The sequence below is a fragment of the Strigops habroptila genome, chromosome Z, assembly GCF_004027225.2.
Source record: "Strigops habroptila isolate Jane chromosome Z, bStrHab1.2.pri, whole genome shotgun sequence".
NCBI classification, from domain to species: Eukaryota; Metazoa; Chordata; class Aves; order Psittaciformes; family Psittacidae; genus Strigops; species Strigops habroptila.
This window is the reverse complement of record NC_044302.2, coordinates 78,496,140-78,568,228: the sequence shown is the minus strand read 5'-3', so window position 1 is coordinate 78,568,228 and position 72,089 is coordinate 78,496,140. Positions and strand designations below refer to the sequence as shown.

The following is a 72,089-nucleotide window of genomic DNA, read 5'->3' as shown; positions in this document are numbered from 1 at the left end:
TGGAGCATACAATCAGACAGAAGTGTCAGTGAATGAAAACTCTGTGCTTATTATACCTGTGGATTTTTTTTTTTTTTTTTTTTTTTTGCCATTGTTAAGGAGAGAGAAATAAAGTGACGGGTATGGGCTTGCTAGAAATATATTAGCATTGGCTATTAGATGTTTTTTTGTTGTTTTGAAAATGTAACACTGTCCCACTGCAAACATCTGCTGGCTGCATATCTCCCTGAAGGGCTATGTCTCTTATAGCAGTTCAGATTCCTTAAAAAGTGCTGGAAGAACCACTGGAGAAAATGCAGCTCACTCTTACACAAAAGGTAGTGGCCTATGACCTTAGTGTTGAAGGGATGTGCTCACAGAGGGACTGTGTAAAGGTCAGAAGTAAGCTCTCTGCTGAGCCGCAGCAGCTGGTTTAGTCACTAGGACAGGCTCTTTCTGCAACCAGACTCTTTTCCATAAAGTGACCACAGCAGAAAAAACCCCAAGATTACTCAAAGGAGTCAGTAAGAAAAAAAGGTGGTTTACTTGCAAGTTGCAAGAAGTGTAGGAAAGTTGGAAAAATGCCATAGTTGGCTGTCTTACTAAGAGTGGGTAACAGTGTTGTGTGAGTGGGTGCTTGAGGGTTGCTAAAGGCACCTCTGGCAGAAGAACTACCCTCCAACACGCAGGCAAAGAGCTGTGACCCACACCCTGACAGCAGCCAGGGAAAGGTCCTGTATGCCTGTACCACCCATGGCAAGCAGAGCTGATATTGTCCTAAACCTGCTTCCCTGCAATGGTAGAAATTGTAACTGAGAATAAGGAGGCTTCAAGTGGGAGGAGAGAAGCTGAGACTTAGCTTGGGAGAAAAATATGGAGCCAAGAGAGGAAGAAAAAGCAATACAAGTTCAGTTTATCAGTTTGTTCACTTGTTTTGTCATCTGTTCTCCATTCTAGACCTATTTACTACAAAGGCTGTATTAGACTGCTCTACACATAGGCTCCACTCTTAATTGACTTACTGATGCCCAAAGAAACAGCTAGAACATCATTGGTGTATGTATGGATTGTTTAAATAGGCTTATGTTTAAAGACTGAACTAGGGTTGGGACTTATGAAAAGAAGAACAGGAGGGAAAGGATTCAGTCTCAGTGGTGGTGTAGTACCTCAGAGAAGGAGATAGTCAGAAGTCAGTTCTCGTAACTGAGAAGGTGCAGTCATGTCTTCCTAAAAATATGGTCACAAAGTAGGAAGCTAAAAGGTTTAAACCCCTCCTCCCCAAACCAATAGGTGGATAAAGGGGGAAAAAAATCCAGGGAAAGCTGGCTCAAACAGAGATCCTGTAAGGAGAAGTCATGTGAGGGTTTCCCAGGAGTGGCTTTTGGGTAAGTCCCAGGCTGGGGATACAGCCAAGCTAGACCACTGCTGACAAAGACCTGCAATGTTATATCTTTCCAGGATAAGGCATAAAATGGGCAGATGGCCGTGGCTTGCTTCCTTGTGGTCTGGCCTGGATCCATGAAAGGTTAGTCTAGTAAAAACAGCTGCAGGGAAAGTTGGCTTCTGGGTCCCTTGGGGCAAAAATATTCACTGAGGCCTATGAAGGGAGAGCAGAGCCTGATTAATGGATGAAGAAGGAATGGGCTAACTGCAAGCTATTCAGCCAAGCCCCAAATTACTGGTGCTTATTGGAAAAAAGGAGATTCTCATTTTTCTGTTTTGTCTGATCTGCCTCATATTATATTGTATAGACACCAGAATACTATCTAGGGTCTAGCCTTCCATTTTAAAGTGTTTTAATAGTTTGTCTGTAAGACAAATCATGCATTCTCCGCCTCACTGAGAATAAAAGAGCATAGCTAGCTCCTGGAGAAGAAACATCGTTCCTCTCTCTGGTGGAGCCTTGGCTTGTGGGGTCATGTCCCAGATACTAATGTGTCAGATCCATCTGGCATCCATGGATTTGGCACAATATTCCCCCAGAGGCAGATCAGAGGAAGGTCTTCTGTTTGAAACGGCTTACCAAGAGGTTTGGTCTACAGGCTGGGAGTGGATGGCTGATATGATAACGCTTACCATGCATTTTTGCTTTCAAGATCCAGAGTCACTGGTTTAGGTATAGCCCAGGGCCACCCACTTGCTGGCAGAATGACGGAGCTGGTTTGCAAGGCTGTGGTCCTTAACGAACTAAGGTAATTGGGGAAAATGGTGACGGTTTCCATAACACATACAGCTCCTGAACAAAAAGCTTCAAGCAGAGCTTCATGCTTCATGCTTGATTGCTTCCAGCTAGGGAAGTTGAAGGCTATTGCTACCCAGAATACTACAATACTACAATACTGCTTTGCAATGGTTGCAGGGAAGGGGAAAGACTTTGTCCATCCTATGAGTGCTCACCCCCTTTTCCTTCCCATGAGAAAAATGAGTTTTGGAGGACCAGGAGGCAGATACAGTTTCCAGAAGTAACATCTTATACATATTTTTCAAGACTTAAAGTGATCACTTATCTGAAGCAAAGGTTACAGCAGAACCGTTAGCTTAAAGCAATTCAGCCCAACCACAATATATGTGATCCTGCCAAAGTGTGGGAAGAGCTTGGAATAAACCTGAGACTGTTGTCCTTAGAAAGGAAAGCTTTCAAAGCATGGACACAGATTTCATAGGACTGAGAAACACAGCTTTGTATAGAATAAAAAAATCATGCTGGCAGATACTACTTGACATCGTCATTGTCTGGTGCTGTCTCCAGGTAGGGCAGGAGGAGGGTGTTGTCTGCTCTCTGGCAGGTCAAGTGTCCTTTGGGAGGTTGTCAGGGAACAGGCAGTTACTTCTTCATTTCCTTCTCTGTAGTTCTTGGAGAAAGCGTGGGGGCATACCCTTTGGGGCCTTCAACATAGTTCTCAGACAATGGAAAAAAAATGAAAGGCTTATTAAAATGGAGTTGAGAGCTTAACGCACAACCTCCACAGACCTGGAGCAAATCATTAATTCTCTCTGGTGGGAGAGTTGCAGGAGCTGGGCTTGCTGAAAGCCAGGTAGGAGTGAACGTGGATGGTAAGGAGGGTTGTACAGGGGCATGTTGCCTAAATGGAGCTTTTGGCATATCCTCACAATCTGTAAGGTGGACTGGAAAATCCTTCTACCTCGATTGTAGGCAGCTGGAGAGTGTTACCTTGCTGGTACATGTTAACCTCTGTCAAATGCATTTTGATTTTTTTATTGCAGTTCCTTAGGGACACTTTTATGAACATACTGATGGGCTTTGTTTAGAGGAAAAAGAAACAGTTCTTGGAGGGTCTGTAAAAAACAGTGTATATACAAGTGTCTGTATATACATATGTATGTATATATATGCATAGTTCCTCATTTAGCAGATGGAGTTAAGATGGAAAAAACTAATTTTGAATCTACGAACCTTGAAAAGCTTTCCAAAGACATATTAATGCAGAGCCAAAACATGAGGCTCTGACCTAGGCTGGTTTATACATATGAGCAAAAATATTTACTCAGCTAGTAAGTATTTGATTAACCTTTGTTTATTGCTTCAAGATGAGAGACAGTTAAAATACAGGAACTTGTGCATTATATTTTTGCTTTTTGGCTGATGTTCACTTCCTCCATAGAAAAAAAAAAAAAAAAGTTGTATGGTTACAAGAATGTATTTTTTCCTCATCTCAAAGTACGTATTTCAAAGTCTAGAGCTGAACTTAGGAGAAATGTACCTATTCTTTTTTGTTCATTTGTTTAAAGTTAAAGCAGAAGACAGTTATCAGCAACGTCAGAACATGTATCACGTACTCCCATGATGCAGCAACATGCACATACAGGCAAAACCATGTGCAAAGATTCTGCTTTCTGAGTTGGAGAGAGACCTGGATTTTTTATTTGTAACCTGAAACTAAGCAATGTCAAACACTGAGTATTTTTAGGCACTTTCTGTTTTGAAGGCTTTAGTTTACAAGATGTTTTATACTTTAAACTCACTTTTTTCAAAGGGAGAACACAAACCCATTTTTACGCTGTGCATTGCTGCTAACAAGACCCATCTTCCACAGCCCTCCGCCTGCCTAGCACGGGTCAACAAAGTGGTTCTGCATGTACCAGTGGCCCTGGCACGTGCCAGTTTAAGAAAGCTGACATGAAGTCACCCATTTTTTTCTTGCTATGTAATCCAGATTAGGAACTCTTCTGTCTTGAATAATCTGATGTTGTAATATGGTGCATGCTGCTGGCTGCCTGAACCATAGGGACTGAGAAGAGGATGGTCAGAAGGAGGCTTTACCAACTGAACTCTGCTGGGAGCTAGAGCTCGTATTAGGGAGGGGATTAAGAAAAGCGATAATTGCTATGTGCAATTACCGCTGGAAGGACTCGAACATCCTTTGTGACAAAGTAGAACAAGACCTTTCATTTGGGTGTGAATATAGTGGGGTGTGACCAACAAAAGAAACCTCAGCAGTTTAATTAATTTTCAGTTTGTTGTGTTGGGTTTCTGTTTTGATAAAATACTTGTGCTCTGTAGGAATAGACCAAATTAGATAGTTTGCATGCCTTTATAATTTGTCATTTGAGAGTTCACTTTTGAATAAGGATTGCCAAGGAAAGAGCACTCTGACACAGTCCCATATGCCCTGGTCAGGAACATGTTTTGTTGGTGTAAATTGTTTGGCAGATAGGGCCAGGAAGAGTCTGTCTCAGGCACATTTTGAGGCACAGGCTTTGCTTAGATCTAGTATCCTATCAGGATGTGGAAATGACCTAAGGTTGTCTTTTCTGTCTTTGCAGAGCTGCATCTGTAAAATAGCATCTGTTAGAAGGTGCTTTAGACAAAAATGTGAACACAACCATGTATAGCAGGAGGAGATCATTAATAGCAGCTGTGGTGACCTTTCAGGAGGAATTTCCACAGCCATGTGTCTATCCTTGACAAACTCCCAATCCCCTGGCAATCAAAAAGGTGGTCCCAGGCAGCTTTTTGCAAAGTAGTCAGCGGTGGCTACTCCCAGTTTCCACTGCGAGTGCTCATTTCCACCCAGGGGAGCAGCTCTGAAGACCTCTCCTTGCAAGATTCAGGTTGAGAAGAAAGCCATATGTTGCACCACTGAGTTATTTAGCAAATGTCAGTCCTTTCTTGAGTTTCCTGGTTCAAATGAACTCTCTAAAAAACTGGATCTGTAGGTTTATTTTCTAAGTTGGGTCAGCTTCCCTGACGGCATCAGAGCCCAGCCCTACGGACAGCAGTGGTGATGCAGGTAGGGGCCAGGCAGGACTACCCACAGCCTCATGCTCTACTGCTCTGCGTGAAGGACATTGTGTCTTTCTTGTGCCCATGGCTAGGCTATTATTAAGACATTATTTGTGTTTGTTATTCTTGCTGGTTAGCTACAACCAAGTCATTTCTTAGATGGCCAAAATCGCCCCATGGGGCATAATTTGATATTTGAGGGAGTGCTTCAAACCCTGTAAGTTTTCAGAACGATTATACCTGGTATGGTCCTCATTACCTGGAAAACCCACTGCTTGGTGAAGGCGGGTATTTTTCAGTAGCTCTGCTTTGCAGGAGAGGAACTGAAGCACAAAGAAATGCTGTGAATTACCTAACACTGCGAAGTGATTTAGTGAGAAGCCTTGGATTTTATTTTGGCTTTTTTGATTCTATTCCACTGCCAACATAGCCAAAGATTTCTACATTTCCAGAAAGAAATGTATTGCTTTGGGCTGAGCAAAACCCTGGAACACAAATCTATTAAGACCCCTGGGCTGTATGATGGAGCAGTGTGTATTTTCTGTTACATTTGCAATTAATAATAATTATAATAATTTTGTTCCTTATATAAGGAAAAAAATAGAACTGTTTTGTTCGTTATTCTACTCCCCCTGAATATACTGTTTCAAAGCTCTTACTGATTTCAAAAGCAATTCAGCCTAGGCCTGTGATGAGCTCACTCATGGCTCTGAGGAGCGAGGAAACACTGGGGTGCAGGTCAGAGCTGAGTGGTGATGAGCAGCTCAGAAGAGTGCTGCTTCCAAGAAGCAGGCATTCGGCTGATGAATCTTTCCAAGAGCAACAGGGGAAGCAGATTGCCCAAGAGAAACAGAAAATATGCATTACTCCAGCATTTTCTGGGGCTTTGGCTCACCCCAGACTTGGCATGTCTGGGGAGCAGTGACCCTTCTTGCCATTACCAGCTCTGGATAGCCCTTGGTTAGGCATTACTGAAGTTTTCACACCCATGTGTGTGTCTGAGAGAGTGCTGAGTGGGGAGTGTGCCTTGCAAAAGGGGCTTCGGTACTGTTACCCCACTCCAGTGCACTCAAAACACAGTTTCAGTAGAGATTCAGGTTTTACTGAATCCACAAGGTTCAGTACATGCTGCACGAATGCTAAAAAACCCCAGCTGTAAACCTGGTCTGGAAGAAGGTTTGGTCAGTTTGTTCACGGAGGAGCAGGCAGGGAGAAGCAGGGCTGATAGATGGGAAGAGAGTAGAGAGTAGAAGTTAGGGAACTAGGTTGAACCTGCATTCAAACCCTGTGCTACGTACTACTTGCAGGTGCTACACACCTTGGGCAGGTCACTTGACCTCCCTGTGCTCTCATAAACCAAACTGTAAGTTTGTTTACAAGCTGAAAACCAGATGCTACATCTGGGAAGAGCTGGCTCAGGCAAAAATCCTTAACTTCCATTTACAAGACTTGTGTTGATCCGGCCACCAGTTGCAGCTGATGAATTTAAAGCGATCTTTGGAAATAAGTTAGACTTGGATTTTTTTTTTTTCCCTTATCTTTTACTTATTAAATATTATCCTGATTGTCTTTGAAGAAGTATGGGCTGAATTACTGTCTTAACATAGGCCAAAACTCCAATGAGCAAACAAATTGTTCACCTTCCAGAGAAAACTGTTAACACCTTGGTGGTAAGTGAGAGGATAGTCAGTCCCACATGTATGCAGAGAGGTTCCTGCAGAGATGTCTGCCTTCAATGGCAATTGCTAGGCCATATTTATCACCAGTAAAACCCCACAGGCAACAGCAGCAGGTCAGATCATGCTTTTGGAAACAATTTGTCCTATCAGCTTTTCATCCTTCTATTTGGTTTTGCCACTTGGTGAGAAAAATCAGCTGCCTGCTTCTGACATTTTACTTCCTTTCCTCCTTCCACTGTACGTGCCTTCTCAGCTTTCAGCCCACTGGAGCCAAGTCACCTTTGGGATGCTGGTGGGCTGCAGACAGTGCTGCAAGAAACTGCTGAAACTCCACATTACTTGTGGGCTGTGCCTGTAAGACCTGACAGGGAAAAGGAAGAAGTGCAGTCCTGAGAGGGACAGTCTATAAATCTGCTCATGCACCATGTGAGGTGTGCAAGCCATGCTGCGAAAGAAGCTGCTGATGCAGGGCTGTGTCTGAGCTGGTGTATCTGTGACTGCATTGCCTTAGTCATGATATTTTGGGAGAGTGTCACGGAGAGTCTTAGACTATTTCATCTGTATGTACAAATCGCATGAATGTGGGTTTTTCAGACCAGATGCTGATACTATATAGCACTCCGCAAACCTCATGTGTGTGTTTTCTGTTTCTCTTTCCGAGTCTTGGATCAAATAAAGTGAAACTATGGTATCAATCTGAATACAGAAATAAATTCTCATTCATGCTCTTTCTTCAAACATGAAACCTATTAATTAATCGCCTATATTACCTAATTGTCATACCTAGTGGACATATTTTTATAAGACAGGTCTTTTCTCCCTTCTAGTTGTCAAAAGAACTATACAATTTTGAAAAGAAAAAATGTGTGAAAAGTTTCTTTTTTTTCTCAAATTTACTCATATTTTGGCCAAAATGGGAAAAGCAAAAAAGAATTCTCAAATGTGTGAAGTTGGCAAAGAAAGATTTCTCTGTATGGTGGTGAACTGAACAATACAGCTGAGTTAGTGGAGTCACAGTTGCAAAAAGATTGTGAGCAAAAGGAATCAATCTCTATATCTTTGAAATTCTTACAGCTCAGTGATTAAGGTCAATTAAATACAAACCAAATAAAGAAATAAATGTTTGGGCAGACAAACTTTATGGGAAGATTATGAGCTAAGCAAACAACACTATAAAGCATACTCTAAACTGGAATTGTTGGAAGTCCTTTATAAAAACAGCATGATCTTTATTATTCTAATCCATGAAAATTCAATCACAGGACTACATTTTTACACAGCAAAGCAATTGTTACCCCTAATTCAGTGGGGATGTGCTTATCTAAAAAAACCCAACAACTGGTAGGAATAGATCCTGCAGTAAAAAAAAGTTAGTTTTTATCAAAACCCAGGAGCTATTTCATTGTCATAATTATTATTATATCAATTTAAAACAAATTAGTAGGTAGTTTTGAAATTGCATGACCTTTTATTTACATCAAACCAAACAGTGTATAGGCTGATAATTTTTCATGCTAGGAAATGAGTGTATTTTATCAGGTGGCAGCCATTGACTTTACCCAAACTAAATCTTGCCAGCTGGAGCCCAGCTGTTCCAGAACTATAGAGAACAGTGATTCCTTGAAAAATGTGGGCAGTGTTCAAAAGAAGGGTCTTTTCTTTGGGAATGATGGCTAACCCATTTTTATTTTCCATCTTTTCTGATTTTAGACCTTGATCTAGGAAGTCACTGGAGCATATACTGAGATCCCACCCTTACCTAGGAAAATATGGCACCTTTTCTCAGGAGATACAGTCACTGCATTCCATCGATTGGATGAACCACTGATTTCTCCAGTAGTGTGGGTATGACAGTGCAAAGAGAAATGCCAAACCATTACTTCCTTTCATGTAACTTAAACATATGCTTAAATTTAAACACATGATTAACTAATCTTTCTGCATAGGGATGCTTTCCTGATTCTGGATCTTAATTATAAGCATATTTTTGGCAGCTGTTTACATTTCTGATGTGCCTGAATGCCTTTGCTTTGCAGGAGTAACTTCTTGAAAGTAAGATGGCCCAAAGATACTTGTAAACACCAACTCTCCCAGTACTGGAGCAGTCCATGCCTTTTCAAAAGTAGAGATTCTGGTAAGAAGAATATGTCTTACTTGCAGGGTTTCAAAAATCTAGTTCACACCAAGGACTGTTAGACTGCCTTCTTATGAAACAGCATATTTAATGGTGTAAGCATAAAATGATCAAACTGATTTATATGGGGCCATTTCATTTAATGGATGGGAGTTTAAGCCAATTAAACCTGTCATGAATTAATTGATTGTGCTAGATATTCACATGGAAATTTTGCAGCTGTAGATCCAAATAGGTATGGTGTTTAATAGCTGTTGACTCCCTGAAACAGGTAGAAAACACACACGACTTTTATTCAGATGATTTAAGAAACCCCTTCACAATCTGGGGTAACAACAAACAGGAGATGGACTGTACCAGTGAGGGCAACAGCTCCCACACAACAGTGTTCATATCAAACCTATGTCTGCACAGGTTTTATAGTACTGCAGCCATTTTGTCCTGCAAAGCTGAAATCAGTCATTTATAAATTGTTACTATGATGACACTGCAGTACTATGTTTGGATTAACCCTCTATACATCAGATTGTAAAGCACTGAAGCTGTAGGTATATTTCTAATTATCTCAGAGGGGTTGAGACCCTATACAATCCCTACCTCAAGTTTACTTTGAGGTGGTATTAATTACACTGTTCCACAGGAAAAGAATCTCTGTGTTTCCTGGTGGTTATATTGAGCAATAGCGATTCATTTCCCTTTCCAGGAAAATCTGTGAACTTGGTAGAAGCAAAAGGCTTATGTCTAGTAGGTGTTGCTTTTAAAATAACATGGCTCACAGAATTCACTGTAAGCTTGAAAGGACAGACTATTTCTTCTCCTCCCTACCTCAGGTGGAACAAATGTCAGTGCTGGCTTAGGAAATAAAGACCTCTCTTTCCTTTCAGGCAAGGTCTATTGTCTGAGCATAGATAGCTGTGGCTGACCTGCTTATTTGTAATCAGCAGACAGACACAGCAAATCTTTCTCTGAAAAACTAATCTCCAGAAGATCAGCTGCCTGGTGCCCAAAAATTGCGTAAGTGACCTAACCCATGGGTATCCACTGCAAATAAATACTGTGAGGCCAAAAGCCAAAGATTTTATTGTCCTGGCAATAAGTTACTGCATGGAAGCAGGAAACACCCTCACATTGTTAACAATAATACATTTGACAGTTATTGCAGGTTCTTTACCAGTCTGAAAGAGAAAAGGAAAATGACGGAGAAATGACACAAGCACAGTCACAGCACCAAGCTCACTGAATGATGGTCTGGGGAAAGTTGATGCATGTTTTTGTATCTCTCCCTGATTTTAGCTCTGTCCTTTGTAACAGCAGTATCCTTGTCATAATATTCTCTTTCTGTGCCTTTCATTTGTTTTTGCTGAAGCTAGAAATGCTAGACTAACACACTGACCCTGTGCCTCAGTAGTCCTGAATTGTAGAGTGGAGGTCCTCTGTCATGTCCTCACCAGTCTCATCAGCTTTCCTTGATGATGGTCTGGGTCACTGCTGTTGGTTTGGGTCCCTTTGGCAGAGGAGGAAAACACTGCTGCTTCTGTGTCTGTCAGATCCCCATTTTTTTGTCAGGACACAGGTCCCTGTTGGGTGAGTTTAGTTGCTGAAGTGGCTCTGCTTTGGGGAGTGGTTCCCATAGCACCAGCCACGAGCACTGGTGCAAACATGGCAGCTGGGGCAGAGGCCTACAGGAAGGTCACCCACTGCCTGTGCTGCCAGAGTTAAGATGTGTTCCTGGAAGTGGGTAACAGTTTGAAGGGCTTGGGGTGCCCCAGAAAAGGGGTATGGTTTTATCTTCCTTCTACCTTTACCTCTAAAGGATATGGATAGTCTTCCTCAGGCGTCTTCTACATGTGGATTGCCTGGCTGACCACTGTGGAGCGTCTTGGGTGCACACCTACATGCTCTCCTCCTTGGTGCAGACGGGGTGCCCCTTATCTGCCTGTAGTCAGCCAGAAGCCCTCAGACTTCATCTATCTTTCCTTATTGCTTCAATGGCAGCTTAGCTAAGTCGCAGATGGTTTCAGCTCTTGTTTGGCTACTTCAGGTTTTTACGTGGAATGAGATATAACATAGCAGAGTTTAAAACTATTACTATTTCTGAGGCAGTGGCCCTATTAATGGCAATGAATGCTGATCCCGTTATCACCCTGGTGATGGCAGCTCTGGGATCCAGTGCAGCTGCTCGTCAGCAGCTTGCTCTTGTCTAAGGGGTCAGCAGAAATTCCTGTAATTGTGAGCAGCTTCATATTCTGCTGTCACATCAGTCCTGAGCTTCTCTGTGTCTGGTACTGTGATTATGCATAAGATGATTATGCACCAAACAGGGAAGTTTGGTCTTCTGGTTGAGCCCTGGACTGGAGGGTTAGGTTGGTGTCTGCAACGTATGCAAGTCCTGTGACCTCAGGGAAGCCACTTACTACCTGTGTTTCCACTTTCCCACTGAGAATATTGTTTTTATTTTACTTCACGAAGGTGGTGAGCATACCCTTTAAGAAGATGGCATTATAGCAATGCAGATATTGGAGGATCCTTATAAACATGGATCTCATCACAGCTGTTTGGACTTAATCTCTTCTCTGTGGTGATCTGACTCCAAAGTAAAGTGTAGTTACTGTCCTTCTTAAGCATTGCACCCCACCTCCTTTTTGTCTGGCACTGAATAAAAAAGCTTAGCAAGATGTAAACAACAGCAGGACGTCTTTTTTTTTTTATTTTTTTTTTTTCCCCCAAAAAGCTACATTCAAAGAAGACGATGATGCACTGAAATTTTAAGAAGAGTATGTTTACACTTCAGCTTAGGTGATAGCAAGGGGAATGGCTTTGCTTAAGCAAAACAACCTCAAAAATATCTTAAATTTAATGAACCATTGCAGATGATATCTGTTGGTACTTCTGACAGGACTCCAGCAATCAGAGGCCTGAGATCTGAGGGGAAAGATCTGCCAAATCTTTCCCCTAAAATGAGTTTCTCCAGGAATCATATGATTCTATGATTCTATGAAAACTGGAAGCCTTTTAAACTGAAAATTTAATTTGAGGGTGTTCATGCTTTTAAATAGAGAAAGCTTAAAGTGACTGGGACAGACAGAGGGGAAAATAAAGACAGAATTGAAAAGTTTGTATGCATCTCACTTCCTTTGCCCATACTGGCCCTGCTGGCCAGTCCCTGCTCCCAGGTCTCAGTGGCTTTGCTGGTAGCAGGAATTTTGGCTCAGCCCACCTGTTCCCCAAGGCCTAGTTGGTATTCCCTGTTCCCTGGCACTCCCTGTCCTTTGCTGATGCTGGGGCGCTCATGCCTTCCCTCTCCTGCCTCTGCCCCACAGGACCCCAGGAGAAGGAGGTCACTGCATCCTCCCTCCCAGCAATCATATATCCCCTGTGAAGAGCAGCAGCTAGCTCACTACTGAGAATGAGCAATGTCAGTGCATGCTCCACACAGTGTCTCCCCTGCTCTGGCTGCTACCGTACCCAAATCCTTGCCATGTTCTTCAGCTCTGTGCACACAGTCCTTTCCCAAAGGTACAGGACAGTTCTCCAGGACTTCCTTTAACAAAGAAGTTTGGTTTGTTTGTTGGCTGGGGGGTTGTTTTGGTTTGTTTTGGTTTTTAAAATTCCTGCAGACTATTATTTCAATAGTGATAAACATGTCTTGGCAGATCTTCAAATAATCTAAGTAGTCAGAGCTCTACTGACATTGGTAGACACAGGCAAATCGCCACATCTGAAGACAAAAAACTAGAGGCTCCATCCTGCTGACACAGAAGACAATGGCAAACCTCCCGCTGACTTCATAAGAAGCAAGATCTGACATTTAGTGCAATATCTGGAGACGTTTGCTTATGCGGACTCTGGAGAGCTTACAATAACATACATTTCATTCTTTCCAATGTGTGTCCAAATGTGAGGTCACTTTCTTAATCACACCCCTATTCTTATTCTACTGGGTAATGAGGGGAAAACAAAAGGGTGTTTGCATTTGCTTATAGCACAGGATTTTTTCCCCAAAGCTAACACAATGGCACTAGGCAGTTTTGCTCTCAAGAAAATGTACCAATCCAACAGGAAAAAAAAAAAAAAAGCCCAGAACTAAATAGCTGTAAAATGTTATTGAAAGGATTCATAATGGGTTCCAAGGGGTTATATTCAATGGCTTTAGGAAAGCTTAATTCTCTAAAATTATTTTGGAGGTGAACGTGTATTTAATTATATTGCAGTAGGGTTTAAAGACCTCCTGTTATTAGTATTGTTCAGTGAAAAGCTCCCGTATTTTTTTTCAATTCCCCTTAATTCAAATCTTTTTCTGCAATTTGATTTTGAGAGGGAAGCTGTTTTTTAATGCTGATTACTATTTCTGTGAATCTCGGGCAGGTAAAAGAAGAAGTTATTATATGAATTTTATTTTGATGACCTAACCACTGCTAAAAAGCTTTAAATGACAGTGAGTGGAAAATGGTGCAATTAGGCTGAATAAAAGCCTAAAGGCTGTCCTTCCAGGCTCTCCAAATGTTGTCTGGCAAGTCTGATTGAAGCAGGATGTCATCTCAAATTCGTGTGAAGATGAGGTCGCTGAAGCATGCTGGAGAGGTGTAGGGAAGAAGAGTGCAGCGGAGGGAGCCATGGTGAGCTGTGGAGCAGGACACTGGGCTCCCTCATTTCTCTCTTTACCAGCATGACGAAATCCAGGCTGGGTTTAGCTCTCACTTCTTGGCCTCTGCTCCCAGTGCTGCAGTATCTTGGCTCCGTTCCACAGCCCATCCTGTCCCAGAATATTTGTGGAGTTGCATAGTATGACATTTAAAATTTGTCCCTATTTATTAAATTAATTATTTGTCCCTACTTATTCAATACAGGAGAGCAATGGATAGGGAAGCACATCTGAAGGATAAACACCTAAATGGATTTGTTACTTCCTGCCTAAGAGCATGCCAACCTTAATTTCTTTTGCCAAAATCTAAATACCTCTTTTTCTGTTTCACACACTAACCAATCCTAGTACTGGCATACCACCACTTCTAGTGGAAACAAAGTGGCTTGCAGGGGTTACATATCTTTAATCCCACTGTATGAATATAAAAGGATTACTTTTCATTTATTACCTAGGATCCCTTCAGGCCAGGACACAGCTGGGTTGTCTCAGCATGCGCCATAAGAAGGTTGCTGTACCAAGCCCTTCAGCTAAATCTATGAATGCACAGCATACTTGTCTGGCTTTTGTAAGGAGGATTAGCATGTCTAATTGAGAAACATTACCTGTTGTTCAGTCTCAGGCTGCAGTCCCAGACTTATTCCAGCATATGTTTGACTCTGCTTCTGACATTCAGATCTAAAGAAAACTGGCTGTTGCAAAATCCTACTGCAGGAGGTTCCCTTGTACAAAAAAGAAGGATAGTTCCTTACAGGAATTGTCAAAAGATTGTATCCCAACCTCAAGTATGTTACTGCTGTGGCTCAACTTCTCTGCCCAGTTTAGCAGAGACTCTGACCCTGGAGATTTTCCACTGCAATTGCCAAAGCAATTTGAGAGTGGAATATTTTGCAAATGTTTTGTGACAATTTGAACTTTTAGTAGAAACAGCAACTAGAACTTGTTCTTTGGATTAATGACTACTGTGCTTGTTGTATCTTTATTGCTAATTTAATTAGTTCCTTTGGAGTCCTTTGTATTTAGGGAATGTGTGTATATAATTTATTATTGCCTCTACCCAGAGGCAACTGAAATATATATCAGATAAAGTACAACACAATGAGGACACAGTGAACAATGCAAAGTTAAAATTGTACAGCATGAAATTGTTGCTTCAGTCATAAGGTTTTTGTCAGTTTATACAGCTTGTCATGTTAACCAAGAAATGGAAATGGAGTTGACAAGACAAGTTGAAAGAAGTACAGTCTGAGAAGTGGAACAAAAAGAACTTTTTAACATAGCTTTAATCTTTAAGCTATTGTTCATTTGTGGCTAGTTTGCTGCAAGTTGTAACGTACTAGGTCTCTCATCCACTCGTTTTATCCAGCTTCAACTGTGTATTTATTTAGGCTAGTTCCTGGGATAAGAAAATAATTTGCCTTTATTCCTTTGACTTCACTAGTATATTTTATTTTCACTCGTTTCTTTTAGTCAAACTAACTCAACCACACACAACAGTTTGATGCCCTAGCCTGGTCTTGGGAAAGCCAAAGAGAAATCTGAGGCTCAGGTCTTCCTCTCAGAGTGTGTTTTTTGTCTGTGCTGTTAAAGTCTTTCCTTTGTATCTTGCAGATATACCTTATGTTTCTCTGTTATCAGGAAATGTGCCTGAACCTCCTCACTATTAGGGCAGTTTGGGGAAGGGCAGTTACCACATTAGTACCGCATTTCTAACAAGGCATCCTGACTTTGACAATGATATTTGACTGGAAGTGCCACATTAAGATACGAAATAACTTCTGTCCCTGTTATCAGTATGAAAGCTAGTTGTCAACCATATGCAACAAGAGTCCTGCCTGCCCTTAAAAGTTCCTATTTTTCCATGTTTTTCTCCTCAAATCATCTTAGCATTTCAAAAGTTCTTTTGATTCACTTGTGAATACAATGGCCCTTTATTTGACTACACCTTGATTATAATGGAGTTTGCTGGAATGGTTAAAGGATCCCTCCCCAGGGCATTTGTCATTCCTGTACTCCAGACAATGTTTGCACAAGTTCCCTTTCATCCTCTTTCCCATTATCTGTGATTTCTGCAACATGGTGATCTCTTGCACAAGACCATTGCTGGTACAAAAGCGCCATGTGTCATTTTGAAACGCATTCCCTGTCATCTCCTAATTGCATGCTCATATTTGGGAAAGGCTTTTGGCATTTTTCCTGGAAGCCAATATCCTCCTGCAGAGCCGGCACCACCCCTGGCATCAGTCTGACGTCAGAGTCTGTGGCCTTTCATGGGTGACTCTTTGCTATGTGCACATACACCTGCTCTCTGTGTGAACACACTTTATAGCACTGCTGCAGTTTTTTAAAGGGCAAACTCATTTTACACAATGTAGTGCAGGATTCATCACACTAAACCAGTTACTAGAGTCAGGGTTCAAGACAGGTGTCAGACTTTAAGGGTCTGCCTGGGACATCCTTTGATCCCCTGCACTTTACAGTCTGGAGATCTCCCTTACCTAGCTGATGCAACAGAAGTTGAGGCTGTCCTCCAGTTGCATGTCACCCTATTTTCCAACTAAATACAATGGAAGTGGGCACTACTCTCCCTTCAGACCCCAAGGAGGCTATTGGGATGCTGAGCTGCATCCGTCCTAAGAGGAGGAGGCAGTCTTGAAGGGCTGTGAGCCGCATCCATGCAGTAGGACTGGAACTTCTGCTGGACAGGCAGAGCTTGGCAGTGTAGTATGGCTTTGGTAGCAGCCAAGTTTCTTGCTGTTCAAAAGGGCCAATTATTTCTGATTAAATTTGAAGTGAGAAGGCTGAAGGCTCAAGAAAGAAAATCAGCTCCCAGAACAGAATCACCATGTTAGTAAACCTTGGGGTGTTGTGAAGGGAAACTCTGATTCTAGAGCTAGACCTGCTTTGAGCTGCTCCTCTGCCCATTAGTTGAACAGACTTTTGGGCACAGTAGTTTAAGGAAGGTTGTCTTTTAATAGCTGAAAATCATTCATGTGCTTTCCCAAGGAATGGATTCGAGACTATTAAACCTTTTCTTGGTTTTTTTTTGGTAACCTGGATCTATCTGTCTCTTCTCCCCTGAAGCCTCTTCTCTTACTGCTGTAAAGACATGAGTATTTCCAGTGTGTTTTAACTTTCTGATTTCAGCTGTTGTGTACCTGTGTGTAAACACTACCATTTCTCTGTGGATCACTTGTGGTGGTTTGTGGTGCTGTAAGTATTTGGCCTTTCAGTTAAAGGCTGGGTAAAAGCTGCTGTAAGAGCAGTATATATCCAGCATTACTGTCTTACTGTTGCATATGACACACTACCACCATCCCATCACAGCGTGTAGCGCCTGCAGAGCACTGCAGTGGGAATAAAGACTCTGCAGCCCCAAGCAACCTCCAATGGAAGGCTGCGATTCAACAGCATCGCAGCTGCAGTGCAGTGACTGCTGCAGATATCTGGAGTTACGGGCTCCCAAAAGGCTTGCTTACAGTGGGGTCACACCATTAGCCTCATCCATGCTAGCCACAGTGGGCAAATATTGAACCAAAGCTAGCCAGGTGTTTTAAAATCAAGTCCTGGGATCCATTCCACTTGAAAACTACATTTGGCTGAGCTGGCAGTGGAGGTGTGTTGCCGTGTTTCATGTCATTCTCAGGTTTATTTAAAACTAGTGATAAATACAGTTAAGTAAGAGAATCCCTCACAAGTGTCAGAAGTTCTGGGAGTATCTGGTCCAAGCTTTTACACAACCTAGTCAAAAGAGATAGTAAGGTAGACTGAACATCGTGTTTTATAGGTAGTAAGATACTAATTAAAATGTACAGGAGGAGAGTTTCTTTGTGTTGTTGTAGTAGTAAAACACCACCATAAACTTTGTAGCTAAATAGACATTATGGTTAATAGGCATTACATGTTTTCATGTATCTTACATTTAAATGGCATATCGTATTTCCTTCCGGTGTTCTCTTTATGTATTCATTCAGGCTTCAAAAGCAGTGATTTTATTGTAAAATACTCTATTTTTTTATTTTTTTTTCTTTTCCCCCAACAATGGCAACCCACCAGAATTGAAGATGAGCAAGAGCCAAGGATTTTGGGGTCTGGATAAGTGTAAGAACTGAACTTCACTGCAGTCTGAATTTGTCAGATGTGTGCTTTTGGTTTTGGTCTTTAGAGAGCACACAGTGAGAGACACAAAGTTTAAATCTTCCTTTTTATATCCATGGGCTCAAAGTATCAGATTGGTCAAAAAATCACATCTTAGGGCAGCCACTGAACACATAAGAAGTACAAATTTTAATCAAAACTTGCCACCATATAAAGGGAAAACACTAAGCTTTACCTTTATACAGCTGCTTTTTCCATGAGATCTCCAGAAAAGACTGGTGATTTTGGTTTCTTCAGTAGTAACTTGAGATATTTTTAAAGAAATCCTGATTTTTTTTAGGGGGTACTGGATAATTGCCTTCTGAAAACCAGAACTTTAATAAACTTTTTCTGTTGTGGTGAACACAGTAAATCTCTAGTTCCCTTTTAAAATCTCAATCAATGGAAAGAAAATAATCTTTGGCTTCGTTCTGTTTTTCTTATATTATCCATGGGCCAGATCCTGTTCCTGCTAGTGTCTGTGTCAAAATGTCTATGGATTTTTGGCACTAAAATCAGCCCTTAATTTTGCAAGAATTATCTGCAAGGGATCAACATAATTTGCAAAAATACAGTGATTATTTTGTGTGGTTTTTTATCCCTGGCTCAGTATGCACCAATTTTGTTCTCTTGCCATTTTTTCTTCCCCCGTTGGTGTTCTGGAAGTCTAGCTAAGTTGCTTATAATAATTTTCTCATTCATCAGTCACTTATCCCACTGCTTTCCTCCCTCTCCTGACCCCAGTGAGTTGCTTCCTTCATACTTATGTTTTGAAAAATTGCTTCTGCACAGTAAGACCAACCTCCCCTGATCTGTATTTCTGCAGAGACCATATCAGCATTGCTTCAAGAAAGCAAGTGCATCAAAATAAAAGCCTGAGCTTATCTTCTCCAGTTCAGCTGCTGACCAAAGATTAGTGAATGCTTTTCAGGCCTTTGAAACCACCAGTTCAAATTCTTTCTCGAATAATTCCAAATGGCTACCTCAGAATCAGTATTTCTTGGTAGCACTATTGTTTTGATGAAAGTTCAGTCTTTCCTCCTGGTGAGCATATGTTAAATTTATTGTGGTATTTTAAGGCAGGCAGAAATGCTCGAAATCCATTACCCTGAGAAACCAAAGTGGCAGACAGGAATCTTGGTTACATTTAGATAACATCTTCCTATGGTCCTTTCCTTCCCTGTGGAGCAGTTCGCAGCCTTTATTTTTGCATCCTCCCAGGATCTGGGGGTGTTAGCGAGCACTAGCGCACTCTTACTCTAACGGGGGAGTGATTTGCATAGGATCTGGGAAATGTGGCAGATCAGTCTTAAATTAAAAACCTAGCTGAACATCACACCAGAAGGACAGGCTATCCTCACTGTACCAAGAGGACGATATAGCATCAGGCAACAATACAACTTTGTCTAATTGTTCTGGTGATGAAGAGTCTGGGGCAGTGGTGGGAGGCAAGAGGAGCAGGGTGTCTGACAAGGGGAACAGTGCTTGTGTCCTCATCCAAGCATCTCAAGACTTGAGAGGTTGTGGGAGTTTAATGTTTGCTTAGTAGATGAGCAAGGTTTGGTGCCTTGGGAAGACGTGGTTCTCCATCAGCCATCAGAAAGGAGAAATGTGGAAATGACTAGCATGCCAGTGCCTGACAGTGGGGATTTGGTGAGCCATTAGTTATTGCTCTGACTTGCTGTTTTTCCAAAGGCACCTGTCAGACCCAGCTGACACTTGAAGCACGGAGAAATATTTGGCGCTAGTCATTCCTTGTGAATGTGCTTTATATATTCCCTTTTCACACAGTTGCTTTGTTCTCATGAGGTTTTATGTTAGCAAAGGTTTTCATCTTCATTCTCTGCAATAACCAGCAGACGTGCCTGAGCTGAGGTATTACGTGCAGGCTTTGCTGTTTTGAGCCTGTTTCTCACCGTCCCCCTGGACCAAGGATTAAGGCTATTAACAAGATATCCACATTTAAATACTTCAGCTAACTGCTCCAATTCCTGCCTATTAGCTAGGGAGTTCTGTCAGGCCCTGTCCTTCTGTCAGCGGCCCCATGACCCATGCAAACATATGACGTGAACTTTTCACTGCCCACCTACTCGTGTTTGCCAAGGTTATCTCCAAGAGGAGAGAAATCTGGCCTGGGACATGAATTTACACATCTGCCGCCCTGCAAGGTCTGCTTTTCTCCATGTTACTGCTGAGACTCTTTGCCTGACTTAACCTGTATTTATGACGCACACAACAATTTTTAACAGTTTACTCGAACTCTTTTTCCTTTTGAGGCAGCAGAAAGTACCTCTGGGCTTTTTAATTTATTATTTTTTATTGATGTTTTTAGCTTTGCCAGTCCTTAAAAGACCTCATTCCCTCTCCAAAACACTGCCAGAATAAAAAGAACATAGTTTGCTTTACAGATAGAAAGATAAATAGTGACAAAGCTACCAAAGAGCAGTGGATGTGTCCAAATTATGTAAATTCTAAAAATCTCTATCCTAAAGAAAACCTAATATTGAGAGTCCTATCTCTCTTCCTAGCTTCCCAGTAGAAACTGAGAGAACTGCTCTTTGTGTTGACCCTCTTCCTGTGGCAGGCCCCCACTAGTTCTGGCAATCCCAGTAGAAATTTGCCTGGGATTATGCAGGTTTATTTTCTGAATCAGATTGAAATACTGCTTCTGGATTTTGCTCCTCTGACTGTTCTGTCCACAAAAGCAATTACACTTTTCTAAAATTGTATCTGCTTTGCAGATTGGATGTTTGAAGCTGCAGATAGCATCTGTGGTTTTTTTGTTTGTGAGGTCCCTTTTTGAAAGTGCAGTCTTTGGTTCAAGAACAGTTGCAGTTAATGATGACTTTCCTTAAAAAAGACATACCTGATTTTACACTAAAGCTTTTTTCTCTATTTTAACCATCCTAGTGGTGGCTCTATTTGCCCAGTGATTCTCTGAGAAAGGAATTTTTTCAGTTTCTGCTTTTAAGGCAGAGAGATAATTCTCTAGTCATGACAAGTAGGATGGTTGTGTTTCTTCAGTGTTAGGTTTTTTTGTTACTGGCTTCTTGACTCCCCAGTGCCTTCAAACTCTTCCCTAACCACATGGATGACCTGTCCTTCCTAGGGGTGTCAGCTTGATGAGATCCATGTGTGGTCTTTTTTTAAAACAGTCAGTATTTTGATACCTCTGCTACAATCCCTGACTTCTGTCAAAAAACATTTGTGAAGTTGTTTTGTAAACATTTTTGTAAATTTTGTAAACATTTTTGTAAATGTTGTAAACATTTGTAACAACTTTAGTTCTTATATTCCCCTAGTGAGGAGCAAGTGAGCATTGCAAGTCCTCTGTTTAATTTCTGGACTATCTTCTGTGGCTTACTTATTTTCTCCAACAAAATCATCAGTCCCCCTAAAGCTTGTGCCCAGCTTAAAATGAAGATACTAGCTTGCAGACTGGTAATCTAGTCAATTTTCTTTTGAGGTGTTGCATGTTGCTCTGAATAGAAAGCCTGTGGGCTGTTCTCCTCTTCATCCATGTGTTCAACCTCCTGCTAGCACTGTCCAGCTTTGCAAACGCAACATTTTTGGCTTTGCATTGCCTTAGCGTCTTTGTTTGCAGGCTGTCAGGCTCACACATGGGTTCACTCTTGCCTTTGAGCTCTGCTTTCTTGGCCTTGCCAGGTCACTTTAATGATGCAGAGAAACCTCACTGGTACAAAAGCTGGGAATATACCACTCTCTTGGCCACTGAAAATTGTAGTGAAGTAACAGTAGTGTGAGGGTTATGTGTGCAAATATGTTTTCTTAATGTGTTCTAATGTTCTTTAGAAAGAAAAAGAGCACATTGGCAGTAGGTGAAGCAACAACTTCAGAATTAATGCATTAGACATAAAAAGTCACAGCAGGTTTTCTCTGTCAAAAATAAAGTATAAAATTTACATAGGCTGTGTAAATATACAAAGCAAGAGCACTGCAGGGAAATGTTTACAAGGCACATGTTTAGCCAATATCGTTATGTTCCAGCAGAAGGCAAAAAGGCCAAATGACTAGTCCTGGGTGGTCATTTAGTTTGTTAGATGCTATGAGCCTGTAGAACAACATTAAGTGTTTGTGCTGGACTGCTGTTAAAGATAGGCAATGCACACATCAAATACTTCAATAGCAACCTTATGGTTTACTTGTCAGCTGATGTCCATATCATTACCCTTACCCAAGATTTCAATATCCACATAGTTTTCTCTCATGCAGAGATCTGCTATTTCACCAACTGCTATTTTAGGGAAGGCTGTCTTGTTGCATCAAAACCAAAATCACTGCCATCCTCACTTAGCAGGGAAACCTTCTCAGCTGTTTGCCATGGCTTCACCTCATCACTGCCATCACTCCCATCAGCACACTCTACATCAGGATCAGTATCTGGATGGGGACTTATTCCAGTCACCCAGAAGAAATTCAGGCCAGAGGCTATTCCATGCTTTGCCTGCCATGCAGATTCAGTCTTTCATTGTTACAGCCTTAACAAGCTTTTACAGTTTCTTTTCCTAGTAACAATGTGTCTGTAGCTCTTATGATTTTTGAACATCTTTGTTTGATCCTAGTATTACTTAGGATTTTTGGACACTGTGGAAGCCAAGCAGTGTTTCCCACTGGGGCCTCTTCCAGCAATGTGTGTTTGCTTGAATGCAGCAAGAGCTTGTAAGGGACATTCTCCAGAAAATGAAAGGATTTAATCAGCAAACTTTTCTCCACTGTTGAGCTATAGGTTCAGTTCTGCATCCTGAAGAAGCAGGATGTGAAATCTGGCCTTGCTCAGGGACAGGACAGTGCTTTCATGTCTAAGGGCATGAAGACTTGGGACTATGACAGTCAGGAGCTATGGCAAATGGGAGATGTCTGGAGCAGTAGTACCTGAATGATGAATGATGCTTTTGGTGCGCTAATGTCTCCTGCATTGTTTAAGCTGTCTCCAAGAGGTAAGCCATTGCAAACTAAGTGTGTTTTGTAACAGCCAGTATTAAATTCTGATTTATTTCACAGACAGATAGGCAGTTAGTGACATGGTTTTGTCTTGAAACCTCAGAGATCTCTAAGATGGAGAGACGTTGGCCAAGAAGAACAATCTGTATGTATTTACTCCTCATTTTCTGGAATCTCTCAAAGTAGATGTGGCTGGTTTTGACTCCACCAGCCATAGCTTCTGGGTGCAACAGTTCTTTGGAGAAGCAGGACTGCCATCTGAGAGGATGACCATGTTTGTAGCTTACCAGATAGAAACCACTGTCTTTGACCCAGCAGATGCTCCAGCGCTATACAGCTGTCTGAGGGAATGAGATTCATGTGATGTGTCTGATCATCCCCCATTCCCTCTGCAGAAACTTCTCCATTTGAAATGCCAACCAAATATGACTGCAAAACAGAAGACAGTTAAGTTAGTTAAGTTACATTAAGTTAATTTAAGTTATGTTAAGTTAAGTTAAGTTCTGCAGGTTTTATGGGAAAAGTACATGCATGTAGAAGAGAGAGACCTCTGTCACCATCTGCCCTCAGAGGAAAAGGTAACAGATCCAACTGGTCTTGTTCTGCACCCAGCTAGTCAGTGAGCTCCTCAGTGCTGCTGGGCATCCAGGTCATGGGTGCTGTTGCTTCAGCAGAGCAATTGGAAATGGAGTGGTGAGGCACCCTCAGAGGAGGTTTTGCAGTGTCCACTGCGTGTGAAGCACTGGCTGGACCTGAGCTCAGGTCCATCCCCACATCATCTGCACATCCCACTGCTGTTGAAGCGCAGTGGGAGGTGTTTTCCCAGGGCTTCTCTGTGCTCAACAAGGAGGGTGACTCAGCTGGGCTGCAGTATCTGCTGCAAGTCCCTATTTCTCTCTGTTCATATCACATTTTGGTGCAAAAGCCCCCTAGATGAAATGAATCTGAACTTTGGCCATTACTACAGCAAGCTCAAGCCCTTCACACTGCAGAGAGCCCTGTTCATGCCTCACTGCCTGGAGAAGTGGTCAGCAGACTGTGGTACAATGGGAGTGTGCCACATCCTCATCTGGGCAGGTCTTTGTTGGCAATGTTGTCAGTCTGTAGTGGCACCTGGGGACAAACATTAGGGGAGCTCTGAATGTGCATACCCTCTGGGCTACAGTGTCTCAGACCTGAGGGTGGGCTGTAAGAGACATGAAAACTTAAAAACCTGAGGAAATTTACTGGTAAAGAAACAGGCACTCATTGGATTAGGTAAAGATTTGAGGATTGTGTTCCAGAGCCAGTTCTGCCTAATTTCCGTTTTGAGTGCTTATGTCCTTATGTGGACTCCGAGTCCTGGGAGTACTTGGGTTTCAATAGTGAATCTATAAGAAAGGAAGTTAAGTGTGAAAGCCAACTGGTGAAGTTGAATGTTCCAATTGTGGTAATGTTGCACTGTCCTGTGCGGCTTCCCTTCCCTCCTCTCCCTCACTTTCCACATTTCCTCCATCACTTTTTTTCTTTCCCGCAGCTATAAATGACAGAGATGGGTACTGAGGAAGAAATACCTTTTTTTCCATAGCCATAAAAATAGTTTCCTTGGTTTTATTAGCAGCACATGGATGTGAGTTCAGCATCCTCTCCAAAATAGACAATGAGCAGGAAGTACTCAATTTGGCAATGCATTTGGGGTTAGAAACATTGCTGTTTTCAAAGCATTTCACCAGAGTCATTAATTAAGTGCTAGAACAGAGAACTTGAACCAAACAAAACTAGGGGAAATTACATTTCTCTTCCCTGACCTATATAAAAACCATTCGTGCTTAAATCATATTGAAAGCTTTAAAAGGATCTCTCTCCCAGTGGAACATGCAGAAAACATAAATGTCCTGCGATAAGATTGTTGCTCACTATAACTTCGTAGGATTTGGCTGTGTTTCCTCCTCTTCACAAATGTTTAGTGAGAGTGTTTATGGGATCAGAGTCTAAGCAAGGATTGCACAGATATGGAGTTTTATTTTCCAAATCTGAGAGCATGAACCAGGAAACTTTCTCCTAACGGGTAGGCTTATCCTGTCTGAGGACAAAGACAAATCCATTCCATTTCTGTTCAGTCCCAATAATTAGCATTGTGATTAACTCCAAAACCTTGCTTAGATATAGAATCCAAATATACAAAACTACTGAGGGAATAGCTGAAGATTTAGCAGAGTCTGAGAGAATTGGGTAAACAACATATCAAAGTGCTGAAGTGTCAGAATATTCCCTGTCTTTATTATTGATTGTGATTCAGTAGTCACAGTCAGAGGAGATATGGTCTGGCTTTCATTTAGCATGTGAATGGACCATACCTATCCAAATAAGAGAAAAGTCTCAGCATGTTGCATCTCACAAAGGGGCGCAACCTCTCCTGTGCTCCTGGACCTGTGCCTATGCACTGGCCTGTCCCAACTCTGTGTGTAGGGTCCCATTATCAGGGAGACCAGCTTCATCTTCCCCCAGTTATGGGTGTGTGCAGAAGGAGCCGTGGGCTCCCCTGCTGTTGTGCATGTGGCCAGGGGAGCATACAGCAGTGGCGGTCCTTGGAGCCAGCTGGAGGAAACAGCACTGAAGCACACGGCAGCTCTACTGGTCTGCTAAGAAGCTTCAATAACTCTGAGCTCTGAAGTGACAGTTGACCATAAGGATGTTCATGGTCGAAGGCATTCAAACACCATGACAGTGTTTCTGCCTTAAAATACTACATGTTCCCCTTCACTTCCAAATCTGCACTGTATGACTGGCTTTATCCATGGGCCCAGGACAGATGCACTTCTAAGTACCATCTGCAATAGACTCTCTGCCTGCATCTCCTCCTTATGCTGCTGTGATTGTGCAAGATGGGTCAGAGTACGTTGCTTAAAGAATTAATTATCTCCTCCTGTACTCCTGGTCAGGAATTGCTGCAGCTGCTGTGAGTGATGTTAGTTTTTGCACAAATTGGGACTGGGAATTGCTGCTCTATTGCTTTCTTCCATCACCCTTCTTTATTCTACTCCACCAAATGTTTCATTACTGCTTCTATTCCTAGACGGGTGATCTCCGGTAGCTGCTGCCTTTCTCATATGAGACAATTTGTTCTTTCACTCTGTTTTCATTGATTACTCATCCCTTTATATAGCCCACTTCATGAGTCATTTTGCCTACCTACCTGCAACCAGCGTGGTGTGCTATCCATCAGTTCCTTGTTCAGTGGCAATTACCAACCTTTTATTGCTGGATTTTTCTCTCAAGGACTCCTTCTAATGACAGAATACTTCATTAATTTCTAATTTTGCAAACCACAAATTGTGACATAGCTGCAGGAGCTGGAAATAGAATAACCATATACCCTCTCCTAGAAGTACACATATGGAGTTGGAAGGGAACTAAGGTTGGAGTTGCCAGGAAGTCCCTTATAATTGCTTTCCATGAACATTTAACCAGACAGATTTTACCCTCACATATATTTGTTCATTTCAAAATTGTTCAAGTGGGCTCAGTGGATAGCAGCTTGTTGTGTACATGGAGCAGGACACTGCTCAAGATGGGAAAAGCCTGAATTCTTCAAATCTTCTTACTGCTGCCCTAGCATGGTGGCATGAGGTCCCAGACATAAACTTGATCATGCTTTTATTGATTTCTCTGCAACGTTTTCTGGCCAACCTAATTGCAGGTTATTTTCTCACATGAATCTCTCTTAGTGAGAGCACTCTGAGAACTGGAAGTTAAAATGCTGAAATCCATTGCTAGCGTGTTACAGGCAATTTTATAAATATCTGTATAAAATATTAGTTTTGGTATTAAGTCTGAGACAACGTTCATTTGAAAGGAAATTACTAATAGTTTTGATTTGTGTGTCTTGGACTGAAGATACCTAAAATTGTCATTATTCTTTGCAAACGGAGTGAATACCAAGCAGGTCTGGGACATGGGGATAGTCATGCAGGATTAATAATATGAACAGCATGTCTTGTGGCTCTGAAATGAAGCTCAATGTAATCTCAATTGACCTTTCTGCCTCCTCATCTGAAGGAGAACAAGGGATTTTTTTGCTTCTGTCCTTTCCACTCAAAGTTTTTTTGCAATATTAGAAGAGAAACTGCAAATTTCTTTTATTTCCTTGTCACCACGATCCCAGCAGGGAAGGGTACACTCTGTGAAAAGATGATAAAGCCAGTCTTTGTCTATTCAACTAATCTCTCTGGTATACCTTCTAACATAAATAGAAGTATGTTTTGCAGCTTGAACAATTCCATTCACAAATTAAATCAGGCCATTAAGTTCATTGTACATAGGTCATCACTGCTGCAAATTGGAGCTGAGTGCAAGCTGCCTATCTATCTCAGACAGGGTAGCTGGGCACTCTGCACTCAGTACCCTGAGCTATCTGGTCTCTCTGGGCATTGATGTGAGCTGTCATGGGTCTATGCCGGGGCATCCAAAAAGTCTGTCTTGTTTTCCCAGCCACTGGGCTATGAGTTATTTATCTGATCTTTCAGGACCAGTAAAGCCACCCATAGCACTCCAGGATATATTAATTCCCTGGCATGTTCTGTTATACTGGAAATGTTAGTTACTAAGGGGAAAAATAGCTGGGGCTTTTTTAGTGTGAAATAAGAATTCAGATCCTTTTTTCATCCTCTACTATTCAGACTGCATGCAGCTCTTTATTCCCATCTAGATAAAGTAACTATTGCCATGGCTTTCGTATTATGTAGTTTTTTGGGGTTTTTTTGTTCTAGTATTTCTCAAGGATTGTGGTCTCATTAAATAGTTTATATATATAAAAAAAAACCAACTGAAGAAAGGTCTTCCAAAATGTCCCATACATTCAAGTAAATGTTTTTATGCCTTTTCTATTAATATGTACTTTCCATCCTCAAACACCATCATATAAATCAGTGCTTCAGCCAGCTGAAGTAAGCATGTGCCTTGGGACACAATTTCCAAGTAGTCCTTCTCTGCACATTCCAGTATTGATTTAGTCCAGGTTTATCTCAGCTTTGCATTAGCTGATTGGGAACAGGTTTAAGCTAGACTGGATAAAGGCACTCTTAAACTGGAGCAAGAGTGTTCATATAGAGTATCATGTTAGCTACCCTCAATGGGTGCAAATATGTGTGTAGAAATCTTTATGAATGTTTGTCTTTGACATCTCTTTTCCTTTTTACTGAGCCTCTCCCTGCTGCCATATTTGTCTTCTTTCTACTGCTCCATGTAGAGCGGAATTAATATGATTGGGGTCTCAAACTTCAAAGAAAGCTATACGTAGTCAAAATCTTAGTCCGTCTAACAACAATGAAAGCTTGTCAGAGGGCAGCTCTCCCCCTTGTCAAGAGGATTCATGGTGCTGTCTACTAAGCATCAGCAGAAGTAGCCATAGGGGCTTGGGCACTGGGACTCTTCCAGCACTGAGCAGAGGACAATGCTCTTCTGAGACTGGGCTTTCAGTCATAGTGGCACTCACTCCTCTCACTGCTCGGTGGTGTTGCCTATACTGTGATGCAATGGCAATACAGCAAGCCCAGGGCATGCTGGCTGCTCTTGCTGTAGAAAGCTCTGCTGGCTACAGCTACACCATTTCCCTGGTGGGAGAGGGGTCCTTCTCACTGGGAAGGAGGTGTGCTGTACCATCTGCTGTTTACCAAAGTGGGCTGCCACTCATGGTGGGACAATCTCTCTGGAAACAGAAAGATGGGACATAATGTAGGCCATGCGAAGAAAGAAGTCTGCATTTCATAAACAGTAGAAAAGGAATAATGGGGCAGGCAGGGGAGAGCTCAAAGGAAAATTTCATGTTCATGCTTGGCACAAGTAACAGCAGCGTTTGAATGGGAGACTGCACTGCTTTTTGCTAGCGGGGGTTTCATTTAGAGGAGTTATGTTTCACATCAGAATGGTAAAACACTATGCCCTTGAGAAAGTTAAGCTTTAGCAACAAAGACCCCCGTGACCTGTGCACTGAATGTGCTGGATGGGAGACTCCAGTGCCCTATTGATTTTGGTACAGCAATAAGCTCTTGATTTCTGCCCTGTGGGGAATCAATAACTGTAAGAAGAGCTGCCCACAGGGTTAACTCAAAAATTTTTGAGGAAAACAGAAAAGTTTGCTGGGAAGGAAATGTTGGGGGTTTCTTTGGAAAAGTCAATAAAACATCGTTTTTACACTTTTTTACCTCTCCTTTCTTTCCATTTTGCTTATGGAAAGATAAAGAAGTGAGTATGGAAAAAACCTTCAAAGCTGGTGAAAAACTGACAGTATTTGAACAATGCCAAATAGAGTAAGAAAATTTGTAAAAGTAACAAGAAAACAAAAAGCAATCACTTTTTCTGAACTCCATCCCCATTCCTAGTTGATGCTGTATTATCTATTTCTTTGAAAGTTTTTTTTTGAAGAAGGATTTTCCACGTCTTCTGATGGTGCATGGAGCAGTCAGTTCCAGTACTGACGGGGCAGCCTGTTTGCCCAGCTCCAGTGCAGGGATGCCTGCTCTGCCACTCCCTGCTCCTTTGGGTTAAACAGGCTGTGAAAACAACTGTCAGAAAATTAGCTTATTGCCAGGCTTGGATTTTTGAACTAGTGACGCAGGATCTGCAATTTATTATCAGTCTTCTGTGTTCTCCTGGATATTGCCCAGCAATTATATTTTATAACTAGGTCAAAAATATGCACGGGTAATTTAATAGTCACTTGGAAATTGCCAGATATCTTAACTGGTCTGTCCAGCACAGCAGTCGGGAGTGGAGAGGCCAGCACCTCACCCTTGGAAGGAAGAGAGAGAAATAAATCTGTAATGGGCGGTCAAGAAACAGCTAGCCAACTGGGAAGCTTCTGATTAACCCGTTACCAAATACACAGTTGATGATACAATATAGGGTTTTTTTTTTGTTTTTCCCCAGATTCATACGAAATAGCTTATTGTACAATATTACGGTGAACATTCTCATTATTCCTGTATATTTGAATCTTATTAAATTGTTGACATCAGTGGTATCTTCTGTTCATGACTTCTGCAGAACTAATGCTGGGAAATCTAGATCTAGAATTCCTAGTATATGATGACAGTTATTATACATTAATGATAAGGTAGATATTAATTACATTTAATAGCAAACATTTTTCTCAGAACTCGGTTGTGTATGTATGTTGCTAAATATGGGATGGGTGATAGTTTGCAGCCCATGGAAAAACTCTCTGCTTCGAAAATTTGCCCACTTAGCTGTGTACCTGGGAAAATGATCTGTGGCAGTTTTAGGCATGTTTTTTGAAGGTCAGAGGATTGTTACTTGCAGAAGCAACAGTTAGGAAATCTCTCTTTTGTTAGCAACGGGAAAACTGTTTTCCTTTGGATTACTGTGTTCAGCCTCTGCAAGACAGCTGTTGCTGAGTTTGAAATGGACCCCTCAAAATGTTTCCCATCACTGTAGAAGGGAACAATAAGGAGTTAAAGGCAGTGTCTTTTGGGGGTTTAATTCCTCTATTAATATCTCATTGCTACCATAAATGGTTTTTCTTTTTTCTTTTCTGAAGACTTACGAGCTCAGTGCAGTTGGACAAGGTTTGCAGAGAAAGCTGCATTAAGAGACCTTGAGGATGAGAGCAAGGGCATGCCTGTAAAATGTTCTCTTGAAACAGGTAGGAAGCCCTGACATGCTCCAGCAATCAGTGGGAAGTCTGTTGACTGATTTAAAAGCAACTTGATTGAACTGCAAAAAGCATGAGTCACAGATCATGATGACCGATGTTGAAAACAGCCTTTTAATTATTTGAACATTAGCCTCCAGTTTGAAGTAAATTGAAGAAACTGGATCACCCTGTTTATTTGGATAATGAAGTCTTTGTGCTATCCCTTCCCCTGGCAGCAGTAGTGCTAGTGTGAAAGTCTGGCTTCACTGAACTCAATGACACAGACCCTGTTGATTTAGATGGAACCAAGCCTGCACACCTCAGTATTTACTCTGGTTTCTTAATTCTCAATTCCTTCTCCTGCATTTTCAGAGCTTTTTTCTGGCTTCTCTTTATATCACACTCATGACAAGTCCAGCACTTTGGTGTCCCTTTTGAAACATGCTCTACTTGAACCTTGTTTAAAAAATGAAGGCAACCCCCTGCAGCCTTCCTTGCTGGATGAGGAGGTGTCTCTCCAGGGCATTGGGGAGTCACTGTCGTGTGCTACCAGCTTTCAGCAGGGGCTTCAGCTGACAAAGGCAAAAGCCAGCAGGTTTCTACCCCACATCTGTTCCAGTGGCTGGAGCATCGCCCTCTCCTCCCAGGTGATGTTTTAGAATGGCACGGAAAGGACCAAGCAGCTGAGCCCGATGCCTGCTCAAGCTAAAAGCTGACTTCAGGCACAAGGGATGTGGCTCACAAGGCAGAGGGAGCTTCAGGCTTCCCACTCTGCCACCAGCTAACAGAAACCATAACTGCGTGGAAAATGAGGTCTCTCAGACTTTGACAGGAAAAGTTGGCTTCCTGCACACTGGTTGGCACCAGACTAGATCGAAACACCCATCACCAGTCCTGGCTTAAGTGTATAAACTCTGAATTTTGCCCCAGAGCTCTCTATGTTCCTGGCCCCTTTAGCCTTTGGATGGATTATCTGATAGTTGAAGTGCCTCTGTCAGAAGCTCTGTCAAGCATTGGCTGCCTGGAGAGGGCTGGTATTCGCAGCATTGGAGAAGCTCAGAGGCCCTGGGCAACTTGGTCTATCATTTGAGCTGGATTCGGGTTCAGAGCTGACCCTACCCTCGGGCTTGAGAAGCCTGAATGCTGCCATGAAAACTAATGTGTTCGTTGAAATTCCACCTTTGTTCTGCGACAGCTGCAAGCAGCGGAGAGTATTTCAATAGATGTTTTGTGAGGAAGTGCATTTTATTGATTCTGTTCAGGACAGTGCTGCAGATCTAGAATTCATTGTATTCATCTCCATTTTTTTTGTTTATACAGGTTTCACAGGACTGTCAGCACTAGAGGACCTCAGATTACATATCCATTCAAAGCAGGTAGGCTTCATGTGTTGAGATGATTTTGCATTACTCAGACGGGAATACAGTTGGTTTGTTTCCATTAAACTACACATGAAATACTATTTTTTCTTACTCTTCTAGCCCACTCATTGTTGGGTTTTTGTCCCCTGCAGGCAAGGGAGGAATAGTTCTGTGGGTTAAATAAGGAAAGGAGGTGTGTGGGTGGGTTGATGACGCACTGCAGTGAGGTGGAGATAAGCCAGGTACCAAAACCGAATTCTTAGGGAGCCCATCACAACATCCCTAATGTCACGACCTATACATAGAGTGCGCAGTGAGATTAGGAAAGCATTTATTCTTGTCTTTATGAGGAACTAAAAAGTCACTTTACGCTGATGTTATGGTGCTGCTGCTTCAAGAAACTGTCCTTCCTTCCCCCCAGTTCTCACTGCCACTTTGACTCTGCATTGTGTTTGTACCACTCCCTGTTGAACAGGATTTGAGACCTGGTTTAGTTGAAAACAAAGCTTTGGGTTTACTCCCAGTTACTTTTTTATCAGATCAGCTACCTGCTCTGACTATTGTTGTAGCCACAGGCTTGGTAACTCTGCCACAAGGAGGAAGCAGGAACATGGGGTCAGAATCACCCCTTTTTGCAGAGCCAGACACCTAGTGTCCCCAAGCACATGGCGGGTGCTGGGCTGAGCTGGCAGAGCAGGGGCCACTCTAGGGCTCTTCCACCAGCCTCACTACTTTCCCAACATCCCTGCTGCCCTCCAGGCTAGCCCCTGTGAAGGCGCCCCTGTGAAGGCACCCCTATGTCTGTGCAGACCCAAGCTAAAGAGGCAGCCCTTTCCCCTAGCACCATGATTGTGCCTATGGGAGGGAACAGGCGTGGGGAATGGAGTGCTGACAGTCAATGCAACAGACCTCCTGGTCCCTGCTGGCTCTGTGGTGGGGCAGAGCTAAGATATAGCCACCAGTGGATCAGGGTACCTCCACTGTTTTCTCTGCTTATTTTTCGCCTGTGCATGCCACTGCCCTGGGTTTGCGTTATGCAGGATAAAGCATTGCAAAGCCTTTTTTTTCTTTATAGTCAGGATTTTGTGAGTGCCATTGTGACCATAATTGCTGTACTGAGCTCAAGTATTGAACTGTGGTTTTTAATTACAAGAAAACCATTTACATTAGCAAATACCTGGCACCTGTGAATTAATTGCAAGGAAGTGAAAATTATTTAAAGGGTCACTGTGAATGTCATGTTGTAGGTTTGTATTACTTAAACCTCTGGATCATCCTGAGTTCATGGCTGCATTGTTATTTAAACTCATTCAGATAATACCTTTTGTTATTGAAAACTAACCACGAAATGCCCTGCTTCATGGTGTTTTATGACTGAATACCCCTATCCTCCCCATACTGTTGTAGAATCATAGAACACTAGGATAGTTTGGGTTGGAAGGGACCTGGAAAGGTCATCTAGTCCAAATCACCTGCAATGAGCATGGACATCTCTTCAACTGGATCAGGTTGCTCAGAACCCTGCTGAGCCTGACTTTGAGTATTTCCAGTGCATCCATCCCTTCTCTGGGCAACTTGTTGCAGTGTTTCACCACCCTCATAGTAAAACATGTCTTCCTTATGTCTAGTCTGCATCTACCCTCTTTTACTTTAAAACCATTATACCTTGATGAATCAGAAACAAGTTATTCCCAATGCACAGTTATGAATGTTTGCACCAGAAATGTGGCTCTAAGGATTGCAAACAATATCACAAACTGGCACCACACTGTCCAGTCAGCAGTGAAGTATCCCAGAAAGGCTACAGCTCCTGCTTGATTTGCCCTATGCCTTTTAATATAGAGTCACCTCTCAGCTTAAAGATACTGCATGGCTATTAAAAATGAGAGTCTCATACAAAAAATGGTTCTGGGGTGCGTGGTCTGGCATCTTGTGGACTGGGTTGCCCAAATGTTAAGCCTAGGAACCTCTTTTTGTGTGTATACATTTAAAATATACAGATTTCTAAATGCTTATTTTATTTTAATTTATACTTATATATAATTATATATAATTTATATATAGATATAGTATACTTATATAAAATTTATAAATACAACTGCCTTGCACCTGGCATGTAAATTTTCCCAAATGACAGATTTTTTTAATGGCTCATTGACACAGGCATCTCTCACTGTGAATAAGATGTGGGGTAGCTCAGTGGAAGCTGTGTTCACAAACGGCATAATTTGGTCATGCTGTGGGTGCCCAGATGACATGGGCAGTGTGTTCGATGGGTTGGGCACAGCCAGCTGGAAAATTCTGAAGTTCTCTGTTCACATGAGTTGAGCAGTATCTCCAGGTTCATGGTGTTGCTTTCAGCTACATGAGGCGTCAAGCGGCACTGGAGCTGCCCTTCATGGTGACAATGGACACATCTGGGAGAGAGATGACTCAAGAGGACAAATAAGAGCTGAAGTGTCCAGATTAAGCTTCAGCTGACCACTGTTTATCACAGCAAGTATCACAGAGAGGATGACTAGGAATCATGCTTTCAGAGACTTGAGCTTGACAGGAGTAGTAAATCAGGGATGAGCAAATGGATAGAGATATAAACTGCCATGAGTCCCTTCCCAAGCCTCAAAGCAGCATTGACTTTTATTGCTCCCTCTGCCTTTCCATTTCTTTGGCGCTTTTTTTTGTGGGACTCCAGATGGAAATGTCAAAGGCTGATTTTCTAACATTTCCAAGAGAGATAAAATAATAAAACCTTACCAAAATTAGCATTGTTAATAGTCTTGGCATGCTTTTCCAGATTGACTTCTAGACCAAAAAAGTGATTTTGATCTAGAAATTTGTATGCCTTCCAAACATCTGGACTTCTGGAAGTCAGCTCAACTTTACTATGTCTACTTTGGTTATGTTTCCTGTTGTTCTATTAAAAGAACCATGAAAGTATTTAAGCGCCAGAAGAACAGGCTTATGGGGAAATTTTCCAGGAACAAAATACTTGCACTTGGGTAAGTGTGATTAAAAAGGAGGTGTGGTGAGGATTGTCTTCTAGTCATCGTGTCCCCTCAGAAGGAAAGGGAAGCATCTGGGGGACAAACCCAGTATGTAATTAGAAGTAATGGAGTCCTGCTAAGGCTCAGGTTGTGGCTCCTGTTTCCTTTCTGGTTCGTAAAGCATTTACTTGTGGTCTGCGGGAAGCTGGCAGGACACACCTCTGACTCGTTTCTTTCCATGCTTTCTATTTCTTGTCTAGGGCGAGCAGCTGGAAATTTCTTTATATGTTCATTATAAGCTGCAGCTACAAAGGAAGATCAGCTGGATCAGCTGTGACTGCAAGTAATAGTCATCAGCACTTCCTATGTGTCTAGTAGTGCTGGATAATTTCATAAGGAAGAGAAGACAGAGGAGTGACATATTATGTTGGAAGGAGCAGAGAGGACTGTGCTGAGGAAACTGGGCATTATTATGAACTAGAGAAAAATAATACGATGTGTTCAGAGAAGCGGGTGCAAGAGGGCCTGGAACTGTATCATGGGAAGGTATTGGAGATGCTGAAAAGTGTTGTCCAGGCAGGTCTATTGGCAGGCCAAAGCACATGTTTTCTGTGTTATTTCCAGAGTATCTTGGTTAAGAGGGAAATCCTCCTGATGTTACATAGAAATGGAGAAAGGGTACTGGAACCTGAATGCTGGAAGGACAAAAAGAGGGAGAACAAGACAGATAATGGCCCTTATATGACCAGGTGACTGTTGATAATGACAAAAAATGAACAAGCTCCTGTGCAGTTGTGTCTTCTCCCACAGTTGTGCACACTTCCATTCAAGAGTCCTTTTCTCAGGCCTCCATGGAGAAATCAGTATTTTGCTTCTCAGAGCAGGTGGTGGGTTTCTGATGACCTATTGGTCAGACATTAATAAACCAGGATGGTTGCAAGGAATTGCTTTCTCAGTGGCTGTATGGACTCTTGAACGATTCCTATTCTCCATAGTAAGAACCATATTGAACAGAGGCTATAATCCCAGGCCAGAGATGAATCAATACTTCTTTTCTTTTCCTAAACTCTCTGATCTAATGAAAACCTTAAAATAATCTAGTATCAAAGAAGCCATTTGTAGTTGCTGTTCAGAAGATACCAGAAGAGTGAAGCTTGTGTGAAACCCAAAGAGAATGGTTAATATAGTTTGCATGTGGAACCAGACCTTTTTCTGGAAAGGTAGAAAAATGAATTAGAAAATTTCACAGTTCCTGTGGCCAGAAACTGTACTTGATTTTTTGCCATCTTTGTTTTTCTCTGGTTGCCTGAAGCACATACTTTCTATCTGGTACATGTGATGCTCCATGTATTTATGGTACTACCCAAATTTTGGGGACAAGGGTTCCTTTCTGTATGGGCAAATTATGTGTTACTTTCATGTTGTAATTGGGACTTTGGCTTATTCTTTGGAACACTGCGTGCTTTGTGACTTGTTCTAACACTTAAGATTTTCCATTTTATAGTGATCATAACTTGTGTAAGACTTCATTCACAGCCCAAGTAAAACGGGGATCATACAAAATACTTTTTGTCTTTGATGATGTAATTATTCAATTGAAGCAGTGTTACTCACGTTATTACACACAGAGGTCCAGAACATCTCAAATGTTTCGACAGTGCAGCTATGCAATTTGATAAACAGTAGTAAAGTGGATGCAGGTGCTTTCTGCACTCCTTTAAGATTGCAGCAAATTTTTTTGATGGTTGAAGGCAGCAATAAGTCAGTCACAATGTCAGTAGGACAAGGCAGGAAAATAACTTCAACCTTTTTTCTGTAAAGGGAGGAAAGAAAGGAAAGGAATTGAAGAGTACCAGGAGTCTGGTCTTGAGCACTTATCCCCCAAGAGCGCAAGAGTATTTATCAGGTTTTCAGGGAACTGGCAAATTTGGTGTAAAGGCACAGGGCAATTTAACTTGCTTTTGGGAATCAGAGGGCAGGCTGTACTGCTTATGTAGACATAGCCATATTCAGCATATTGATACGCTGAAAAACGTACTGAAGTAAGTGTAAGTTTACCTTGGAGATCTTAAATGCTGCCCAATTGTAAATACAGATAGCCAGAGCAGGAATTATTAGTAGACCAAGACTGTCAGGTGGAGTGTTAGAAGAGCAGAGATAATGCAATTATAGCAAAGATCAGAAAAATAAAAGAAAGGAAATGAGATGCTGCTTACAGTCTGTTAATTATCCGTGATGAAGAATATGTCTGGAATTCCATACTTAGAAAAGTATTATGAACTAGAAAGAATAATATGATACTCAACTTTTTCCCCGTGAAATTTTACCGCATTTTAAACATATAGCCCCAACCTTCATCTAGTAGCTCCAACATCTAATATACTGGAGAAGTTAATTTACATACTTTGGCTCATTAATTTGACTTGATTCTCTTGTCATTCTAGAACTTATTTTTTTTCTAGTTGATGGTAAGAGGCAGGGTGAAAAATATGATGTGACAGTATTTTTTATTCTTTTTAATCTGACAGTGCTTCTGTATGTGTGCATGTATGTGTGTGTTTATATCTCCATGCATAGAAGTAAATGTATACCACTGCTATTTTCAAGCAATCGACCACAATGCAACTGTGATAGCACTGTCTTGAAAAACAGAGCATGTTGAATGTTTGCTGCAGCATGTTTTTAATGTGAGTTGTGAAGTAGAAAAGCCGTAAGGGTTTTGAAATGTTTAGATCTACAAAAGGCCTCTCTTGTGAGCTCATAGTTAACTGTCTCTTTGGAACTGAAATTTCTTCTTAATGTATTCTGTAAGGTCAGTCTAATCCAGAGCTGTTCAGAATCCATACACATCAAGGCTGACACCCACAGATTTTCCAATGGTCCTAACAGCTACATCCAGGCATATATTTATGCACTTCATCTTGGACTTAATTTAGATATACAACCCCAAAGCATTCTGACATGCCCTGCTCACCTAAAGTCTCCTGGCATCTCACTTTTTAATGGAAGCTTTCCTGGATGCCTCATGTGTTGCTTCTTTTGATTCCCAACATGTCCCAACTTTGACAGAGCAGAGAAATTTAAATCTGAACTGATATCCAAGCGTACTGGAATAAAGAACCAGGTGTCTTCACAAACAGGAGATCTCAGTCCAGAAGGTTTTCCCATGGCACGCCTAACTTGCATCAAAAGGATTAATGTTCTCATAAAAACAGAGTTACAGCAATTACTTATTCAAGAAAACAATAGGCAAGTGATGGAGGGAGGTGTGCAAAGGGAGGGGGTTATGGCTATCATATGGGAGAGAAGACACTGGGTCGTGATTCTGCTTCCAAAATTATTTGTAGATTTCAAATAGAATTACTGGATGCAGTAGCAAGGGGGTGATCGGTCATTGGCCTCACAGATGAGTTATCCTAACTACATGATCCCATGCACAGCTGTAAGGTACCTAGCATGTACTGGACTAGTGCTAAGTATCTTGAAACAAAAAGAGCTGAGAAAAGAAATCTGAGATACCCTGAACTGAAATCCTGAGACTGACTTTGTAAAAGCCAGGTCTCCAGGTTCGAGAGCTCCAAAGCTTAGGAAGATCTTTCCATGAAAACTGGTTTTTATTTTTCTGTTCTCAATCATAGTCTTCTGAAAATAGTGACCATACCTTCAAGGACAATGTAATATTAGGGAAAAATTTCTGTGCATTGCAGCTATTTTGTAATGTGATTTTAGCAGCTGGGGACATGGAGGAAAGACAGACTGATGTAATCAGCCAGCTTTTCTCAAGACAGTTGGCATTTACTGCCCACAGTTCAAGATCTGCTCTCCTAGTTGGTGGTTCCTCTCCAAAGGGGCAAATTTGGAGGAAAGATACAATACATATGTAACTTGCTGTAATTCATTAATGAAAAAATGCTGGGCACAGTCACTAGAGATACCAAAGTTGGCAATGAGGATGGCTGCAGATTTATGCCTTCTTTGGATGTGACATCTCCTGTACCACTGGGAGAGATACTTTTAAAGGATAAGTCGGGATGGCTGTAAATGGGTGCACTAGTATGCACTTGGCAAAAGATGGATGCGGAAGGTTTCTGGGGTTTTATTTTTAGTGTTTTTTGTTGCTGTCCCCATTCCACTCCCCCTTCAACAATGTTGATGTATAAATAGTGATGAGTCTTGGCCTGTCTTCAATAGCAATACCTACGTAAAAGCACTGCTGCATGATGCTTCTGCAAGCTAAGTTGTGGGAAATGAGTAAGAAACATCTTTCCCTTGTAGCACCATGTAAAATCAAGGTTTTGTGGCTAAAGTGATGAATAAAAAGTGTTCTTGCAGACAGTGAACTGGATAAATAATACCAGTCACACTGCACTTCAGAGGCTCCTTTGGGCTTTGTAAAAGTATTTCCACAGAGGCACGAGTGTTTTTTTGTCAAACCTGAAGGATTCCCAAAATTGGCCTAGGGTCAAAAATAGCTAAAGGAACACACTCAGCTTCAGCAGCACCAAAGTGTAATGTGAATCTCTCCGATGACCATTAAACGACCTCCAGCAGCCTTGTCACCTAATCCCAAACAGAATCGTCTTGCTGGGAATATCAAATCTTTTGGCCAAGTGAAAGTTTGTTCTTCAAAACAGCCTTGGGAAAACAGTGAAAGAAATAAAAAAAAATCACAGAAAAACATGGGCCTATTCATTTGGAAAGATTTTCCTATACATATTTTTAGGTCTCAATATGTCTAAAATGACTTGGTTTAGAAAACATAAGCTTTATTTTATACTGCTGGATTTACAGAAAAACAATTAATTCCTTTCCTTCTAATTGTGGTAGGCATGTAGTTATCAAATCAAGACCTAACTCTAGCTACAGCAAAACAAATAGGATGTTCATGTGTCTTACATGTACAGTCAGGACTCATTTACAAAACTCATTAGCAAGAGGAAATGTATACTAGCTGGAAGCCAGGACCAAAAGTAATTTTAACCTTGGAGGTTTCCTGAGCACTTTGTGCAGCCTGAGCTTGAGTCTGCAACCTCAGATCCCCAGGAATATATGGGTGCTGCCCACAGGCTCTGCTAAACTGAGCATCTCAGGAGAGAATAAAACGCTTTCAAATTCACCTTATTGTCTTAAAATGCAGAAAACATCTTCACTGAATTTTAAAAGTACCCTTGCAGATGGGTGCCATTAATCCTAACTTTCAGTCTGAATTACTGACTGCCACAATTGTAAGCCCAGCTAGATACTCTACATCTTCAGACACCAAAATGCCTTTGGAAACCTGACTTTGAATTTGCATAGCAGCTCCTGATTGTGAAGGCTGATAGATTACTTAGGAACACTGCAGGCATTTTGAATCTTACATGAACTTTATAAAAAAATGGCAAGTCTTGTTTTTGAGAATATTCTTGTTGCCCTTGTTGTGCTATAAAATACTACGAAAGCTGTCATTTGCAGCTCCATATGTTTGAACAAGAGGAGATAAACTTTGGCAAATTACTGCCCTCACTCAAGTAGACTGCGAGGCAACCTCACAACCTGAACTTGGTCTTTGAATTCTCCTCCAATCTTACCCTTAACATTAACAGGTGTCTTGGCTACAAACAGATCAACACTAATTTGTGGCCAGAAGACTGATGGAGGTGATTCTGTCCCTCAGCTCTACTCTTGGGTGAGACCCCACCTGGAGTACTGTGTGCAGTTCTGGTGTCCTCACAAGAAAGATATGGACCTGCTGGAGGTGGTCTCCTGCAGATGGAGAGCCACGAAAATGATCAGACTAATAGAACACCTCTCCTATGACGAAAGGCTGAGACAGCTGAGCTTGTTCATCTTGAAGCAGAGAAAGCTCCAGGGAGACCTTATTGTGGCCTTTCAATACCTAAAGGGAGCTTAGAAGAAAGGCAGGGACAGACTTTTTAGTAGGGCCTGTTGGACAGGACAAGGAATGATGGATTTAATCTGAAAGAGGGTAGGTTCACAATGCATATAAGGAAGACATTTTCTGCAATGAGAGTGGTGAAACACTGGAACAGGCTGCCAAGAGAAAGATTAGATTCTCTATCCCTGGAAACTTTCAAGGTCGGGCTGCACAGGGCTCTGGGCAATCTGATCCAGTTGAAGATGTCCATGCTCATTGCTGGGGGTTTGGACTAGATAACCTTTACAGACCTTCCAACCTTCTTTTTTGATCTTCCAACCCAAAACATTCTGTGATTGTATGATTCTAATGAATGTATAGTTGTTGTATTTTTTATTTAACACTACTAGACTGGAGGCTATTTTCAGTTAAATCATACTGCAGAAGGATTCCAGGGGATATAGGGGACTAGAATTGCTTACAAAGTTATTTACAGCAAATGCACCTACTAGTTTCACCATAATCTTCAGTTTTACAGCCTGATATACACCACTCCAGCTTTGTTGCTGTGTTATCTCTCTGATTATTTCCCCTTGCCGTTGTGTGAGAACCAGGATCCTCTCCATCTTTGAACATCCAAATTTCAGCCCCAGGTAGATAACATCTACTTGCTCTGATTCATCTTGTCCCTCTAACATTTTTCTGTCATTTTATGAAAGAGGCTCAGAAGAAAGGTGCAGGCTAAAACCATGCTGACTGGACTGAAGCAGGTCATGCCATCATCTGTCCTGGACTACTTGTGCTAGATAATTCCCTAAAAACTGCCCATGAATGCCGAACCCACTTCTGGACACCGTTGAGAAGGGGGGTCTACAGCTGAGGTGTTACAGGACTTTAAGAGGCACAGTGGATAAAGAGGCAGATGGCACCACTGTCACACTCCTTGGTTGGAAGACTTGAAAAGTGACCATGGAAATAGCAGTAACATTAGGAGAACTGAAAAAGTACAGAGTGTGAAGGAAGATGTGAGAAGGAAGAGATAAGACTGTGGCTTTGCACCCTGGAAGTCTTTCAACTTTCCACACTTCAGCAGAGCAGAGTGCCAAAACCCTGCAGGTTTTTGCTTCACGCAACTGAAAATGTGGGGTCTGAGAAGCTCAGAGACCACTGCAGAGCTGTAAAAGAGCTTGGCAGATTTGAATTATTATTATGTTAATATTCTTTCTTAATATTGTCAGAAAAGCCAACATTTTTCCCATGAGAAATTCTGAATCTTTTCGTTTACTGAAATCTCGCCAGAGCTCCTGCTGACAGAAAGGTTAATAAAGGAAGTGAGATATCCAAAGCGCTCCGACAGTGTTTATTATAATTTCTTTATCCACCACACAGACTTGCATTTTATTTTAACCTTCGGGTCTCAGGAAATAGTGATGCACCAGAGAATGGATGTGATCCTTGCCGTAAGTTGCTGATGCCAATTTGGAAATCAGTGAGAGTTCTGCAGATGTTGCTTTAAAGTGAAGTGTGGTTTTCAGATCATGATTTGGATGCAGAAAAGGCACACTCGCGGCACTTCTTCCCTCTTAATTTCTCTTTTAGTCGTTGTTTGTTTGCTTGTTTTTTTGAAGCACTTTTTTTCCTTCCCTGTTGTTGGAGGATACTGTGATTGCACAAGCAGAGTTTCATGTTTGAAGTAACAGAGTTGTCTGGACAGAAGGTTTCCCAGGCAAAAGCCCAAGCCCAGGCCTTGGGAATAAATTGTAGAGCTTAACAGTAGTATTTTAGAGATTATAAAGCTGAGACTTTTAAACAAGCTTTCATGGAATGGAGTTTACTGGTTCATTGACTCATCTAAAATTAAATGCAGCGTTTCACAGAAGAATTGCTACAGCAGCAAAATCCAGTAAGAAGAGAGAAAATATACAGCTTGAACATGATTGGTCTAACAAACATTTATAGTATTAATTCTGCAGAATGCTGCAACAGCTTTGTGCTAGCTCAATGACTTCAAGAAGCCCTGAGTTCCCAAATCTCAGCAACTGTGGGACAGCCTGGAAGGCGTCCTTAAATCTCTAACATAGTTCTCTATGTCAGAAGTCTGGATCCAAAACTGAACTCAAGATTGAATTTCTTCAGGATGTTTTGATTTTTAATTTAGAAATGGTCTTTGTCACAAAACTGGGGCTTGGTTTTCACTTAGGATATTTAAGATTTTGGGTTGGTTTGAACATACCGAGTTTTGAATCTCTGGTTCATACCTAGTGGTCAGATTTCTACATGCTGTTAATTTCTAAACAAGTTTTTTGGTGCCAGAATGAAAGAAGCAGGATCCTTCTGATTTTATTGGTGTTGAGCAGAAACCAGGTCCCTCATGAAATTGATTTGTACCTGTATGAGCTGATGCAAGAAGCTGAAGGATCAGGCTGCGTGTTTTCAAGAGCACTGATACCCATTTAACATGTGCTTTCAAGGCTCTCTAGTCCCTAATTCTAAAGATTCCTCCTGCATCTTGTTTTGCATTTGTCTTCCAGGACATTTTTGACAGGGAATGTGTCTTATCTATGTTTGGAAAGAGCTCTGTAAATTTACAGCACTATATAAATCCTTTTGTAAGAATCAGAATGTAAACCTTTACCAGCTACAATAACATGAGTGGAAAATTCTTTGCTGGTTCCTCAATGACTGACTAAATATTGTCTTTAACGTTATATTTGTAGGAAGTTTCTTTGCATGTGCTTTACTGTAAACGTTATTCTTAGAGGTGGAGTTAGGAAAACCAGAAATTCAATACAAAACTTTTACTTTTCTTGAGTGGCAAAGAACATTTTTCCAGTTACACTTCATCCTTCAGGAAGACAGAAAGTGAGACGGGCCCTTAATGTTATGTGGCATTGGAGTAATAAGAAATATTTTGGTTGTTCTGGGCTTTGTAAAACCTACCTGGGAGGATTTTTCTTTTTTTTTTTTTTTTTGCAAATTACTTCCCAAACCCTGATACTTTCCAAGCTTCCTTCATTTGCGATTTTTTTCAGCATTTAGTCTCCAATAGTAGTTTGAAATCTAGACAAGGATAATGTTCATGCCAGAGCAGTCTGAGATGTTTTACCTCTGCTTTTTCTGAGAAATCAGAAGAAGTGTCCTTGGCTACTGTCTTTGTATAGCAGCTCTTCCCTCCACACAGAGCAGCCTGGCATGGGACAGCTGCAGGAAGACCTGCTGCTTTGGGAAAACTCTACCTTCTCATGGCTGATATGGATGGATGCTGTGTTCAGTCCTGGGTGGCTCCAAATGGGAATGGCCAGATTTTACACTTCCTTTACCCTCATTTTGCACATGCTTTTGCAAGGCACGAGGTAGTGGAAATCACATTCAATAAATCAAGTTAAGTTCCTTTGCAAAACCACGATGCAGACATGCATCTCTTCCTGCTTTATTGCTGCGGTTCCTGTTGAGGTTTCCTGCTTACAATTTATTTCACATAAGCTGATTAAAAAGTCATTAGAAAACAATCAAATATATCCATAGATAGAACAGGATTACAAAAATGGTGCAATTATTCATTTGCCATCTTGCTTTGTTATTAGAACTGCTGCTGCCACCACTCTTTTAACGTGGCTGATCATTCTTGCCCAAGTTTATCTCCACTGAAAAAAACGTTTGGGGTTTATGTCAAGATAACTAACAGTAACTTCTAGAGACAATGCACATGTCTCTAGACTCTGTAATGGACTTTTCTATATACATAAATTCATAGGACCTTAGAAATATTGCTTGGACGTGATCTGTGGAGATCACCCAGTTAAAACTCCTGCTCAAAATGGGAGTATTGTCCCACGCTTGACCAGGTCAGCCATGGCTTTGTTTAGCTGAGCCTTGAAAACCCACAAGGGTGGATGTTTAAGAGTGTGTCTGGACAGTCATCTCCAGCACTGTACCATGTTCTTACTGTAGAAGTTTGTAGCAAATTCATACATGTTTTTAGGTTTTGTACAGACTACCCCCAGTAGGAAAATGGCTAAAGGATGACATTTTATTATGAGTGAGCTATCCTGATATAAAATGCAGTCTCTTTTGCTCTGAAGACAGAGGCTGACAGAGAATGGTCATTAAGTATCAGGATTCAGAAGGCTGAAGATAATTTAATCAAAATACTGACCTGCCAAGCTGTTGACCATTTTCCTGTTCATGCTGGGATGAAGGATGGCAGCTCTCAGAGCAGATGAAACCATATCAGGAAGTTGCTTCTGTCTTCTGGGGTGAGAGTACCAGCTGGACTTCACAGCAGAGGATCAGAAAGGGATGATACGACAATGTGACTGTGTATTTAACAAATGCATGTACATGGAGGGAGAGGGAGAGAGAGTGAACACCTCTGTGTAGAACTGAAGCTCTATTCATTTGGGAATGGCTGCATTATCTAGAGCAAGGAAAATCCTTAGGCATATATGTAAGTCCAAGGCAAGTGTCAAACAAACTCATTTTGCCACCTCATATCTTCCCCCATATACAAAAACATTAAACATTGGTAGAGATGTGTATTGCCATCTTTCTACTCCATTTCTAGAGCTAGGATTGCTTAATGTCTTGAGTCCAACAGCACAAGCCTCTAGCAGGAGAGTTATAAATACCTTCCAAATGATAGGTTACACCCACATGCTGTCTTTTCTTGTAAAAGTAAGTTATCTGGAGAAGAACTTGCAGAAAATCGTTTGTGAAGGCAGCATTGTTGGAGAAGCTGGTATGGTAAGCAATCATGGAGCCTGCTCACCGGCATAGAGACAAGATGTGCTGCTACACTGCTTAGGGACCTTGGTTAGTTTAACTGATGGTAAAGAAGTCTTATTTGCTCGCTGCTGCCTCACACTCTAGTTGTTCAAAGGTGAGAGGGCTGATCAAAGTCAATACATGTCCCTCCTGCTCTTTGCAATCAGTAAACAAAGATATCCAAGGCTTGACTTGGGGCTTTTTGTGAGCTAGTTATGGCTACGGTATGGCAAGGTCTCTCCTAGGTAGCTGTTTACAGGGAGCCACTATCTGAACAGGAGTCTCAATAACAAGATTACACCTAATTTCTGTAAATATCTCCTAATAGCTATGTCTAAGAACTTCTGAGGCTGCTGTGAACTCCTGCTGTGGAGTGATGCTGAACAGCATGTTCCTAAGCACGACGGTTTCTTTGTCTAAACAGAGGGCTCAGCTCTGCCTGCAGCTCTGTGGGTAGGAGTCAGACTGGCGTGGCATTGTTCCTGGGGTTGGCACCGGCACACCGCATAATGTGATAATCCCTGTGGGTCAAATCTGGGCTGTTCTTGGCCAGCAAGCTGTACTCAGAGGTAAACTTCTGACCTTGTGGCTTTTTTTCCCAAGAGTGTTTGGAAAGAAGTAATTGCTATCCTTTCATAAACCATTCCTCACTTGGAGGATTTGATTCTCCTGTGTGCTACTGTGGCTTTTAAAAGAAACAGAGAACTCTTCATAAGGCCATGACACTCCGGCACAAACAGTAGAGGTGGCATGGCACTGAGGTAACCAGGTTCTTCCAAAAAAAACATCGTGTAGAGCCCATAATGTAAAGTGTCACTCACATTTCAGCTCAGGACATGGGAAATGGTGCTTTGTGTCTTGCATATTTACTATTACAGTAATCTACTGAGTGAAAACTATGTATCAAAAAAACACAGAAATTTTATGTATTTTTTTTAAATGATTGTACTTGAGACATTATTGATCTAGTGATAAACAAAAAGTGGAATTTCTTGAGAGTTTTTAAGGGCTCTTTGGTTCAGTGCTTGTAAGAATAAGGTAAGTATGTATCTACAAGTTGAGACATGCAGTGCTTCTTCCTGAACTTGTGGGTTTGTGTAAGTACTTGAGAATATAATGTGCTGAAGGAGCATGTACAAAGGAAGAGCTTTAGCTCAGAAATTGTCATAGTCTAATAAATGGAACACTCTTCAGAGGCAAGCACATTTGCATTAAAACCAGGAAAAGTACAGTTAATTTTATGTAATAATATAGCATTTTTAGTTTGCACTTTTAGGAAAAAGTGCGAAGACAAAGAAATCAAAGTATTAGCTAATATCTTAATGAGCTATAGTAAGAGTTCCTACATGTAGGGGTGAAGAGGTGAAGATATGGTTTACTGTCCACAAAACTTTGTTAATGATGTTTTTTAAAATACTCTCTCAAATTTTTCAAGCATCCTTTACTTTTCTTCCTGTTTGCGTGTTACAATTTTAATATGTCAAATAATTGGACTTGCTACTCCTTATGGATTCAAGTGAGACTACACAGCCATTTACCAGCATGACTTGCTGCAATCAAGTAACTGATCATTTGCAGACTATATCCTCATTTGCACCCAGTAATTGTGTTGAAAGTTATTTGCAAGTGCAGAAGTTTATGATTTAAGAGTCACGAAGTAAACGCACTTAAGAAAATCAAGTAAGTTGCTGTGAGAGCCACGTGATTTGCATTTCAGAAAGGGATATCCATAGAGATGTTAGAGGTAGAGAACTACGGAACTGAGGCATTGTGGGCTGACTCTTCCTCCTGAGGGTGAAGCCCTATCTGTTGAGGAGCAGGGTGAGAAATGGGAGCAGATTAGACACATTGGCTGATGTCCCCTTCCCTTTTAACCTCTTCTAGACAGCCCTGCCCCCTTTCCTCTCTCCCTCTGTGGTTGATGGGGGTGACTTTGCCGTGCTTTCCCTATCCAGACTGAACCCTGTCAGAGGCAATGTCATGAGCCATGTTTCTTATGCTAGTGCCCACACCTCTGTACACTATTGCCCCCCATGCCATCCAGCAGAAGTGATGAGGCCATTTACAATGGGTTTTTTTCTCATACTCTTTCAAACAACCAGAGTAGCCATGGTGTCCACTCTGTGCCAGCACCAACTAAGCATACGGAGTTCTGGCTTCAGGCAGCAGGATCCTGCTGGGGCTGCAGCACTACCTGGGCACTTCTGGTTTGGACCAGGCTCTGGGTCAGACCTGGAAGTTTGGTGGGGAGCATGGCTATCTTTCCTTGTATCTCAGGACCCAGCAGAGCAGAGACATCCAAATTGTCCCTCTTACAGTCCAAGCTCCCCTACAGACCCCTTCCCATGACTTGTAGAGGATCTGACAGGTGAATACATTAACCATCATTTCTCTATTACCTAGCACTTGTCAGCTGGGAAATTGCTACCAACTAGATTTGCTGGGCATTATGTATTTCTAGGTCTTTACACCAGCATGTGAGAGCCTGTCCCAGGTGTATCCTGTCATGTGCAGGCTGCCTTCTTTTCTCCTTCCCAACCTACCTCACAGTTTCTGCGCACTGGAAAACAGGACATGAGCTTCAGGAACTGAAACACATGCAGACAACATGCTGCTCTGTGTGATGTTTTCTGCCTTTGCAATACCCCAGCAGGTGTCTGCATACGCCCATTCATCTGCGCAAGGACATAACAGAGATCAGCCAAGCTTACCCCAGCTCTTTTATACCCAGGGGCCCAATCATACTAAGGAATCTGAAAAGTGTCCTTTTAAAAAGTGCCCTGAACTGCTGCTTACACTGCTCTAGTGCCTTGGGGAGAGTTATCTGCTCATGCTGGTTGGAATGAAAGCAGTGCAGTGCAGAGAGCACCAATCAGATCTGATCTGTTGCTGGAGCATGCAGGACACCAATCCCTTTGTGCTGCTAGCCCGAGGAGGACTTCTTAGAAACACCACTGCTTCATTTTCATTTCACATTCTTACTGTGAGGGTGGTGAGGCACTGCACAGGTTGCCCAGAGGAGTGGTAAATGCTCCATCCCTGGCAGTGCTCAAGGCCAGGTCGGACAGAGCCTTGGGCGACATGGTCTAGTGTGAGGTGTCCCTGCCCCTGGCAGGGGGGTTGGAACTAGATGATCTTAAGGTCTTTTCCAACCCAAACCATTCTAGGATTCTGTGATTCTATGATTTCTGACCCATTTCCTTCTCTGTTCTTTACCCAAGAGACCTGATCACCTCCTCACCCGCCCTGTAGCAGGAGCCCTCCAGTTGCTTTGTTTGGTGGTGGAAAGGGCATTCAGGTCACCTTCTCAGACAGGACCCAGTGCCCAGCAGCAATTGCTCCAGAGATGTTAGCTGAGAACACAAGAGGTGCCTGAGTAACTGTGCAACTCAGGCATTCATTCAAGTACAGCCCTATTTCAAATGACAGGTCTGTCCTACCAGCCACTCGGCTTACCTTTCCAGTTAAACAATCTGGTCCTTCTCCACTGAGACTCTAGATCTTTTCCAGGCTGCAGAAAGACAAGTAAGAATGCCCTCACTGGAAAGACAAGACAAGACCAATAGAAAAAGCTGTGAATAAAACTCCCTATAGGAAAGATGCATTCCCCATGCTGGGGAAGCTGCTTCCTCTGCACTGCCAGAACCATTCTGAGTCCATGAGAAAGACAAAGTAGATGATTGTGCACTGAAGCAGGATCAGAAGATCCTGGGTTTCAGACAATCAGCAAGCTGCACGTATGTTCAAGTAGCTGACGCTCCCCAGATAAACTGGTGCAATGTGGTGAGATTATCCTAGAGCTCCATGCTCTCCTTCAGTGGGGAAAATACACCATTTTTTCAGGTTTTGAACTGAAAATAGGCAGCAAGCCATGAAAAGAAAGTGTTTAACCACGGGGCAAAAGAGCAAAAAATTAAACAAAATGGAAAAAAAGAGAGGTCAAAACACTACGCAGTAATAGCATACGAAATCCTCAGCAGCCAGAACGTTGCAAGGGCAGCAACAGTCTGGCTGCTCTGAAGCAATCACAAGCTCTGGGTCTGGATCATCCTGTCTTGACACGTCCATGTGCCTGCAAGGGGGTGAAATTGTTTCTTTGCCAGAAAGATGAGCTGAAGAGGAAGACACAAGCACATCCAGGCTTTGTGCAGCTGCAGAGGCCTGCCAAGCGCTGAGCCATGCCTGAGGAGAAGCCTTTCTGCAGGGCTGGAGGATATTGTGGGACTAGAGCTCTGCAGCACACAAGCAATTTTTGCTCCTAAGGACGTGCAAGAGGAGCATGTACGAGGAAAGAGACTGAGGGTAAATAAGGAGAGCATGAACTGGAGACTGTTAAGCAAGACTGCCTATTTTTGCAACATTTTCAGGCAGATGTCCATCCCTCTCCCATCTAGATATATGGGATGTATCATGGGCTCCTGGATCACAACTGCTGAGTGCTGGGTGGGTCCTTCACTTCCTGAACTCATCTTTGTGACTATTCCAGCTCCACAGGGCATGTCTGGCCATCTGCTCTTCCTACGACCATGGGGCCCTGTAAAGTCTCCCAGAGACTTGAACATCTCCTTGGCCTCATTTTTTTCAAGTGCTGGAAGCAGTGCGTTAGCTGCATACCTGAACTGTGGTTCCTGGGAAACTGAAGGTGTCGTATCTCGTGGGTAAAAATATAACACAGGATTGCTGTGGGGTTTCTTTTTGCAGCTTAAGGGTTTTCTGATGTTTCTGAACTGACATCACCAGAGCTGCATGTAGCCAGTACCCAGAGGTGTATCTCCCAAACTGGTCATGATCCTGAAGAGAAAGGACCCTGCAGGAAAAGGCAACAGAGAATTCCATGTGGGGCCTGGAGGATTGAGGCTAGAAGTGAGATGCAGAATTGGGGTGTCCTATTGTCTGTTGCTCTAATATCCTAAGGCACCCCTAACTCTCAGCTACCTAACAAAAAGGAAGCCAAGTTGTGTCCTCACAACTCTGAAGATGAACCCTGCTGGGTACGCACTGGTCCTGCTGGCTGCTGTTGAGGAATGAACTGACAGTTCACAAATGCAGGGGTGCGGGGGCCTGCGGTTTGTGGGACTAGAAGAGGAGTTTTAAAGCATTATTTGTGCTGAAAGCTGCAGTGCTTTTATCAGGGGAAGGCAAGCCACATGTGCAATGTGATCAGGTACTATTCTTGCTTATCTGTGGGAGGATGAGTGGGTATGAGTGAAGGCAGGCAGCTGGCATGCCCTGGTCTGCTCTGCTTGCATGCCTGGCTGCTGCTCACTTCCCTGCTAGGAACAAAAGCCATGTTAGATGCTAGTTTTTGCCACCAAAGTGTGCCAAGGTAGGTGGGAAGAGGGCTGCTTGGCTGCTTGGCTGCTGACTGGTAGACAGTGTAGCAGGCTGCAAACAGACATTCCTGGTGCTCATCTTTGCTGACGTCCTGGTGTCAGTGGACCAGGTGATGGGCAGTGCTAGGCTGAGGTGGTTCCTAGAGATGCAGCCCCTTTGCTGCTGGGGGCTCTGCTGGCCCAGGACACTCTGTCAATGATGCCATTCTCACTGCTGATGGCAGCAGCAGGCCACATCTCCAGGCCACCCAGTGCTTGTGACTTGTCCCAACTTGCTATCAGAGTCTAAGTGAGCATCCACAGGCACATATGCACCAAAGAGAGCCCTACTCCCCCATACCAGTAGGGTCATTTTCAGTCTTCCTGTCTGTATCTTCAGGACAAAGCTTTTGGCATGATCACTACTGAAAAGCTGGAACTCAACATTTATGGAGTGTCAAAGACAGGAAGTTGTGTTGGCCTTGCAGTTGATGCTGTTGTCTTGTCCCTGTAGTCTAAGCTGTTGGAGGTAGTGTTCACTGCTTTTGGAGGTACCTAGGCAGATGTGTGAGTTGGCTGTGGCAGGGTGCTGCTGGCACCTGCCTAGGCTCCTCCTGGGCCTGGTAGAGACAGGCAGGCTGCTGCAACCAACACCTTGGCATGCACCGGCGAGGCAACTTACTCTCTTGCCACTGAATGAATAGTCCGGGTGTGTTCCTCTGGCAAGCCCAGAACGCAGCGTGCTGAACCGGGAGCTGCAGTGCTGATCAGAGTTGCTGGGAAGTGGGGTATGTCTGGCCTGGTATCTGCATGGCAGATGTGCAGTCAGTGCCTTTGCAGGACAGTGGAAGCCGGTGGGTAAAATTTGGGAACTGTAATCCTGAAGAAGGTGAGATCAGGGATGGATTTCCTCCAGAGGATGGAGAAGCTGTCAGCAGGCAGGCAACCAGAGCAGGCAGACCTGCAGTTAGCACAATGGGAACCATTTTAGGTCTAGTCCCATTCTGGTTTAGATTTAAATCACAATGGACAGGCCTGTGATTTTTATTTTGGGGTTATCATATGGCTCTGGCATTTTGAGCTTATTTTAGCCTGCCTTCTGTTAACTTTTAATCACTTGTCCAAATCTAAGACAGGGAAGGTAAGGCTAACCTAATTCTTTTCACATGCTAAGTCTAGAACAATGATTCAACTGCAGAGAAAAATTATTCTTATCATAGCAGCATGATTTCACTTCTTGTTCCTATTCTACATATCATGGTTAAAGATTTGTTTATACTTCATAATGAATTTTCATTTTCAGGAAGTTCAAGCTTGGCTTCAGAATTGTGCTCGAGGCTGGAACTCAGTATATCAAATCTCAGCTTGGAAACAAATCATGATTTGTACAAAATTGCAAAGAAATCCAGTTGGCTGGTGTTTAGCGGTTATTTAAGTATATGCTGTGCTTCTGCTCTTTAAAAATGTGATCTAAAGGGTGCTTATATATAGCCCATCATCTTTCCATAATTTAAGGAAAAAATTCACCTATCAATGAAAAGCAGCTGCTCTTGAAGTGCTTCACTGTACATCAACTGCAGTTTCTATAATGAAGTGAAAAAGACTTTCTTATGCTAATGAAATTTCTTCAGGTATTTTTAAACAAACCCCATTGCCCCCCAGACATCCTAGACATACCTAACTTCTGAATTGCAGGTATGTGCAGCAAAATGGCTGGTGCAGCTGAACTATATAGATATGAATGTTACTGTAATATAATCTAGATATATAAAGTGAAAGTGTATAACTCCTTTAATTGTCGCTTTCTCCAGCTACATCAAGTAAAGAGCTCTTAAATAAAACAAAACTCAAACTGTCTTCTCTTATTGCTGGTTCCAGCAGAACTTTTTGTGTTGTTAGGGATAAGCACATGCCAAAGCACATTGCTGGATTAGGCCTTAAATGTCTCATAATTTGAACTCTTTAGATGAGTGGAGAATGGGGACTGAGATGCTTCAACACAGGCGAAGCATGCTTTAGGAGGTTTACTGTGGGTCTTTAATGTAGAAATTTCTCTAGCTCCACAGGATACAGTTTTGGCTGTTGCAGTAACTTCTTGGGTATAAAATAATTAAAAGTTAAAGAGAAGAAGAGTTAGCTGGACTGCTACGCTCACCATCTCACTAGTGTAGAAATATTCCTTACTGTATCTATCTAAAGCTGATTAGTACCTGAAAACTTGTATGTGCATCATGTGCAGCTCAGTCTAGCAGTGATGTCGCAGTCTCCAGTAAGTCTTCAGTGAACGGTCACCTCATCTGCAGACAGATGAAGCTCCTGGCTGCCACAGGCAGCTCCCGGCTCTGACATTTCAATGTACAAACCCTCCTCTGAGCTGAAAGGCTGTCTGCGGCCCAGGGGCACGTGGGGTTTCCAGCATTTCCCATTCCTGGGCACTGGGTTTTTCTCTACATGGGAGACATTGCCCCAGCCCAGACAGTGTGGTGCCCACTTCACCACACCCCTTCCCATGAGCCTTGGTGCAGCAGGCACCCATAGGATGATCTCCCTCAGTGAGCACGGGGAAAAGAACATCCACTCCTATCACACCAGGCACTTGCCTCTGGCATGATGAAAGAAGGGAGGGCCTGGGACACTCCTGCTGGAAACAGCACCACGAAGGACATGGACATGGACCAGGTACGCAGGCCATGAGGTGCTGTGTGATATGGTGTTAGCAGGACTGTAGGTGTTGGTATCTGTCTGCCTCATCTTCTTCTTTTGATGTTCTTTTGGGACAGCATTGGGGGAAGGGGAGATGGCATGGACATAAATGATCATAGAACGGTTTGGGTTGGAAGGGACATTAAAGATCATCTAGTTCCAACCCCCTGCCATGGGCAGGGGCACTTTCAACTAGACCAGGTTGCTCAAAGCTCCATCCAACTTGTCCTTGAACACTGCCAGGGATGGAGCATCCACAGCTTCTCTGGACAACCTGAGCCAGTTTCTCATCACCCTCACAGTAAAGAGTTTTTTCCTAATATATAATGTAAATTTACCCTCTTTCATAGAATCATAGAATTAACTAGGTTGGAAAACATAAGTCCAACCATTCCCCCAGGACCGCCAAGTTCACCCCTAAACCATGTCACTAAGGGCCTCATCTACATGGTTTTTGAACACTTCCAGGGATGATGATTCCACCACTTCCCTGGGCAGCCTGTTCCAATGCCTGACTATCCTTTTAGGAAGAAATTTTTCCTAATATCCAGTCTAATATCTCCCCTGGCAGAGCTGAGGCCGCTTCCTCTCGTCCTATCACTCGTTCACCTTAAAACCGCTACACCTTGTCCTGTCACTACATTCCTTTTTAAAAAAACCCTCTTCAGATTTCTTGAAGGCCCCTTTAGGCACTGGAAGCTGCTCTAAGGTCTCCCCAGACCCTTCTCTTCTCCAGGCTGAACAAGCCCAGCTCTCTCAGCCTGTCTTCATAGCAGAGGTGCTCTAGCCCCCTGAGCATCTTCGTGGCATGAGCTCTGGATTTGTTCAAGCAGGTCCATGTCTCCTTTGTGTTGGGGCCCTAGAGCTGAACGCAGTACTGCAGGTGGGGTCTCACGAGAACAGAGTAGAGAGGGAGATCACCTTCCTCGACCTGCTGGTCATGGTCCTTTTGATGCAGCCCAGCACAGAGCTGGTTTCTGGGCTGTGAGCACACAGCTCATTTTGAGCTTTTTGTCGACCAACACCCCCAAGTCCTTCTCTGCAGGGCTGCTCCCAATGCAGTCTCTGCCCAGCCTGCAGTTGTGCCTGGGATTGCCCTGACCCAGGTGTAGGACCTTGCACTTGGCCATGTCGAACTTCATGAGGTTGGCACTGGCCACCTCTCAAGCATGTCAAGGTCCCTCTGGATGGCATCCCTTCCCTCCAGCGTATCAACCGAACCACGCGGCTTGGTGTCCTCAGCAAACTTGCTGAGGGCACACTCAATCCCACTGTTATCTTTCTCTCTAACCTGGAAAATACAGATTTTGTTGGCCCAAAGCAGAAGGGCTATGGGGGGAGGAAGCCATGGCTTTCCTGAACACACTGAAGTGGGAGGATGCTTCACAGAGAGCTTTTGGGGTGAACCTCATCAAGCTGCAAAGGGACCTGGCCATGGTTTCTCTGGCTACAAGCAAGTGCTCTGACTGTTCAGCCACTGAATAGCAGAGAAGTACATTTTCCTCTAGTTGTTTGGACAGAAAAGGCTTTTCTTACAATCCCTTTTTTTTTTTATTTTGTAATGATTATGTCACCTCATGTGAAAGCCTGAGCACAGCCCTGTGTGGAGGGAGAGGGTGACTAGCAGTCAAAAAAGGTTGCTGGGAGTGGTAGAATGCAAAGCATACTCTTGCTAGGTTGTTACTCTGTTTTTTAGACACATGACTATCCCTGGGCACTCCCCAGGCATAAAACTTGGAGAAAAATACATTCCTCCTATTTTTTAGTGTAGTCCATTCTGTTCTGCTCTCTCCCAGTACCCCCTTGTTGGAGAACCCTTGCCTGAAGGGTGTGAGGTGGTTTCAGGGGCATTGCTGGGATTCCAAAGAGCACGTGGAGATGAAGCTACTGGGAAGTGCTGGGCACCCCAGGAGAAACCTGCTGGACCAACATCTCCTAGAGGATGGGCTGGGGAAGCCGATGGTTGCTGAGTGCCTGCCACCTTCCTCACCACAGACCCCATGGTAAAAGGTATTCCAGCAGCAGGGCTACAGTATATTCCTCTGTGTCCTGTGCAGGATCTGTTGCAGTTGGTTGTCTCCACGAGGGCACTGCAAGGTGGTGTCATTCAGCCCAATGGGGACAAATTTTGTAGGGGAGATGAAGGAGCTTGTGTGGGTCTGGTTTTGCTTTTAGTGCATACAGGCAAGGGGCTGTGTGCTGGTCATCTTTGGCAGCCCTATGCTCAGGCGTTGTTTTTCGTCCCCTCTGTGTATTAGGCTGTCAATAATAAGCCTAATAATAGAAACAAATAATAAAACTGTCAGTTTGAGATTCCTGGTATTTATCAGCCCTTCCCCAGCCAGAGTGTTCATGGCTGAGAATATTCCTTAGGAAGAAAGAATTTCACTTTATTTAAAGAATGAGCCCTGTTCCTGCTCCCAGGTTTAAGACAAGTGTTACAAGTGTTGGTCTTCTACCAGCCAGGAGAAGTCCAGTGCTTGAAGAGGCATCAGGAAAGTCCCGCTTCAGCTCAAACAGGAATTCAAGGAGCTACTTCTTCCTAGAAAGGCACTTAGGAATGAGGAGGAGCAGAGCGAGGGCTGTCCAAAGGCTCTGTTGATATGTTTCACTGGCACACTTCAAATCATTCTAAGCTGCACTAAGGGGATTTCACGTGTCCTCCAACAGCTCCTCCCCTCTGTCCTATTGTTGCACTCAAAAATGGATGCAGCAGCAATTCCTCTCATTGAACCTATTTTTCCTTCCATTGAAACAGTCATGCACATATCATCCAGCAAGAGTTGCAGCAGTCAGTGGGAGGTGTGCACTCTGATGGGTCTTCTGGGACTATCAAAAGCTCACAGGATTGAGGGGTTTGGGCAATTTGTATACTGAACTCCCCAAAGACCTTTTCCATCTGTGAATATGCAGTCTCTCCCTCTATCTTTGAATAATGCTTTGTAAAACAGAATATTCTGGATGAGAACAAATGAGCTCTAGAGAATGCAACACAAAAAACAATGGGCCAAACCAAATTTGCTTTCTCCTCCAAACCCTCTTGTGGCTTTTAATTGTCACTGCCTATTCACTTATTGTTGCTTCTCTCTTTTGGAAGAAATTTGGTTTGTTAACAAGATTATCTTCATTGTGGAATGATAAATGATTTCACTCCAGTTGCCAATAGTCCATGATGCCTGGAAAATAAATCTGTGACTCCAAGTCTAACGATTTGCTGATTTTTGGGGGGAAATATGAACAATATTAATATAGTTATGCAATCACTTACTAAAGCTGTGACTAATTTGCATCCTGGTGGCAATAAAAGGAGATAAGAAGATGTGGCATAAATTACACTCCTGCTTTTTCTCTATCCATCTTTCTGGAGCCTGAGGGTGCCTGTTCACAGCTGCAGAGGCGTGCCTCTGAACTGAGCTGCAGTCACACCATCTGAGAGGTGCTAAAGCTAGTCTAATGGGTCTCACCAGATTGCTGGCTTGTGCCTGGCCGGCCCTGCTTCCTCGTGTCCCTGGTCTCTCTCTTGCCAGGATGTTGGGAAAAATGGCCAGTAGGAATTTCTCTGTACTTTTTCTGAAGCAGCTGCCAGAAACTGCTTAGCCGTTCCTGCTCTGGTGCATAAATCCTGTCCTAGCCTGGCAGGACTGGCCAGGCACTTGTAAATCATCCAGACTAAGCCCTGTCTTCTATACAAGGTTCTGTTTTAGAAAATTGGCATTCCTCCTTCCTCAACCCCTGAATTTTGTTTGGGGTTTTTTAAGGTTTGTGCACTAGTGCAGGTCCCCACAGAGCCGGGGCCTAGCTGCTGTAGCATGAAGACCAGAGATACCTGTGACAGCGGCTGGGGAAACCCACTCTCAACATTGCTGCACTGTGTGAAATCAATGTGAAAAATACAGCTGCTTTTCAAGATAAGTAGTGAAAAGCCCCTGCCTTTTAATGTGGTGCTATTGGATGCTGAAACATGTCAAAATGTTTGGAAGGAGGGTTTGCTCAAAGATCCCTACCTCTGGTTCCCCGGGGCTGGCCTTGGCGCACTTTGTCCCGAGCTGTCCTGGTGCACTGCCAGCCTGGTTTTCTGGGTCTCTCTCTCATGCGTTCTCCCTGCTCTCCAGCGCTGGATGTGAGCTTACACTGCAGCCCTCACCTCACCAGGAACATTCGTTTGGGTTTCCTTTCTTTTACGTAGCCGCCTAATGCCCTTACATATGTTGCCTCCACCTCTATCCAATTTAACTGGCAAGGAATGCCAGGTTAAAAACAGGTTAAAAAACTTCTGAGAGGGATGTGGGATTCACAGACATAAACACTGCTGTTACAGAAGTCTAGTTTCCTTAGGAAGTCAGGCTAAAAATAAGGCTAGCATAGTATTTTACAGTACTGTCTGTATTCTGAAGTCATGCCTGTACAGGGCGGTATGGTGCCTTGCTGGATCCTGAGCAAGCTCGAACTGAAACTTCATGTCAATGACACAGTGTGTAAGGAGGTAAGTTTGAATATTGGCAGCATCTCTTCTGTTTAGGACAGCTGTGCTGTTTCTAGTTTGGGAGCCAGCTCATGCAGTGTTAGACAGAGGAGCTCTGCAGTACATTGCATTGTCCAATGAGGACATACCCAGATAATTCATCGGAATTCTCTTGAAAGCTGCTTGAAAGCTGTTCTCTAAGTGTGGATTAGAGAACAAATTTGAGGTAATTTGAGCAAGGAACTCCTGAGATGCAACCCGTTCTTAAAAAAGCCGTATGCCATCCAAATGTTACTGTTGTTACAGTACTTCTTTTACTGGTTGCACACATCTGGATATTGCACTGTGGCTCTGATTCTCTCCAAGCTGTTATCAGGTCATTTACTTGGAGTATGGTGTTTGGTATGGTATGGTGATTGACACTGAAGGACCATTAGGGAGGTAATACTAGAATAAGTAATGGGGGTACAGATTGGATCTCTCTGGATTAACGTGACAAGGTAAGGGAAATTAGGGTTGCATGCACAGCAGGACATGGTTTATGGGCAGCTGGGGGGCTGCTGGCAGCTCTGCGGATATGAATTGCAGCATTGCTAACTTTCCACCTGCAATCTGCAAGGGCTTCTTGTCACACTTTGACAGCAAAGCTGTGGTTCTCAGAGCCCATGTGCGAACAGGCTCTGAAACCCACATACATACTCGATTTGTTCTGAAAGTTGCTATTCTGTAGCAGGGCTAGAGGATAAATTTAGGTTGAGGTCACTTGACACAGCATGTTGTGTAGATAGGGCCTGCCCTATGCACTCATGCAGCTGTTTTTCATACCCAGATTGCTCTAAAAACTTCCAACCTGCCCAAACCCAATAAGCCCAAATACTGATCTACTGCAGCAGGCATGTTTGGTGGAAATGAGGAGCCCTTCCCTCAAAGGGTCCCTGAGGCGTGGACCACAGAAAGAGAGCTGCTTGTAACATTTGCTCTCTCAACTCTCTCACAACTTTTGCAGTGCATAGCAGGAAAAAAACCAGCCACCAAACCCTCCACAAACAGCCTTCTGACCTTGCATCAGTCTTCAAGTATGGCATGTTATCAGAGTCCAAATGCTTCACTGCCTCTGTTTGAAGAGACTTGATATGTTGCATTTCTGCAGAGACCCCTCACTGAGGGGACAGCAGTGACCATGCCCGGGGCCCATCCCGCACCTGCAGTGTATGCAGGCATGGCACAGCGCTGGCAGAGCTGCGCGCTGCCTGTGCCAGTGCAAGCTTACTGCAACGGCTGCCCTGGGTTTGCATCCCTCCCTCCCCAAAGCAAGCCTGACCAGACCAGCTTGCAGGACTCGGTGTTGCCCTCTGGATGCACCGATCCTCCCCCGTGCAGAAGTTTGCTATTGACATAAGTAGCACCAAAGAGAGATGTGAGTGATGGAAGGTTGCACATTTTTGGGCAGCTGCCCCATGGTGCTGTTTTTCCAGCCCTCACCCTGCCACAGTTCATGTAGGTAGAACTGGGATGTGATGGCTGATTTGATGGGAGCTGTCAGGCTGTGTGGGAAAAGCAGCACTGCTGCCACATCTTTCAAGCATCTGAAAAATTAATTGCTGTAAGGTAAGGAAGTTAGTGGCTCTTAATAGTTTGTAGAATATGAAGTCAGTGCTTAAAGACTTGAAGTATAACTGATTTAAACCTCCCAATACTGGGAAATCTGAAACTTGCCTTCTGCAATACCACTTTCATGACAACCTTAGCTCTTCACCTGTATGAAATGCTCCTCTAGCCTCCATGACAGCATGCCAAACTGTCCTTTTCCCAAGGCTGTGGACGACATGGGAATGACCAGGAGTCCTGTGAGGGGGATAGGGAGGCCCTGCCTTGCTTAGGGAAAAGGCCGAGTTTAAGTCAGATATGATGAAGCAGGAGGTAGCTCAGTCCTGTGTGTGCTCGCTCTCTTGTCCCACTCTGATGGAGCGTGGGCTACATAGATCCCCTTGGGCAGCTGATAAAGATGTGGAGGAGTGCCTACACTTCTCACCTAATTCCTAATTCCTCACCAGGCAAAGAGATGAAACTGTTCCAAGTCACTTGCATTTGCTCCCAGAGCCTCTTGAATGTACAGTAGCAGTATTTAATGACAGCAATAAATCATTAAGTAATTAAGCATGCAAGATATAAAAAACATGTGCAAACACACCTTGTGTAGTGATGTTTGAGGTTAGAAAGCTAACACGTTGCTACATTCCTACAAAAACATACCTAGCACTGCACTGGAGATCAAGATAATCTGCGTTGGGAAATACTCCTTTATATCCCATGAGCTATTGTTATTGGCCTGAAAAATACTCGCTACCATAGTTACATAAAAGTTTTCAACCAGGTCTAAAGTTAAGGCAGCCAAATCTTAGAACTGCTGGCACATTTTGTGAAGTTGGAATGCCACTTCCATCCCTGTGTATTCCAGTGTATTATATTCTAGCAGTCTTTATACTCTGAGAATTTTGCCAATTCCCTTCACTTTTCTTGTGTTTCCTGCGGAGTGTGTATCCTCTCAGGCCTTTCGCAGAGTGTATGAGAGCAGCCTGGCCTGTTGGTCGAGCACCGTGGCAGGAGACAGCACTGAGGGCTACGGCAGTGCGCACCTAGCAGGTGGTTTGCTGGAGCACCTCTTCCACCACTTTAGGTTTTCATCTACTACTTGTTCTGCTGCTTCTGACATGTCAACTGCTGTCTCCCCTCAGCTGCTTTATGCTCTACAAGCTTTATTAAACAAGGGATGTCACCAGGTGAATTCATGCACCAAGTCTTTCTTCCCAGCCCTAACAACACCTACAAAACGTGCAGGTCTCTGAGTGTCTCCAGTAAGACATGCTCCTCTGCAGAGAGCATCTTTATGTTAAAGTTGGATCCTGAGAGAGGGTGCCTTCAGACACAGAGTTTTAAAAGATGGATATGAAATAACTGATACATGTTTCTAGCATTCGGAGGGTTCCTCCCAAAAGGGCTATTTGATTTCCTTCTCTTATTAGTCTTGTAAAATACTATATTACCTCCTATGGTGCATGCATGTGCAGCCAGCCCTTGGGAGCCTAGTGAAGCAGCTGGAATGTGATTTCTGAGCATCGGAAGAGAGAGGGATGCAGTCCTGGGGGCTGCTCCCACCTCCTCCCTGCTTCACCTCCTATTATACAGCTAACAAAGTGATGGGATGTTCCTAGTTTGGGTTTTCTGTTATTTTCCCTCCACTGCAATACCACAGAAGAACCAAAGGCAGATAGTGCCCATTGGTCTGAGCCTTAGGAATAATTATAAATATACAGGCTGGCAGAAACCACTGTTATATCACCATGCAAGTGTTTCACAGCCATGCAAAAAACAGGAAGGTGGAATTAAGGTACACCAAAATGAAGTGGTTATGTGGGACTGGATGGATTAGGTTTATGCCAAAGTCCTCCCCGCCTCCCACCAGCAAATAATGTTGCTAGATGGTAAGAGGTTGAAAAATTTCTGGTCATGTTTGTAAAAGCTATCATTTCACCAGGTACATTGATCATCCCACAAACCTGAAAACCCCAAAGGCAGTGGCTGGCGCATCCCTGGCAGTGTTCAAGGCCAGGTTGGATGGCCAACACTTGGGGCTTTCAGCAACCTGGTCTAGTGGAACGTGCCCCTGCCCATGCCAGGGGGTTTGGCACCCGGTGATCTTTAAAGGTTCCTTCCAATCCAAACCATTCTATGATTCTATGATTCTATGACCTACACACCAATGGATACAGTCTTCTGCCAGTTGCTAAACACCTTGGGCCTGTTTCCCCATGATACAATGCACTGAGATATTGGGCACTGTCTAATATCTGACCCAGGACCATTCTATAGATTTATTTTAAGAAAAGTAGATACCAGACTGAGAGAGCGTTTTCTACATTGAACCATAAGGACAGCTCAAGGGAAGACTGCAAGAATGCAGTGCATGAGAAAGGGTGTGTAACCCAAACCCACCTATGGCAGCAGTGCTGTTTTGTCACATCTCATTTCCATGGATGTAACTCAGGAGTGGCTTTCCCGAAGATGATGTAGTAGCAGTTTGAACAGAGAGGCGTTTTGGGCTCTGATTGTAAATTAAACTGTCATTTTTTGCATCATCTGGTTACACAAGTCATTTGTTGTTGTGAAATGTTTCACCAGCTTATGGTCTAAATGCAAGCTTCCAGTCCTGAGCCAGGGGTTCAGCAACGTTGCCTTTGGCTGAATGGTGTTAGTGAGATTAAATTTAACTAGATGCATGTAAAAACTTAGTAAACTAAAGTCTGATATACCACAGGCATGCAGGGTAGGATGAAAATGTGTGACTAGTTGTAGGGAGAACAATCATTGCTGTCTTCTCCTTTCATGCCTTAGACTTTAGGGTAGATTATACACTTCTGGGGCAGAAGTCTGCTGGGTCAGACAGGCCTGGGCACCAGAAAGGGCTTTGAAATGAAGGGGAAAATTATGCAGGATCTAGTTAGGTCCAGGAAATGCAGAAAGGCTGTTTCCGAAGAAGAGAAAGAAGAGCTGCTCTTCTGTTATTCCAGCTCTTCTCACAGCTGCTTTTGATGTTCTCACCAGAGCCTCTCTTCTGAAGGAGGAATCCAGCTCAGAAGTACCAGCATGCCTGCCTGCGATAAAAGCAGCTCTGCTGAGGGCCAAGAGAAGCCTCTCTTTGCTGGAGAGGCATCGTTTCCCCAAGTGTGGGCTTGCCAGAGACATGCCAGGGAAAGGTGCATCCTGGCAGACATCTCATTGAGGAGAGCACTGGTGCATCGCTTCACCCAGTAACATCCCCTGCTAATTAAAGCTTCTAGGAGAGCAGAGTAACACAAGAAAGAGATTGTGGTGAAGATTTCAGAAACTGTAAAAAAGGCATTAGAGGAGAGGCCTTTGCAGGCTGCGGGTCATGTCTGAGCCACCCTGCATGCACAGGTCCCACTTGTGCTGTCTGCTGCAAGAGGCAATTATGTGACCGGTTCCCTGCCCACATGTCTATGAGGAGCATGCATAACTAAACACATGCATACATACATATGAACGTGTATAAATTTGGCCTATACTTGGAGTTCTCTGGTAGCAAGGATTGCTATGATACAACATAAAAACTTTAAAGTAAAAAGTGTTGGAGTTGGCATCCTTGCTGTTTAAAAAGTGCTGCAATTTGGCCAGATATCACTGGCTGAAATTTAGCCTTGGATACAAACTACCATACAATGACAGTAATGAGTATTTTATAGGCCAGTAGCTCAGAGGATGAAAGCTGATTCCCTCCCCAGAGAAACGATCCCAGGCTACAGTGCTGAGCGTGTTAACAAGGATGCTGCTGAATTGTATTCTGCCCTTTTTTTGCAGTTTTTCTATGTATGGCTTCACCTTTATTTTATTTTTCACAGGCTCAGGGAAGTTATAAAACATCTTTACAGCTAGAATTGTCGAATGTTTTGGCATTTTTCTCCCACCTCAGCCTTGAGCAAACCTGGAGTATGTCAGGGCAGCAGTGAGCTAGCAGGTCTGCTCTCTCATAAAGATGGCTCGAGGCACCCCACAGCACTCCCAGGATGTGTTCCTCCAGCAGGGACTCTCGTGTCTTCCTGGTCCTGAGGGTCCCCAGGCTCCTGGTTGCTGAGAAGGAAAGCAGGTAACATGTCCATCTTTACCTTGGAGCCATCAGCCCTGAAGCTTTTGACCAAGAAGCACTGGGTGCTTAGAAATCCATCTTATGCCTTGTGGTGGGCTAACCCTGGCTGGATGCCAGGTGCCCACCAAAGCTGATCTATCACTCCTCCTCCTTAGCTGGACAGGGGAGAGAAGATGTGATGAAAGGCTCGTGGGTTGAGATATGTACAGGGAGGGATCATTTGACAATTACTGTCAAGAGCAAAACAGACGACTTTTAGTTTAATTTATTGCCAATCAGAATCAGAGTAGGATAATGAGAGATAAAACCAAACCCTAAAAAACTCCTCCCACCACTCCTCCCTTCTTCCTGACATCAACTGCATACCTGAATTTCTCTACCTCCTCCCCTGCAGCAGCTCAGGTGAATGGGAAATGGGGGTCCTGCTCCGTTCGCCACACTTGGTGTCTGCTGCTCCTTCCTCCTCAGGGGAGGGGTCCTCATGCTCTTCTCCTCCTCCAGCATGGGGTCTCTTCCACAGGAAACAATCCTCCATGAACTGCTCCAGAGTGGGTCACTTCCGTGGGGTCAGTTCTTCAGGAACAGACTGCATCAGTGTGGGTCCCTTCCATGGGGTCAGTCCTTCAGGAACAGATTGCTTCAGTGTGGGTCCCTTCCATGGGATCAGTCCTTCAGAAACAGGCTGCTCCAGCGTGGGTCCCTTCCATGGGGTCAGTACTTCAGGAACAGATTGCTTCAGTGTGGGTCCCTTCCATGGGATCAGTCCTTCACAAACAGGCTGCTCCAGCGTGGGTCCCTTCCATAGGGTCAGTACTTCAGGAACAGATTGCTTCAGTGTGGGTCTCCCATGGGGTCACAAGTCCTGCAGTGACCTGCTCCAGTGTGAGCCCCCCTCTCCACAGGGTTTCCATGGTGGCACAGCCTTCTTCAGGCATCCCCCTGTTCCAGTGTGGTATCCTCCATGGGCTGTAGGGGCACAGCCTGCCTCACCATGGTCTGCACCATGGGCTGTAGGGGAATCTCTGCTCCCATGCCTCCTCTCCTCCTTCTGCACTGGCCTTTGGGTCTTCAGAGTTGCTATTCTCACACATTCTCTCTCCTTTCTCCCAGCAGCTTTTACCCTTCCTTAAACATGTTATCCCAGAAGCACTACTTCCATCCACTACTCTGGATTTGGAGAAGGCTGAGGTTCTTAATGACTTCTTTGCCTCAGTCTTCACTAGCAAATGCTCTGACCATGCCACCTAAGTCTTGGAAGGCAGATGCAGGGACTGTGAGAATGAAGACCTTGGGCCCACTGTAGGAGAGGATCAGGTTCAAGACCATCTTAAGAACCTGAATGTGCACAAGTCCGTGGGACCTGATGAAATCCATCCGCAGATCCTGAAGGAGCTGGTGAATGAAGTTGCTAAGCCACTGTCCATCATATTTGAAAAATCCTGGCAGTCAGGTGAAGTTCCTGATGACTGGAAGAAGGGTAATATAACCCCCATTTTTAATAAGAGGAAATGGAAGACCCAGGTTGCTACAGACCAGTCAGTCTCAACTTTGTGCCTGGCAAAATTTTGGAGCAGGTTCTCCTGGAAACCATGCTGGGGCGCATGAAAAACAATGAGGTGGTTGGTGACAGCCAACATGGTTTCACTAAGGGGAAATCCTGCCTGACCAATTTGGTGGCCTTCTATGATGGGGCTATGGAACTGATGGACAGGGGCAGAGCAGTTGCCGTCATCTACCTGGACTTGTGCAAAGCGTTCAACACTGTCCTGCACAACATCCTTGTCTCTAAACTGGAGAGACATCAATTTGATGGATGGACCACTCAGTGGATAAAGAACTGGCTGGGTGGCCACACGCAGAGAGTTGTGGTAAACAGCTCAATGTCCAGTTGGAAACCTGTAACGAGTGGTGTCCCTTGGGGATCGGTGTTGGACTGGTCTTGTTCAACATCTTTGTCAATGACATGGACAGTGGGATTGATGCATCCTCAGCAAGTTTGCTGACGTCACCAACCTGTGTGGTTCGGTTGACACACTGGAGGGAAGGGATGCCATCCAGAGGGACCTTGACACGCTTGTGAGGTGGGTTGATGCCAACCTTATGAAGTTTAACCAAGCCAAGTGCAAGGTCCTACACCTGGGTGAGGGCAATCCCAGGCACTGCTACAGGTTGGGCGGAGAAGATATTCAGAGCAGCGCTGCAGAAAAGGACTTGGGGGTGTTGGTTGACGAGAAGCTTGACATGATCCAGCAGTGTGTGCTCGCAGCCCAGAAAGCCAACCGTATCCTGGGCTGCATCAAAAGAAGCGTGACCAGCAGGTCAAAGGAGGTGATCCTGCCCCTCTACTCTGCTCTTGTGAGACCTCACTTGGAGTACTGTGTGTAGTTCTGGTGTCCTCAACATAAGAAGGACATGGAACTGTTGGAGCAAGTCCAGAGGAGGCCATGAGGATGATCGGGGGCTGGAGCACCTCCCGTACGAAGACAAGCTGAGAAAGTTGGGGCTGTTCAGCCTGGAGAAGAGAAGGCTGCGTGGAGACTTCATAGCAGCCTTCCAGTATCTGAAGGGGGCCTATGAGGATGCTGGGGAGAGACTCTTCATCAGGGACTTTAGTGGTAGGACAAGGGGTAACGGGTTCAAACTTAAACAGGGGAAGTTTAGATTAGATATAAGGAAGAAGTTCTTTACTGTGAGGGTGGTGAAGCACTGGAATGGGTTGCCCAAGGAAGTTGTGAATGCTCCATCCCTGGCGGTGTCCAAGGCCAGGTTGGACAGAGCCTTGGGCGACATGGTATAGTGTGAGGTGTCCCTGCCATGGCAGGGGGGTTGGAACTAGATGATCTTAAGGTCCTTTCCAACCCTAACTACTCTATGATTCTATTCTATGATCCTATAATGATGGGCTCAGCCTTGGCCAGAAGTGGGTCCATCCTGAAGCTAGTCAGTATTGGCTCTGTCAGACACAGGGGAAGCTTCTAGCAGCTTTTCACAGAAGCCACCTCTGAAGCCCTCCTGCTACCAAAACCTTGCTATGCAAAGCCAATACACACGTTGGCACAACGCCTTCCATGTCTTTTATTGCAAACCAAACACCAATGTAGCCTTTTATTTTTTTTTATTTTCCTGTTTGACCTGGCCTGCTATGTCTTTCTTCTTTGCTATAAATTCTGACTTAAGGACTTTACTTTGCAACAGTGAAAATATTCCTCAGGCTTGACTCCAGCACATACAAATCCTTTTTTCACAAGGTGCTGCATGAAGGTTACACCCACCTATGTTTGCTGCAGCGGCTGTGGTGCAGAAGAGTGCTTGCCCCCTTGCTGCTCATGGTTAGATTAAGAGGATAGAGCACTGTCAATAAAGCAAAGGGATTACAGAGTGAGTATCTAAAGCAAGGGCTTTGGTGGAGATGCTACTTTCTAGCTGACACTGGCTTTCCTCTTTTTCAGTCAAATGTTAGGAGTTACTCTGATTGTAAGTAACAGAGAAACAGCTGTTGGTCCAGAAGGAAATTGCTGGTTTTTAAGTGACAACTTTTTCAGCGAAATTAAAGGCATGTGAAAAAGAGAAAGCTCGCATCCTGGGTTCTTTTGCCTTAAAGCAAGCTTACTTCCCTCCAGTTTGATCTGGGAAAGTTTGCGCTTTAGTGGAAAAATAATTGAGAAGTTCTGAATTGGTGTTATATTAACCTTGAATAGGCTATGTTTTTTTTCAAGAAAGAGATGGTAACAGTGGCATCCACATTGCTCAGCAGGGCTTGGAGAGACTAAGGCCACTGCCCTGGGTGGAATCCATAACTTGGAAAGGAGTGCAGTGTCCCATGGCTGGAAGCTGCTACCAGTGGAGAAGGGGAGTAGTGATAACTTTGCTGGAGTTAAGCTGTAAAAAATAACTTGGAAAAGCAAGAATGTTGTAGAGAACTGGAGAAGATCCCAGGGGAATGAAGTCTAATCAGGAGGGCCTTCAAATGAAATACAGAAGAAAAATAAAGTTATGTGACAATCTGTGGGAAATAAGAATTGAAGATACAGTGCTTGAACTTCCGTACAGGCTGGGGAGAAGTATGTGTATGCCATGAATATGTTATATTCAATCCAAATTTTCCAGAAATATACACTTGAACAAAAGTACTTGCTGGAAAAGAGGAAAAAGCAGGCTGTCTGCAATTGCAGATGAAGACAGAACAATTCAGTGCAATGATCAAATCAAAATAAACTCTCAGAAACATACCACTTCAATAACTGGAAGGACATGAGAAAAATGGCTTCATTCTCCTGCTCGAGAGAGAAAGCAGTGAGTCTGTGGTGAGGCTTCTAAGTGAGAAATATCTTCTTGATAGAAATCTTATCTGCTCAAGTTTCTCCTGCACCTTGCAGCTGTTTTGGCACAGCTAAGAGATCTCTTGATGTAGTGAGTTCATGGCAAGATCACACGTTAGCAAGTGGGATCAGGTTCAGACACGTTAATTGCACTGTGGTGCTCAGGGTGATAGGGGAGCCTGGGCGGAGCCTCGCCTCCCTGCATGCAGAGCTCCTGGTGACATGGAAATGGACTAGGCACTGACTTGAAAAAGAGATGTCTGCATTTGTGTTTGATTTCAGCTTTGTAACTGCAAGGGATGTTGCAGAGAAGATGGATCATCACCTTTAGAAACAGGTTTAAGAAAAAGATTCTACAAACACCAGCCCTTTTAATAAGGCCAGTAGAATTCACACAGAATTTCCTGCGAAAAATTAAATCCTGGCAGAGTTAAATGCTGTATTTGACTTCAAATACTTTATGTTTTTCATGTTTGCTTCTCAGTATATTGTGTAGAATGACATTTGCATGTAATGAAACTGGGGATCCTTGTATTTATGCTTTTTTCCAATTGGTTGACTTCCTTCTTGCTGTTACGGTTGCTAATTGGAAGGTTTCATTGCATTGTGAATCATAACAGGCTGCTAGAAAATTTGCTTGATTTTGGATTTCATCCTGGATTCGCTGGGAACACTCAGCACAACTGTGCAACAAGGGAAGTGTTTAGAGGTCAGGGAACAACATTGTCTTCATGAGCTGCCTGCAGCACCCTGTGTGTGAGTGTGATTTGGTGAAAGTTGTGGCCTTTGTCTGCACAATAACCTCGGTAGATGTGAGCACTCCAGAACTGAGTGTTTTAACCAGAGGAATATTCTGGGTGAGATTCAACGTACCTGTTGTTGGTAAAAGGTCTCCTCTCACTGTCTGTTTTCCTGTTCAGTAACTTTCAGGTCCTTCTTATCTAGACCTGGCAACCTATCCTCAAAATAGTAGTGCTGTCAAGAGTTAAAATAAAGATGGCAAATCTTAAATTATTCTACTTGGAAAAAAATTATGAGAAGCACCTCTTTTTACACAGCAACAAATAGCTCCAACTGTTATTTCTCTTTAGAAGCCTTTCTGTCATGGTGTCCTTCCATTTTATCGTCCATTGGTTACTCGAGTGTAATGTCACTTATAGAACATTAATAGCACAGAAGAGGAGAAGTAATCCTATGAGAACTGATCTCGAGCCAGGACATTTCTGGAATTGAATCCTCTTTAGCTTTCAACAGAAAAGACTAGCTGCAAGCTTACTTCTGGAAAACCAGAGTATGAAAATGGAAGTTTCCCCGTTCTTTAGCTCTTTTGCTTCCCTGTCCCATTCCTGCTTTGTATCATGTAGGCGTTACCTTTTACAAGCGCTGAGAAAGAAACGTTTTCTGGAACAGTGTTTATTCTCAGCAGGCATTAAAGGTATATGATTACATACGATTACAGTTTTTATATCCAGATATCTGTTGAACATGTTTTTCTCACTTTCAGTGAGGTGAAATTTAACAGTAAAGACCATCTCATGTAGGTCAACATGTTCGGACAGAAAAAATGAGGGAAATCAAGGAAAGAAATTGGGGGCTTCTGCTGGTATTTCTAGTACTTGTCACAGAATAGTTTAACTGATAGTTTAAATGATTGTGTAAGACAAACTACTTCTGTCAGTGCAATATGGACCCTGGTCTCTCTTGAAAAGTAGCTGCATAAGGTGGGAAGTAAAATTATATGGATCATGGTAGAAAGAAATTTGATAACTTGTGCAGAGTAATAATGTGCCTCATAAGAAATGCCCCTGGACTTGTGATGAACTGCTTTAATATTTAACTTATCTTCACTCTTGCCTTACTGTTTTAAAGGTCTGAACAAAATAGACATGCTCACACAGCATTGAAAAGAAATATGGTGCAAAATCTTAATCATTTGACAGTATGAAGGAGTTCATAACGCCAGTGTATAATGTCTGTATTTAATCTTAGGAAATTTGACCTTCCCACTAATCAGTTCCTAGGAGCAGATCCTGAGCACTGTTGAAGTCAGTGGCAAAACTCACAATGACCTCAACATTTATGCATGATGGAAATAATTGAATCAGAGCAAAGCAGACGGATTTTTCCATGTAAGTATATTTTATGCAATGATTATTTTATTCATTGATTATACGATGCAATGACATTTAAATATTTTCAGTTTAGGTGTCTTTCTCAACATAACTATTCAGTGGAAAACCTTACAGGAAGGTAATTCTAGCCTTCAAGGTGGTGATTTTTTTTTTTTTAAAAACTAAACTTACGTCTATCTGTGCAAGTCCAATATACAGATGTTAATTGTGAGCTAATTGCAATGGATGCACAGACATTACTTTGGCCTTCTTTACTGTTTCCAAATTGCTTGTAAACACATTGTGAAGTTTTTGAATTTCAGTCCTATTCTAAACCAGACATGAAATCCAACTAGAAATTAGTTTGGGGCTACAAATTATAAATACTTGCAGATCACATGGGTAAGCATGTCACAAGATGTTCTTTCACCTAAGTGAAGGATTTGGAGTTCTCCAACCTGATACCCAAATTAATTTATGTGATGTGCTACATGACACTTGTACCTTCATCTGTACAGTGTGAACTTTTGACTAACAGAACCTTAACCCAATGGTTAAGGGTGGATGATAAATTCAAAAGGTTGCAGGCAAGTCAACAATTCATCAAGGTTGCTTTAGAGATCTCTTAGATAAACCTTGTGGAAAAGCCTTCCTAAAAAATGACAAGGAAATGTTTAGAAAGCAAAACTGAGTTGCTGTTCCACCTGTTTATTGTGCTGAAATAGATATTCTCAAATGCAGAAAGTGTCAATAATATGAAGAGAATTAAAGCCAGCTGGGAATAGGAAGGAGAAGAGAATAGTCACATAAAATGGAGATTGTACCTGAGGTAATATGCCTATTTATAAATAAAATTAAAGGGGTCTAGAGTAGCTGTCCAGACATTTTGAAGCTGTGGAAGTAAAATACTTCCCTGCTATTCCATTCCACTTTTCTCAGCACTGAAATGCTGGTTTTGTGGATGTGTCCTGGCCCCCACAGCAGTGTTGGTCCAGTCTTGTCTGTTCCCGTAACCAAAACCCTCTGGGGGTCTCTCCTCATACTTGTTGCTGTGAGTGTATTTGTCATTGTTTACATCCATTTCATGCAGCTGTAAATGAGCCTTTGCTTTGGTTAGGGTATTTGGATATGGTGAAACAACAAACAGTACTCAGGTCTTTCAACCACAGGAAGCCAGAGCAGAAGGAGGAGTGTTTAACAGGGTCTAACAGGAAACAGCCTTCTTGGAAATAGAGATTTATTTACAAACACATCAAACAAGAGGGACCCTCAGCCCCAGAGGCAGAGGAAGGGTGCCTTTTGTTTCATAAACATCCATTTGAACATCCCATGTCAGACCACAGACTGGACTGGGAGTAAGCAGAGCTGGCTGCTGGGTCCCCTTTGGTGTAACTGACTTGTGCTGAGTCTGGTGGTGATGCTGCTCTTGCCAGCGTGATGCTGAGGGCTCGCACCTTGCGCTTTCCTTGTGTTTACAGCTATAGAACGGCCGCAGACAGCTTTGCTTGCTGGATCCCAGGTGTTGTGGGGGGATGCTTGTCTGCTGTGCTCGTGAAAAACATTTGGAGAATAATTGGCCTTGATCAATTTAGGTAGTAGGCACTTCATTCAGTGGATACTTAAGAGACATATATGTTGATGAGATCTTAAAAAAAAACCCAAAAAACCCCCAAAAAGAAGATGCTTAGTCCAGACTTGGGATTCAATAGCTTGGAACTCTGGAGTCCCAGTCATTCATTATATGAGCTTTGCTGGAACAGCAAAGCTGTTCTTTCAGGGTTGGGACTTTGCTGGTGCCAGGAGCATTCAGATAAGCAGAGGAGCACAGATGATGTGGGAACAGAATGACCGTTCATCTGATGACCAGTCATCAGAAATTGCAAGATGACTGGAGGATAAGGACACCAGGCCTAATGAACCACATCCAGGCTAAACACAGCTAGCACACAGCTGATGAAAGTCTGAGTATTTTGCCCTCTTCTGCCTTCCAGAGGGACAGTGGGAATACACCTGGGGTTTTCTTCTGCTCTCTCCCTGGCCAGAGGGACTTCAGACTTCAGGCCACTAAAAGGCTGTGTGGGGAAGGCTCTTTGTGGCCAGTGTCTTCTGAGGGAAGGCTTGTCTCCTCTGCCTCACTGAGCAG

At 43.2% G+C, this 72,089-nt stretch overlaps 1 long non-coding RNA gene across 1 annotated transcript; it reads right to left on the bottom strand.

Annotated features, from left to right (window-relative positions):
- Nucleotides 1-23,622: 23,622 nt before the first annotated feature.
- LOC115601284 lies at nt 23,623-40,466 on the bottom strand. The gene is made up of 3 exons (XR_003989296.1): nt 40,388-40,466; nt 26,697-26,705; nt 23,623-23,633 (listed from the first exon to the last, which is right to left on the bottom strand). It is a non-coding gene; the product is annotated as an uncharacterized LOC115601284 (long non-coding RNA).
- Between the last annotated feature and the right edge of the window lie 31,623 nt (nt 40,467-72,089).